General features: G+C 34.2%; 2 protein-coding genes and 3 long non-coding RNA genes across 20 annotated transcripts; 3 read left to right on the top strand and 2 right to left on the bottom strand.

The window, feature by feature from the left end:
* The first annotated feature begins 12,394 nt into the window (after positions 1 to 12,394).
* On the top strand, positions 12,395 to 13,246 carry LOC121219459 (uncharacterized). Its single transcript, XR_005916238.1, has 3 exons — positions 12,395 to 12,655; positions 12,773 to 12,916; positions 13,002 to 13,246. It is a non-coding gene; the product is annotated as an uncharacterized lncRNA (long non-coding RNA).
* Positions 13,247 to 26,129: 12,883 nt separating this feature from the next.
* Positions 26,130 to 34,075, top strand: LOC107954306 (uncharacterized). 11 transcript variants are annotated; one of them, XR_005916234.1, is made up of 6 exons: positions 26,196 to 26,655; positions 26,760 to 27,036; positions 27,145 to 27,327; positions 29,380 to 29,467; positions 30,241 to 30,400; positions 30,535 to 30,734. It is a non-coding gene; the product is annotated as an uncharacterized lncRNA (long non-coding RNA). The 11 variants fall into 11 exon arrangements; XR_005916233.1 differs by having other exon boundaries at positions 26,755 to 27,036; XR_005916235.1 differs by having other exon boundaries at positions 26,197 to 26,655; positions 30,262 to 30,400.
* Positions 29,442 to 31,008, bottom strand: LOC121219458 (uncharacterized). The gene is made up of 3 exons (XR_005916237.1): positions 30,916 to 31,008; positions 30,205 to 30,831; positions 29,442 to 30,069 (listed from the first exon to the last, which is right to left on the bottom strand). It is a non-coding gene; the product is annotated as an uncharacterized lncRNA (long non-coding RNA).
* A 10,077-nt stretch (positions 34,076 to 44,152) lies between the features above and the next one.
* LOC107954303 (DDT domain-containing protein PTM) lies at positions 44,153 to 54,658 on the top strand. 4 transcript variants are annotated; one of them, XM_016889816.2, is made up of 10 exons: positions 44,153 to 46,116; positions 46,227 to 46,841; positions 48,021 to 48,169; positions 48,275 to 49,161; positions 49,832 to 50,120; positions 50,220 to 50,344; positions 51,735 to 52,195; positions 52,856 to 52,884; positions 53,046 to 53,660; positions 53,796 to 54,658. In XM_016889816.2, exons 1-10 carry the CDS (start codon positions 44,576 to 44,578, stop codon positions 53,939 to 53,941), a joined length of 4,857 nt encoding a protein of 1,618 aa, XP_016745305.2. In that variant the 5' UTR covers positions 44,153 to 44,575; the 3' UTR covers positions 53,942 to 54,658. The 4 variants fall into 4 exon arrangements, with proteins under 4 accessions (XP_016745305.2, XP_016745303.2, XP_016745306.2 ...); XM_016889815.2 differs by having other exon boundaries at positions 44,183 to 46,116; positions 48,021 to 48,175; XM_016889814.2 differs by having other exon boundaries at positions 44,164 to 46,116; positions 48,021 to 49,161.
* A 3,628-nt stretch (positions 54,659 to 58,286) lies between these two features.
* Positions 58,287 to 70,096, bottom strand: LOC121219457 (DDT domain-containing protein PTM). 3 transcript variants are annotated; one of them, XM_041097663.1, is made up of 10 exons: positions 68,192 to 70,073; positions 67,466 to 68,080; positions 66,150 to 66,304; positions 65,164 to 66,050; positions 64,204 to 64,492; positions 63,980 to 64,104; positions 60,598 to 61,058; positions 60,016 to 60,044; positions 59,240 to 59,854; positions 58,287 to 59,104 (listed from the first exon to the last, which is right to left on the bottom strand). In XM_041097663.1, exons 1-10 carry the CDS (start codon positions 69,730 to 69,732, stop codon positions 58,959 to 58,961), a joined length of 4,863 nt encoding a protein of 1,620 aa, XP_040953597.1. In that variant the 5' UTR covers positions 69,733 to 70,073; the 3' UTR covers positions 58,287 to 58,958. The 3 variants fall into 3 exon arrangements, with proteins under 3 accessions (XP_040953597.1, XP_040953598.1, XP_040953596.1); XM_041097664.1 differs by having other exon boundaries at positions 66,156 to 66,304; XM_041097662.1 differs by having other exon boundaries at positions 65,164 to 66,304; positions 68,192 to 70,096.
* Between the last annotated feature and the right edge of the window lie 1,993 nt (positions 70,097 to 72,089).

The raw sequence follows: 72,089 nt of genomic DNA, 5'->3' as shown, positions 1-72,089 counted from the left end.
GAGCGTATAAGCAAGAGACTCAGGATCATCTCTTCTGCTAGCAGTTCTTCCCAAATGCGCATGGACACTTGCATATCGAACAGTTCCTCTAAACATATCAGGTCGTTGATCATAATCAACATGCAGTCCACTGCTGCTATCTTTCCATTTTGTTGCTAATCCAAGGTCAACAAGAAACAACTTCTTCTCTTGTGGCGTGGATGGTTGACCAAGTAAAAAGTTCTCAGGTTTAACATCCCCATGCACATGACCTTTGGAGTGCATCTTCTCTAGTACAGATAGGGACTCAATAGCTATACAAGCTACCATTTCTGCAGACATCGTTTGCCCTGCAAAATTCCAAACATCCCATAAACTGGGCCCTAATATGTCCATAACCATCACATAATAGTCTCCTTGCTTTCCTTTGTAGTGCACTTTTTGAACTCCGTGACTACCACCTAGAGCATTGTAAAGTTGCCATTCGTAAGAAGGACCATAACTATAACCTTTGCTGTTTCTATGCTCAAATTTCAGAGCTACCTCCATGGCTGCAGAACCAGTTGCACGTTCATTTCCACCACTAACACGTCTTCCAACAAACACCTGACCACATCCACCTTTACCAAGCTTTCTTTCTATCCTGTACATAGGAGATCCCCCAACTTGAAAACTCCTCTCCGAGCGACGTTTGTCAGCAGATTTATCACATTGATTCTTTGAGAAATCTAATATAACCGCATGTAATAGTGACTTCTTTGAAAGCTTGTCAATAAGCATCAACCAAGTTGATCTCCTAGATCCCCAACTATTCTGGCCACCTCCATTACTTTGATTCCCCCAACCAGTACCAGTATAATTCCCAAAATTTTGGAGACCAGAATGCTTATTTTGCTTCCCTCAGTTAAAAGGTTCACGTTTCTAACCTCTAGCCCCATCCTAAAGTTGCTGTTTCATAAGTTCAAATGAACGAAATCCTTTCAACCACATAAAGCACCTCTCTGTAGGTGTTTTCCACATACCAGATAGCATGTGAAATACATCTGTCTTGGCACCGAATGTTGCGCCCTTCTTGTACAAGAACTGCCCTGTATCCAAACACCCCGTTTCACTTGAACCTATCGCTGTTGCACCAATGCTCGTGTTTAAGGCGCCTTTCCCCGAAGCTCCCAAAATAATTGGTTGCTCTCTCAAATGCACACTGCCCCCTGCAGCAATGGATGGATCCATCTGCGCCTGAGGTGGATCAGAATCTTTTGGTAGGAACCCAGGAGGAGCTCCCAGGACTCCTTTTCCTTTGTTAACAGCAGCAACTGCAGCATTTCCCAACGAGCCTGTCGCCGGAGGTCCAAAATACTGGCCAAGCAACGCCTGCAAGTCTCCTCGAAGCTCAACTTTGAACTCCTGAAGTCGAGTTTCCATTTTGGTCTCCAGACGCGCGATTTTCTCTTGGATTTTTGAAATTTCCTGCTGCATACTGCCCACTTCTTTCTGCAACCACGTCGAGACACCATCGCCGGCCATTTAAAAGGGATCGTGAAAGCTCTGATACCTTTGTTACGAACCATAATTTTTGAAAGTAGAAAGAGAGTAATCAGAGAAGAGAGAAAGAAAAAGAGAGAGAAGATTGAGAATACTGGATTTTCTTCTGTTTTTCATTCATGAAGAATACCTCATGCATTACATGCAGTTTTAAAAGAAAACTAACAAAGTGACATGGACAATTTCTGTTGTGATTAAACGCACCGTATAACTAATCTTCTAAACTCCCCGTTTCAATTAAACTAACAGACCCCCTTCCCAAAACTCCCCGTTTCACTTAATCTTCACAAATATCTCCTGCTAACTTTTCTGCTCATAACACTAGTTTCAAATTTTACACGAATTGCACGCGTATTTAATTTCTTAATTAGTTTTTAAATAACATATTTTTAATTTTTTTACTTTATTGCTTAAATTTTTAAACATAATTCAAAATATATTAAATTATTTAAAATTCAAATTTTTTAATAATAAATTTTAAAAGCATAACTAAAGCCTTTGTATAATTAATATAAAACAATATTATTCAAAATAATAATTAATAAACATAATTACAAGATTGTGCTAATAAAAAAATCCTAATCATCATTAAAACATTTTTACAAACTATATAAAAAATCACCATTCAATTTAATTTTTTTAATAGTTAATAATTTGAGCATATAAATTTAAACTTTTTGAAAAAGAAAACTAAAACTAAAAATTAGCAACTTAGGAAGAAAAACTTTGCACGAGTCTAGCAAAGAGCTAGAGAGGTGTGAAAAAGGAGATTTTTTACACGCATAGTATAGCGGAATTCGCAAGCATGGCCAAATAAAAGAGGTTACGCAAAATATAGATAAAGAGGAAGAAAGCGATAGAAAACTAATCCTACGAATAAAAAAATCGCTCATTTCGGTATATACCAATTCCACGGAATTTTCTTTCTAATATCAACCTCATCATGTCTCATTAAAATTAAATTCACCGATCAAATCAATTTAATTTGGTTAATTGATCGGTGGTTGAATTTAATTCGGTCGAAGGTCGGTTAATGATTTTTTGAAATTTTAATTATCGATAATTTAATTCAAAATTGAGTAATTAATCGAATTAATCGAAATAAATAATATATATTATACATAATATATATTTTATATTAGCAATGTATTTTTTAAAATTATTATTTTTTATATTAATCGAAATAAATAATATATATAATATATAATATAGTTTTTTGAACTATTGAAAAAAAATGAACATTAACAATGTATTTTTTATATGTTTTATATTTATTTTAACCAAAAGATAAAAACATATATATTTCGGTTAACCGACTGAATTAACCAAAATATTTCAATTCGATTAATGTATTTGAAAAAAGAATTGATTCAATTAACGATTAAAAATTTTTAAATTTTAGATAATTCAATTAATAATAATTCGATTCGAATATTAACTGAATCGACCGTTTTAAGATTAGGTACTAATTTACTTGGACATATAACTAACTTATAACAACCAAACATTACTAACTTGAGATGAGACGGAAGATAAAAGTTTATAATGCTTTCATTTTCTTTCCATTCGTTTATATTAATATCCAATATGTAAATTGTCTTTTCAGTTTTTTTTTTATCGTTTTGCTTAACTTTTCTTTCTTTTTAATGTATGATAATTCTTTAAAAATACTTTTTTTTTTAAATGCTTATTGAAGATTTCAAAATTAACCTTTGGAAGAATACTAGGAGAAATGGCAAGCTTACAGTCCGCAAGTCTTAAGGGGACTTACGAACAAGGTTTTTTTTTTTTTTTTGCATAATTTTTTAAAATTTTAAGATTAAATTGAGGGTCTAAGATTTAAGTTTTTAGAATTTTATAAAAAAATTAAATTAATAACACTATTTTTTCTTAATTCTTAAAAAAAAAGAGCAAAATTTGTTTTTAGTTATGTTGGTGTTATCTTAGTGACCGAAATATTTTGACAATGATTAATAAACTATTTTTGTGCAACAAACATTAAGGAATGTTTGAAGATGTTTCATCAAGTAAGGAAATTCGAAATAATTTAGTGTGATTATCTTTTCAATGTCTAAGGAAATTGTGATAAAAAAAAGTTTTTATTTAGCCAAATGATATATTGATATTAAAGGTGATTGATATGGATTAAAATTGTAGACGTTCATTCTCTTCACACTAGCTTAATTAATAAAGATTAAAAATGCCTATTTGTTGAAGATTAAACTTACGATTTTATGTTGAATTAAGAGAGCAAAATTTTGTTCGTGAAAGGAATATATTTGATTGAAGACTAATCTGTTTTTGATATGCAGTGTTTGGACACGAAGGCTCAACAATTATAAATGTAGGGACTGTCTGATGTACAATATTAGAGAAATGGTATCCGCTTGAGAACGGAAGAGTAAAGCTTAATACGAACGGCACACCATTGTTAAAACACCACACTGCTACTGTTGGAGGAGTGGTTTGAGACTCGAGCAGAGGCTGGATGTTTGGCTTTGCCATGAGAGTCAGTGTATCTGACATTTTTCAAGTAGAAGAACGAGCGATTTATGAAGCACTCTTCCTTGCTTGGCAAAAAGGCTTCCGTAAAGTGGTGATTAAAAGCGATAATGCTCTATTGGTTGATTTAATAGGAAATGGCTATGCGGCTGATAATAACATCTTAGAATGGCGATTGATATATGATTTATGCAAAAAGGATTGGCAACTCAAGTTTTAACATGTTCCACGTGACCATAATAGACTTGCAGATTGTATGGATAAAGTTGCCAATAGTGAGCTTAACAGGTTGTCATTGTTTGATGTTATACCTACTCATGCTCGATCCGTCTTTGAAAATGATGTACACCAAGTGTCAATTGTTATCACTACACCAAAAGGAGGCTTCAGCGGCATTTCTTGCGGCGTTTTTAGATAAAACGCCGCTATAAATCAAGCATTAGCGGCGCTAACACTAAAACGTCGGTAAAAATTGGGAAATAGCGGCGTTTTCGGAAAAACGCCGTAAATAGTCAGACACATAGTGGCGTTTTATACAAAAACGCCGCAAAAGAGCATCATTAGTGGCGTTTTTAAACAAAACGTTGTAATAAATTTGACAAAACACATCGTTTAATATTTAGGAATATTGGCAGTAGCGGCGCATTATAGAAACGCCATTATAGAACACAATTAGCGGCGTTTGTTTCTAAGCGCCGCAAAAAATGTTAAACAAAACGCAGCGTACAATATTGAGGTATAGTAGAGTTGGTGGCGCTTCTGCAAAAACGCCGCTGAAGCACATCAATAGCGGCGCTAAAGCAAAAGCGCCGCAAAATATGTGGACTAAAACGCAGCGTTTCGTATTGAAGCATAGAGCCAATAGTGGCACTTGAGGAAAACGCCGCTATATCCGCATATTAGCAGCACTTAACCGAGAAACGCCGGAAATGTGAAACCGAAACACAACGTTTCGTCGTAGGTATAGCGCCCAAATTGTAAATGACGTCGCTTTGATGATGTTTACCTTTAGTAGCGGCGGTTTTACATAAACGCCGCAAATATTTCCCTAATACGTCGTCGTTTACTTTTATTATTTGGTTGGAAGTTAGACAAAACGACATCGTTTTTATTCTGTTTATTGGTATTAGCGGCGTTTTTTTGTGAAAACGCCGCAAATTGAATAAATTATATTTTAGGGTTTCGAGATTAATATTTAAGTTTTGTCGTGTACAGTTTGGGGTTTTAGGGTTCATTACATAATGTTTGTTATTTTAGGTTTACAGTATTAAGTTCAGGGTTTTCAGTTTAGATTATGGCTTGGGGATTGAGGTTTAAGGTTTAGAGTTTCAGTTTACATGTTAGTGTTAATGTGAGGTCAGTGTTTACGGCTTATAAGATAATGATCAAATTTACTGTTTATGGTTTATGGTTTAGCGTTAATGATTTGAATGTTGCAATGCATGGTTTTTGCGTTGCGGATTCGCATGAAGAATACGAGTTAGGGTTTATAATTTAATTTTAAAATTTACGGGTTATAGGGATTAATAGCTTTGGGTTTTAGGGTTTAATTACTCATCTAAAACAAAAGCCAAAAAATGTAAATTCTTTGTGTTTTTTACTTCTTATTATATATGTCATTAGTAGGATTATAATTAAATATTATAATTAGGGTTATAGAAAAAGATATATATGCAACGATATATATTATATATTATGAAACATATATATATTAATATTGTGTTAGTTACATAACAATCATATTAATGTGTCAATTTATAATAATTTCATAACAATTATCAAAATAAAAAATCTATTAAAAATCATTAAACTTATAAATAAAGAGAAATAAAACATTTTTAAAAACTGAATAATTAGCAGCTTTTTTTTGTAACACGCCACTATAGAGTTGAATTTGCGGCATTTATTGTATAAACGCCGCACAAAATTAAACCAAAACGACTTCGTTTTCATTGGGAGAAATAACTTTAGTGGCGCTTCTTAATAAACGCCGCAACGGTTCGGGGCTTTAGCGGCGGTTTTACATAAACGCCGCAAATGTTTCTGTAATACGACGTCGTTTACGTTTATTTTTTGGTTGTAAGTGTGACAATACGACATCGTTTTTATACTGTTTATTGGTATTAGCGGCGTTTTTAACAAAAACGCCGCAAAGGAAATAAATTATATTTTAGGTTTTTCTGATTAAAATTTAAAATTGGAAAATGTATTTTTTTATAATTTCAATTATTTATAAATTTTAATGTTGCTAATATATACATTATTCATACTGTATAAAATTAAAAAAATTTAATAAATTTTATCATTTAAAATAATGTATTAAATCAGAAATATATTACAAATTAAAATTATAAATAAAAAGAAATAAAAAATTATAAGAAGTGAATTATTAGTGGCGTTTCTGTGTAAAACGCCGCAAGGATCCAATTAAAATTTAAACAAAACGGCGCCGTTTCGTTGACGAATTTAATTTTTAGTGGCGTTTTTTATTAAGCGCCACAAATTAATTTAGTGAAACGGCGTCGTTTCATTGACCAGATCAGTTTTGGGGTATATCCCCGCTCTCACCCAGCCCCAGCCCCAATTCTTACTTCTGAAATCCCTAAGTGTTTCACCGAAATCCCTAAGTCACCGAAATCCCCAATTCTTCATCTGTTCCGTTTTTCATTGTTAAAAGTGTTTACATTTCTTGCAAAACATTAAAATCTCCGGTTCGTACATTCGGTCAACACACATAGTTGACGGAGAACGTCGCGAAGCATCGTCGGAATCGATCGTCGGGGGAATAAGTATTCAAGGTTCGCTTTCCCCATTATCAATCCGTATTCATTTGGGTTTTCTCTTGTTAATTTTATTCTTGGTTTGTATTTGTTTGTTGATCCTGAAATTAAAAAAATTGTATCCTCTGTTGTAAATTTTATTCGGTCTTCCTCTTCATTTTTTTTGGACCGTCCTGAAGGTAGTGTAATGGTTCGAAAGTGATTGGAATGGTTTCATTGCTTACAAACTGATGTTAATACTGCTTTTTTATAGGGTTTCAGTCCATTCAATTTCATTGCCTTCATTTCTGTTTGCTGCAAGGTTCTGAAGGTACAAATATATATTTACGAAAATTTGATGTGCAAATGTATATGTAGGAAATTTCTGTTTTTTGCACAAAAATGCTGTCGATGGAATCATCTGCTACTCTGCTTTTAGCAAAGGATTTGATGTGCAAATTTTTATGTAGGATATTTTGATGTGCAAATGTCTTACTGTTTTGACCTAGTTTGCCTGGAAATGCTGGAGAAAACTTAAGTGTGAAACCAAGCTGCCTTTAGCTTCTATTTTCCAGTCAAAACGCGAATTGCACTTTGACAGTGGCATTAGTATTGTCTTCATCTGTTTAATATTTCTTCATGTGATTCACCTTTTTTTTTAAATATTACAAAATACTCCTTTTTATGATGTATATAAATCTTCACAATTGCTTTACTTAAAACATGAATTCATAAGTTGTTATGCTCGTTTTTCAAAATGTCAAGTCACTTAAAATGTTATATGGAGAAATTCTTTAAACTGTTATTTTAATACTTTAAATAAGTCAAAGTAAAAATGGTGCATCAAATTTAAACATATATTGTTGTCAAATTAGTAACACATATACCTCTCCACGAATAATTCAGTGGAAGATTAGTTTAAAAGCATTCATTTACGTATGTAAGCTATATTTAAATTTTATTAATAATAAATTTATAACTTAAATAAGTATTACTATTTTTTTAATATTATACATATATTCATTTACGTATGTAAGCTATATTTAAATTTTATTAATAATAAATTTATAACTTAAATAAGTATTACTATTTTTTTAATATTATACATATATTCATTTACGTATGTAAGCTATATTTAAATTTTATTAATAATAAATTTATAACTTAAATAAGTATTACTATTTTTTAATATTATACATATATTCATTTACGTATGTAAGCTATATTTAAATTTTATTAATAATAAATTTATAACTTAAATAAGTATTACTATTTTTTTAATATTATACATATATTCATTTACGTATGTAAGCTATATTTAAATTTTATTAATAATAAATTTATAACTTAAATAAGTATTACTATTTTTTTAATATTATACATATATTCATTTACGTATGTAAGCTATATTTAAATTTTATTAATAATAAATTTATAACTTAAATAAGTATCACTATTTTTTTAATATTATACATATATTCATTTACGTATGTAAGCTATATTTAAATTTTATTAATAATAAATTTATAACTTAAATAAGTATTACTATTTTTTTAATATTATACATATATTCATTTACGTATGTAAGCTATATTTAAATTTTATTAATAATAAATTTATAACTTAAATAAGTATTACTATTTTTTTAATATTATACATATATTCATTTACGTATGTAAGCTATATTTAAATTTTATTAATAATAAATTTATAACTTAAATAAGTATTACTATATTTTAATATTATACATATATTCATTTACATAACACATAACTTACATAACCTACTTAATATATAACTTGCATAACTTAAATAAGTTACGTAATAATACATAATACACAACTTACATGCGTAAATAATACAGAGCTTACATAACTTACATACCCTACATAAATTAAATAAGTTACATAAAAATACATACCCTACATAAATTAAATAAGTTACATAATAATACATACCCTACATAACTTACATAAGACATAACTTTCATAATACACAACTTACGCAACTTACATAAGACATAACTTACATGTGTAAATAATACATATTTTACATAACTTACATAAGTTTCATAATACACATCTTACGCAACTTACACAACTTACATAACTTACATAACTTACATAATGTATATCTTGTTGTCAAATCCTAAAACCGTGCAATTTATTGTCAACGTCAGACTTCAAGAATTAAGAAATGGACCGGTCTTTGATGAATTTGTCAAGGGTAAGCGACGGTTATCGAAATGGGGTGCAGAGTTTTCTAAATATTGCGTTTCAATATGCAAGCCAAGAGAACATGATTCTTTGCCCGTGTAAGAAGTGTGTCAACATAAAATGGCATTATCGTGAGGTTGTATACGAGCATCTAATTGTTGATGGGTTTGTTAAGGGTTATAAGCAATGGCTTTTTCATGGAGAATGCCCTAGAAGTACTTCCTCTTCAACGATGGATGTATCTTATCCTGGGACTGCTTACCATCAGTCTGATAGAGGAGATGACATGGAAGGTATGTTGCGGGATGAATTTAATATGCACAATCATGGTGTGCAATCGTTCCCAGGGAATTTTATGGCATATGATGATTGTAACGTCGGTGGAACTGCTTTTACCGAACCGAGAAGTTGTGTACCTCATGAAGAGCCAAATGGAGAAGCGGCGAAGTTCTACGCTCTACTTAATGACATGAACGAAGAACTGTATGAGGGATCAAAATTTTCAAAAATGGCATTCTGTGTTCGTCTTTTTCAGTTAAAATGTTTGGGAGGGTGGACCGGAAACTCGTTGACAATGCTACTAAAGTTTTTGAGAGAAATGTTTCCGTTTGCAAAAATCCCTCAGTCATGCAAAGACATGAAGAAAATGATAAAAGATTTAGGCCTTGGGTACAACAAAATCCATAGTTGCCCAAATGACTGCATGTTGTATTGGGGCGATCGGAAAAACCAACAGTGCTGTCATGTATGCGGCCAATCCCGTTGGATAAATAGAAACACAGAAGATGGGAACAACGGTGAAAATGATGCACATTCGAGGAAGAAGCCAGTTAAGATTTTGCGGTATTTTCCGTTGATACCAAGGCTTCAAAGGCTTTTCATGTCGTCGAAGACAGCGGAGTCAATGACATGGCACCATGATGGACGAACCGATGATGGATTACTAAGGCATCCGGCAGATTCTTTAGCTTGGAAAGCATTTGACAATAAATTTCCAATCTTTGCAAGCGATCCTAGGAGTGTGAGGCTTGGGCTAGCATCTGATGGATTTAATCCTTTCAAGATCATGAGCACTGCCTACAGTACTTGGCCAGTAGTTCTTGTTCCTTACAATCTGCCTCCGTGGATTTGCATGAAGCAATCTTCCCTTATCTTATCTATGATTATCCCTGGAGAGAAAGGGCCCGGGAATGATATCGACATTTATTTACAGCCACTTATTGAAGAGTTAAAACAATTATGGGCTGGTGTCGAGACATACGATGTGCTGAGAAAGGAGAACTTTAATTTATGTGCAGCTTTGATGTGGACCATTAATGACTTTCCCGCTTATGCCAATTTATCCGGTTGGAGTACTAAGGGTCATTATGCGTGTCCTTGTTGTGCTGCACAAACATGCTCCCAATGGTTGTATAATGGGAAGAAGTTCTCTTACATGGGGCATCGTCGGTGGTTGCCGGAAAATCATAGATTTAGATTTCAGAGTTCTGTATTTGACGGCACTGAAGAGTTCAGAAAAGCTCCTTCCCAGACCAGTGGCTCTGAAATCTTATTCATGTTGGAAGATATGAATTTCATTTATGGGAAGATGAACCAACCGCCAAACACGCAGAGAAACAGAAGATCAAATGATGAAGCCGATGAAAGCTCTGACGAAGAGGACGATCCTAATGAGGCGGACTTGTGGAAAAAAAGAAGTATTTTTTTTGAGTTGCCTTATTGGGAGCATCACCTTTTATGACACAATCTTGATTTTATGCACATTGAGAAAAATGTTTGCGAGAACATTGTCGGTACAATTTTGAACGTCGACGGAAAATCAAAAGACAATCTTCAGAGTCGACTTGATTTAGTCCAAATGGGAATTCGGCCTGATCTTCATCCTAATCCACTTCCGAATGGGAAATATCGGTTGCCGCCTTCAATTTTCTCAATGTCAAAGACGGAGAAAGAACTGTTTTGCATGGTGTTGAAGGATATAAAGGTTCCGGATGCGTATGCGTCAAATATATCTCGATGTGTTAGTGTTAAAGATCGAAGATTATATTCGCTAAAATCACATGACTATCACATCTTGATGCAAGATTTAATGCCAGTTGCTCTACGATGTTGTATGTCCAAGAAGGTGACGTCTTGTATCATTGAACTATCCAACATTATGAAAGCCATTTGTGGAAAAGTTTTGGATGTTCAAGAACTTCAGAAGGTACAGGATCGAGCCGCTTTAACTTTATGCAACATGGAGAAAATCTTCCTACCTTCCTTCTTCACTATTATGGTTCACTTGATAATCCATCTCCCGCATGAATAAATTCTTGGCGGACCCGTTTTCTATCGATGGATGTATCCCATAGAAAGGTGTTAATTTCAATTTTTAAAATTTTCCTTCATTCACCTATATGCCTTTAGTTACAACTTTTGATAATGTTGTATACCGTGTTTAGGTTCCTATCCAAATTAAAGTCTTATTACCGCAACAAGCGTTATCCAGAAGGATCGATTGCTGAAGGCTACTTGGAAGAGGAATGTATGACCTTCTGTTCAAGATATTTAGAAGATGTTGAAACAAGGTTGAACAGACCAAATAGAAATGTTGGACTCACGGATCATAACTTTTCCGAGACTTATTTGTTCAAAAGTTTTGGAGAACCAATCGGTAAAGTTGAAATTGCAGAATTAGATGATTTATCGTGGGTTCAAGCACATCGATATGTTCTGTTTCACCACGAATCAATGGAACCTTTACGCAAGTAACTTCTAGAAATTGTTTATAGTCTAACAAACTGAACATATTTTTAACATAGTGAGTACAAACAAATATTGAGATCTCGTTCGCGCTCTCGAAGAACACAACATCGAGATATCAATAAGTTGTTTACAGAATCTTTTCATGAATGGTTAAGCCAGCCAAACGGTATGTAATTAGAGCTTTAAGTTCTAAAAATAATAATATTTACTCAAAACATTTTTAATTACTCAGTTTACTTTCCATTCAATAGGTTTGGAGTGGGAAGAACGTCACCGACGAAGTTAAATGGCTTTCCCAAGGTTCAAATCGGGTGGTTAAAAGATATAGTGCATTCCTCATAAACGGATTCAGATTTCATACAAAATATCGCGAGAGATTGAGGAGAACGCAAAATTGTGGAATAGTGGTTAATTCCTCAATTACAAGTTATGCTAGTGCTAGGGACAATAATCCTGTGGAGGGAAATATGGAATATTTTGGACTTCTTACTGACATAATTGAGTTGGATTACTACGGCAAATGGAAAGTTGTCTTATTTCAAGGTGATTGGGCCGATGTTAATACTGCACGTGGAATCAAGCAAGATCAATTTGGTTTCACAATGGTAAACTTCGCTCGATTGATTCACACAGGACAACAATTGATTGATGAGCCGTATGTATTTTCTTCTCAAGTCAAACAAGTTTTTTACTCAAAAGACCCAACTGATGAGGGTTGGTACGTTGTACTCCGTAACATCCCTAGAGACTTTTTTGACATGGGCAGTGGAAGTAAAGATGACATTGACGACAGAACACAAACTTTGCCATTTCCAGAACAGAACTTAAACGAAAACATCCCTAGTACTAGTACACAATTTCAATGGGTCCGTCAGGATACGGATGAAGAGATTTACGAATTATAATGTAGTAAGCTTTTACGATTATCTAATTACATCTACGAATGATGATATTTCAACTATTTTATATGTGATATTATTGTTGTAATTTTATACTAAGTTTTCAACTGATTTATTTGTATTGCAGATAAAATGCCTAGAAGAAAAGTGTGATCGCACCGCATTGTTCAAGGTACTCCAAACTCGGCGGAAACAAACAGCACTGAACAACAGACTGCTATTGGATCTTCGAATGTTCCGATTACACCTGAGGAACCTATAGAAGTTCAAAGTAATTTAACATTTAATTTACATGTGTGTTGACTTCTTGTTTTTTTTTTAAATTAGTTAAATATTACAATACTTTTATTTTTCAGATGAAACTGGTGGGACGCGGAGAGGTCGCGGACGTACGGTACTGAGCGATTTATACGACCTAGATCCAGTCGAGCGTGTCCAAGTATCCAGTAATAGCTTTGGTCAGCCTGTTGGATCAGAAGCTCGCCTTTTAGCAGGATACATGGGCATTCTAGCACGGAATGCAAATATGTTGCCAATTAACTTCGAGTCATGGCATAAAGTGCCCGAGAGTAACAAGAACCAAGCTCTCGATAACATTAAGGTAACAAAATGTGTATGTCATTTATAATACTTGGGTTTAAGTTTCGTTTACATTTACTTTCTTAAGTTGTGTTTTTTGTAGGCGAGATTTGCTCTAGAGGTCTCCGATGCTTATGTAAAGAAGGCATTGGGAAAAAGATGGAGAGACCATAAGAGCACTTTAAAGAAAGACTATTTTAAGACAAAAACAACACTCAACGAGAGATTACAAAATGTCCCGCCGGGAATGCTGAGGTACCAATGGGAAGAGGTCGTTAGATTTTGGACTTCGAAGAAAGGAGAGGTATGTGTAACTTATAAAATTTTGTAATTATTTTGGTGTATAGTATTTCCTAATTAACGTACTAATAATTTCATAATGTAGGATCGTGAAGAAGTTGGAAAAAAAAGTAGGCAGCAACAAAAATTCACTCACACAGCTGGGTCGAAAAGTTTTGCGTGTGTAGCTCATGTAGAGGTATTTTCAATTTTTTAATATTGGCAGATATTTATTACTTACTTACATTAATATTTTTACTATTGTATTGTAGGAACTGTCGTCCGGTCAAAAAGTTAGACGCCTTCAACATTTTGACATTACACATAGGAAGAAAGATGGAAACCCTATGACTCCTGAAGCTGCAGAAATTATGGTACGTTTGCTTAATTAATACAATTTCACTTGTTTTAATAATTTATAGTGTTTATTTTCTAATGATTTATTTCATCTATTGTAATGCAAATATTGTTAAGTTATGTTGCATTGGGTTTTTTAATATATATTGCGTTCCTAACTATTTGATTTATTTTTTAGGAAAAATTAAAGGATAAAAAGGCGGAGTACGAAGCGATTGCTTCCAGTGATAGTTCTGTTCATATTGACGACATTGATAACCGGATTATCACTGAAGTTTTGGGTCATGAAAGGTATGGTCGGGTTCGATTTCAAGGATCTTTTGTTAACCCATCCCAATATTTTGGATCTAGCTCGCAACAATATATGCCTTCGAGGAGTCGAGCCGAAGCTGAAGTTCAGAGGTTAAGAGACCAGATGGCTCAGATGCAAGCGACAACAATTGAGCAAATTACACAACTTAAAGCGGAGGCAACATCGAGAGAAGTTGAGGTTCAAAAAAGATATGAAGAACTCCAGCTACAACTGAAAGCAGATGTAGCAGCGAGAGAAGCTGAGGTTCAACGAAAGTATGAAGAACTCCAGCAGCAGCTTAAAGCAGATGCGGCAACAAGAGAAGCAGAGACGGCAGCGAGAGAAGTACAGGCTACAGCGAGGGAAGCAGAGGCTACAGCGAGGGAAGCCGAGCAGCGTCAAAAGTTCGATGAACTCCAGCAGCAGCTTCAGAGTATGATGAAGATGTTTCAGCAGTCGCAACAGCCGCCGTCTTAAACTATCGTGTAAATATACTTCGATTTTGACTTTTAATTATCATTTTAACTTTTAACATTTTTGTAAGAATAATACGAATTTTATTTTATTTATTGATATTTATTATTTTATTTGTTTACTATATAGATTTATTACTTTTGGCTGGTTTAGATATGATTTCTTCTGATTTGTTTTTACAGGAGGGCTGAAAATATAAAAAAAATTTTATTTTACAAATCTGTCAAATTTTGTGGCGTTTTTAAAAAAACGCCACTAAAGGTGTTGGCCTTTAGTGGCATTTTTGGTCAAAGTGCCGCTAAAGATAAGGGTCTTTAGCGGCGTTTGTGGAAAAAGCGCCACTAAAGATCATGGTCTTTAGCGGCGTTTGTGGGGAAAGCGCCGCTAAAGATTAGGTTCTTTAGTGGCGTTTTGTTGTCGAAGCGCCGCTATAGATCAGGGTCTATTGCGGCGTTTGAGGGGAAAGCGCCGCTAAAGATTAGGTTCTTTCGTGGCGTTTTTGGTCAAAGTGCCGCTATAGATCAGGGTCTATTAGCGGCGTTTGAGAAAAAAACGCCGCTAAAGACCCTGATCTTTAGCGTTAGCGGCGCTTGTCCCAAAAACGCCGCTAAAGATCAGGGTCTTTAGCGGCGCTTCCACTAAAGCACCGCTAAAGGTCTTACTCTTCAGCGGCGTTTGTGCTAGAAGCGCCGCTAAAGATCAGGGTCTTTAGCGGCGATTTTTTTAAAAACGCCGCTAAAGTTAGCGGCGCCTTCATTAGCGGCGTCTGTTGCGGCGCTTTTCAAAGCGCCGCTAAAAGTATCTACGGCGCTAAAAAGCGCCGCTAAAGGCCTAAAAAAGCGCCGCTAAAAGCCTGTTTTGGTGTAGTGTATAGGCCTTTAATAGGCCCACTGTAACACATTCCTTTGAACATATCCCCTTTATTTACTAAAAGAAAATTGTTGTAATAGTTTGAATTAAGCTTTCTATAGCTAAAGAATTAGTGGGAGAGTTCTTTCATTATAATTGCATGAAAGTAAGGTTACAATAAGCGTGAATAAGGTTGAGTGTAACACCCCAAACTTGGCCTAAACGTTATAGCCACATTCTAAAGGTTACATTGACCACCAACATGGCAAAGTGAAATATTCAGATTCTTTTAAAACTCCTATTCTAACAAATTTTAGAAAAACGTATACATTTTCCTTAGTTTAAATAAACATCAGATTATCAAGTCGACCAAGAATTATTACACAACGTGATATTTTTGTAAACTCAATTGATTTTTTTTCTATTTTGTTGATTTGTTTTTTCAAAAAGTCTTTCTTTATTACATATCAAAAATAATCATGACATCTGTAATTTATATTTCAAATCCATATTTCTTATGAATTAAAATCACTTTATATGTTTGATCGATTTTTAATATAAATACCATGCATGCAAATAAAATCCCAAATAACGCAACCCAAAATCCAAAACCAATCTTATGCCATAGTTCAAAAAAACCATTACAGTCCAAAAAATAATATGATAATAATATTTTTAAAGAAATAATTTATTTATAAAAGTTTGAGACGAGCCCTCCAAATGTGGCATCCAATCCTAACTTTGAGGATTAACTAAAAGAAGAAGAATTTAGAGGGTGAGCTTTAAGAAACTCAATGTGAGTCTAAGAGTAACAATTTAGACATAAAGACATTCTTAAAAAAATTATAAGCCATCCATACAAAGCCAACGACGGTACATAACAAATCATCAATCAGTGCATGAGCATGGGTATGATTAAATGATGTAATGCAAAGTATCAACAAAATAGATCCCACCTCCATTCGCAACACACCAACTCCAACCATCCAATCACACCAAATAGGTCTACTAGAACTCACTCATCCATCACACCAATTTGTGGTCTTTAGCCACCAGAAATTATGCAAACAAGCTGCCAGATTTATTGCGGCAATATCGCTAGAAATAGATAACGCAGTTTAACTACCAAATCAAAATTTACAAGTAAACTGCTAGAATCGCAGATCGTAATATGCCAAAACTTCCTCCAAATCATACACAACCCAACCCCAATACACATGCAAATGGTATAACATAAATAAGCTTACTCGAATCAAGCATGCTTATATACAGATAAAACATATCAGAACATACTAGTTGCACACATAATTAACAAATCAAAACATGCTATTGGCATATTCCCCATATGTAGATAAAACATATTAGAACATACTAATTGTACATATAGTTAACAGATCAAAACATGCTATTGGTATATTCGACCATCACAAAAATAGACACGTATCGTATTCAGCAACACAGTGGAGACAATACGCATTTAGCTAACTCAAATTAGGGCATACTTACCTTCGATCATGTCGCCTAACTTATTTACCCATATTCAGCCATTACTGAAACACACCCACAATCAATCGGCTTACACCAAATTTTACAGTCAGGGAAAATACTTACATTCAGCCTCCGAACGATATCAATTAAAACACAACATCATTTTCTTGTTATCATACACTCACAAATTACATAGGGTTAGGATTCACACATAAAAGACTCAACACGATTTATTCACACATGCATTCGATTATCACCAAGTCACATGATTTATTTTTGAATAAAACACACAAATGGATTACAAAAAGGTTAGGACCTACACTTGATCTATGTAAAGGATGGCTAGGGGTGGTAAAAAAGGGTTGCCAAACGTTGAGAGAATCAGATGCGGGTCGCCAAAGGCTACTACGAAGGGCTATTGCGATCGGTTGGTGGTGCATAAGGTGCGACAAAATTCGATGAATGTCGATTACGTGTGACAGAAATCGATAACTACCGATGACTACAGATTACGTGTGACATAAGCTGATGACTACCGATTGCGTGCGACTGAAGCCGATAACTATTCGATTCCCAACTCAACTCGACTCAACTTTGGCATGTACCTTTACACTCGATTCTAAGCTTGATTTAGCTTGAGAATCGGCTAAACCTATAAATCTGGTACCATTAAATGTAACACCCCTAACCCCTCTTCGTTGACAGAGTAGAGTCACGGGCATTACTAACGAATCAGAACATTTAATTTCATCGCAAGTAATAGTGCAAGCTCAATATTAACATCACATGATACATGAGCAATGTATGCTAATTTGATATTTTTATAATCGTGTCTTATACAATTTAATAATGAATCATGATATATCATACCAATTCAGAGTAAAAGTTACTCTTACAGTCCTTAATACGAGTTTATAGAACCCTAAAAATAGTTTAAAAATAGTTTAATTTGAAACAATTCTAGAAGTTTAGGGTGAAATATTAAAATGCCTAGAAAAAGGGCACACACGGCCGTGTGGAATGCCCCAGACCATGTGATTTTTGAAGTTGAGACACACGACCGTGTCCCAGACTGTGTCTCTGCCCATGTACCTTACTGACTTGAGACACACGACCGTGTCCCACTGTAGCAGCCCGATTTCAGTGAAATTAGAACAGTGGTTTCGTGACCACAAATCTGAGTCAGAAAGAAAATTTATTTTAATAACATTGCATGGTCTGCATAATGATAGGAAAGACGTATAAAAATTTCGATAAGAAAATTTTATCGATTTCATGTTTAATTATAGAAATAACCAAATTGTATAAAATGCAAAAGTTGAATTCTAATAGCTAGAAGGATTAAATAGCTATGGAATTCAAAATTTGAGGTCCTTATAAGGCAAATAGACCAATAATAGAAGTTAGTAGATATTTATGATGATTCATCCATGGACATTTAAGAAAAGAAAATGACTAAATTTGAAAGTGGAAAAATAAAAGATGATAATAAAAATAAATAAAAAAATATCATCTTTTTCATCATCTTTCCCCAAATTATTTTCATGGAAACCCTAGCTAAGAGAAAAGAGTTCAAGCAAGCTAAATAGGCTTAATTGGGTAAGCATTCTTGTCCCGTTTTTAGTAATTTTTATATTTCCGAGATTGTAGAAACCTAATCTACCAATTTTGGGGATTAATTTGTAAAGTTATCAAAGTATTAAAAGTTTGTCATGGATAAGTATGCTGAAATTTTGAAGTTTATGGTAGAAAATGAAAGGTTGTTGATAGATAAACAACTTTTATAAAGGAAATTTTCATAAAATTATGAAATTATAATTTAGGGACTACATTGTAAAAGTTCATGAATTACATGAGCTGTAAATGTTATATGAAAAATTTGGCTAGAATTGGAATACGGATTAAATTGCATGAATTTCATTTTTCGAGCCTAGGGACAAAATTAGAATTAATTAAAAGTATAGAGGTAAAATGACACTTTTGCCTATTATGTAAGTTGAATTGAATTGAATTGAATATGAAATGTGTTAAATTGATGTTAAACTCATTTATATAGATCTGGAAAGATCAAATAAAGAGTTAGATCGAGGAAAATAAAAAGTATCGAATTAATAGCCTACGAACACAAACAATTATCGAGGTAAGTTCGTGTAACTAAGTTATGTATATTAATATGTTTAAATTGAATGTTGTATATGTGTGAATAATATAAATGTCTGATGTATGAAAATTAGTCACATATCCGATAATACCTGGTAAACGTTAAGTCTCATTTGAATAAATGAAATTCGAAGCATACATGATTTCCCGTATGGGTTTTGGTCATGCATATATTGTAGACACACCAAAGCTCTTACGAGCATCCTGTTATAAGCCCTCTCGAGCTTCCCGTTACGTGGTTCCTGCGAGCATCCCGACTGGTATTGACCCTGCATGTGTTGCGGTCATACCACAACTCTTTGTAAGCGTCCTGATATATGATCGGTATGGATCCTGCATATAATACGAACATACCGCAGCTCTTTATGAACGTCTTGATATAGACTCTTTGTGAGCTTCCTGATATGGCTTGCTTGAACTTCCTGTTATATGGCTATCCAGAGCTCCCTGATAATAAATCTTCAGAGTTACCTGTTAAGCTCAATGAGCTTCCTCTTTTAAATTCTTATGAGTTTCTTGTTATAGCCCGGATAAGCTTCCTATTACATGGCTCACATGAGCATTTTGTTATATGGCTCGAGAGAGTGCTTCCTGATTATATGCCCTAATGGGTACCCCTGAATATGAGTTGACGGATTATAGTTTTGTACACTTCGAGTGTACTGCATATGTATCGATCGATATTTCAAATAAATTAAACGGGCAAAGTGCTGACATGGTTAAACTGAGCTTAAGATAATTTGTCATGGAAATGCACATGTTAAATGGAAATATGATATGAAAAGCATATGTACATGAAAGTTATTACATGATGAGCTTATATTTGATTATTGGTGTTTACATGTAATACATGACTAACAAGTTTCTTGAGATTATATGTGTTTAGACAAATTGCCAAATTTCTTTAGATGAATTTTGTGTGCTTATCTTAAATGTAAATTAGTGGTAAGTTAATTTTCTGTTATACGAACTTACTAAGAATAATAGGCTTACTCTGTTTTACTTCCTCTGTTTTATAGTACTCGAAAGCTCGTAAAGGTTGGAAGCAGGTCGGAGCAAGATCACACAATCATTTAGCTCATTTTGGTATAATTGGTAAATTTCCTTTGGTATAATGGCATGTATAGATTAAATTGACCAAATGATGGCATATTAATATTTGGTTATAATTAGCCATTAGAATGGCTAGTGATAGTATGTTTTGATGTATATGTGTATGAGACTATATTATGTTGATATGTGTTGTGTGCTTGAATTGATATACATATTAGGTATAAATATGCTTAAATGAATATTTGACCAATTTGTTAGTTGGTCACTTGAAAATATGTGATGATATGTCATGCATAAGAATTGGTTTTGGCTTGATTTAAATGTTTTGAATTGGTTTGGAAATGTGTTAAAATGTTAATGTAGATGCAAGGAAAATTTGGGTGAGATATAAGGCTTAGATTTGGCTTTATTTTGTCCACACGGGTAAAGACATGGGCGTATGTCTCAGCCGTGTATGACACACGGCCATGCACACAGGCGTGTGGTTTTGCCGTGTGTCCCCTGCGTCTTAAAATTTCAGAATCAGAATGTTTCAAATTGCTCACATGGGCAGAGACACGACCGTGTGTGTCACATGGCCTAGCACATGGGCGTGTGACTTGGCCATGTGACCCTTACACCTAATTTTTGAAAATCAAATTGTCCATACGGCCTGGCACACGGGCGTGTTGCTGGCCGTGTGACCCAAGTCAGAGAGTTACACGGGTTTTGACACGGGCTGGGAGACGACTGTGTGCCTCACATGGAATGCCCACACAGCCTAGGACACGGGTGTGTCACTTGGCCGTGTGAGCCACATGGCTTAGCCACACGGGCGTATGTCCCTTGCACTTAAGAAAAATTTTGAGATTTTGCGAAAAATTCTTGGAGTTCCCGATTTAGTCCCGACTTGTTTCTAAAGCATAAATTGGGTCTCGATGGCCCATTCAAGGGACATTGTGATTTAATATGTTTTATTTCGGTTATGAATAGTAAATGATATGTGTAAACTATTTTTAAATTTGTAAACCTCGGTAATGCTCCGTAACCCTGTTCTGGTGACGGATATAGGTTATGGGTGTTACACGCAGCCCGTGTATCTGCCCGTGTAACTCATTGACTTGGGTCACACAGCTATGTCGCAGGTCGTGTGTCAGCTCGTGTGGAAACTACACTTATAATGTTATTCTACATGTTTAGGGCACACGCCTGTGCGTGTTTCCTGTATGTGACACATGGCTGTGTGACAGACCGTGACTCAAGCTGTGTGGACCTAAATGTACCTTAATTGGGCACACACTTGTGTGTGTTTCCTACTTACTTGGGCACTAAGCAACTTAATTACCAGCCATTTAACCTATTCAAAACACAATTAAAGATACTCAAAATATGCCAAAACAACCATCTTAAGTGCCTAACCAATGTACTCTTATTGGTACCACATTTTATATCATCAAACACAGTATCAAAGCAATCAACCATTCAAAGCTTTCCTTCATGCCAAATTTTACCATAATTGGACTAACACTTAGCTACTTAAGCTACTAAACTTTGAACTAACACATACCATAATATTAAGCTAAGCTATTATACCAACATAGTCTCAATCACTACCATATTTACGTATAATCATTATTTCACTAGAAAACCAAACAATGACTTCTTAGGTACATGCCATTACAAAATGAAATATCACCACACTTGAGCTCGGGATTAAGGTTGGATGCTGAGTTAGCAATAATTTGAAAAGTACATATCCTGCGCACAGAAGCCAAAACCGCACGCTAAGCAAAACTCAATGGTATTTCTATAATTTGAACAATATAAACTTGATATAAGTAATTAAAATGTAAGAATGCAACAAGTAATGATATGTAAATGTGTTTCAAATCAATAATATAATTTTGCTCATTCCTTATTCACATCTACTAGATTCCACATGTTTAGTACATGAAAATGGCATTTGAATATTTCAACTCATGCAAAGGCATGATTTATCTCTTTGATCCATACTTGAATTCATTTCAATGTTCACATCTCATTTCATCAATTCATATTTCATTTCCCATCTCATATTCATTTTTCATCTTTGTCATTTCAATATCAAACACATAAATTTATTATTTAATTTTCCCTATTAACATGACTCGGGCTCAGACGGACACACGAATCTAACCAACACACCAATTTGACACCAAGTACCTCAGTGGATAAATCCAAAGTAATAACTACGTCCAGCGCTATATAAATTGACACCTAATGTCTCATCGGCTAAACCGAAACAAATTGACACCTAGTGCCTCATCAACTTGAGGTTGAAGAAATCCCTGAACTCTCTTATCCTATGGCATGCCATCTATATTCGACTCAGCCTGAAATAGTTAATAGGGTTCCATTTCACTTTTCAATGCAACCAATGTCTCAATTTCATATATACACCGTATAACATATAGTCAATTCAATATTCATATAATCAACATATTTCATAATATACAAAGTCAATTCATTTCAAATCAACTATGAATTCAATTCAATCCCAAAGTACCAAAGTACTTACATCAAATGCTTACCATATGCAAACAATTAAATATGCAACAATCTACTATTTAATTTGGATTATAGAAACACAAACCGTATATTCTGAGCTATTCGACGTCGACCTTGTTTTCCCCTTCTTACTCGAGGATTCCAGAATGACATTTGCTATGGAATAAAATAATTAAAATAAATTAATAACATACCACTCAATTCACAAGAATTTTAATTTTTCTACTATATTTTGCTTAATCCTCAATTAAGTCCCTAAACCGAGACTAATTTTAATATCCATATGTAACTTCAAATTTTATACTATTTCACTCTAAACTAAATTTATCTCCCTATTTTCCAATTCCACCCCTTAATTTTTAATTTTTCTCAATTTAGTCCCTACTATTTAGAATCAACAATTAATTACACAATTTAGTCATTTTCCACTTTTAACTTCAAAATCTATCTATTTAACCCCTAATACTTAAACTATTTAACAATAGTAACACCTAAAATCTTAAACAATACTAAAAATTGCAACATGGGTCGGCTAGCCCTAGGTACCGAGATTCCAAAAACGTAAAAATTATAATTAAAAAATGACTAAATTGCACTAACCAATTGAAGTTTGAAGGCCTAAAACCCTTATGTGTCGTCCAAGATTATTCTTCTCCCTTTTTGTTTTCGAAATTGCATGTAAAAGAGTATGTTCATTCTCTTTCATGCCACTTTCTTCTTATATTACTTATTTTGTTTTAATTTCATTCATTATTATTATATTATAATATATACATTAGATTCATTTTATTTATTATTATAACATATACATATCTATACATATAATAAGCATAACATTAATTATTTTAACCCATGATCGTCCACTTTAAATGAAACAAAGGTACAACTGCTACTTTAGTCCCTTTAATTTATTTTAATCTATAATTCAACTTTTAGCCCTTATTCGATTTAGTCTGTATACCAATATAGTTCCTAATTCATGCAATTTACCTATCCAAAATTTAATTCACTACTAAAATAACTTCGTAAATATTTAATAAAAATATTTACGGGTTCAATTTACAGAAACGGAGTCTCGAGCTTTACTTTTCGAAACCCCTGATTATCGGGTCGTTACATAACTAAATTGTGTGCCAAAATGATTGGTAATCGTTACATTTATAAGTAATTCATGTAAGCCTAATAATTCCATTTGAACTTACTAAGCATTTGTATGCTTACTCTAGTTTTTTCCCTTGTAGACCGTTACCATGCAGAACTTACCAAGTTGGATCAACACGGAGTTCACACTATCATCGGGATGGTAGAATTGTGCCTATTTTGAGTTTAGACATTGTGGTATGTATACAAGGGTACCTTGTTGAGTAAATGGCCATTTTGGGTTAGTTGTTGTATGGTAACTGTGATAATGGTTAAATTTGAATGCTTAACATGGTATTTAACTTATAGTTGCATGATTTGGTCAAGGTTGATGCCTGTGTGAATGAAGATCATAAGTCTTGTATAGTTTAATATGTTAAAGGTAGCAAGTGAACTAGTTGAAATAGCTAGGTTGATGAATGCTTAGAAATGGTAAGTTTGAATGTTAAGCATGATACATAGCTTAGTGAATGCTTTGGTTAGTTCATCTTTAGGTAGTTCCTTAAATTGCTTAGTTCTTAGTTTGCATAATGAAACCTATTTGAATTGGTAAATGAACTATTTAGATATGAATGGTTGAATTGGAAATTGAATATGCTTACATGAAGAATATGTTTAGTGTGTTATGTTCAAAGGTTGGTTCTAGGAGATATAGACTTGTTTTAGCTTAAATTGTATTGTTTTGGCGTAGGAGGAATTTGTATATGAACGGATATGATGATATATCGTGATGGGAAACACTTGAATTAGGTACCAAATGTGCATTTTGCAAAAAAATAGGGACAAAGCTGGGATCATGAGTCCCCGATGTCGCAACATCATCCAATAGTGAGTGGCGTCACAACATAGATATACATGTCATCGCAACGTAACTCAATGAGTTCACAATGTCATGATGAGGAAATTAAGAAGTTGCGATGTTGGCCCAAAATTTTTAAAACTTTATAATTTGGTCTTGGTTCATGCTCGGGTTAGTAAAAGAGCTTTTTAAGCTCGTGCGGGACCTAGAAATAATTGTATAACATATTATGAATGTGAATGATACTATTTACATGTGTGAATGAACGAATGTTGCGAAATTATTTATGGTTGCTCCGGTAATGAATGTAGCATCCTGCAGCTCGAACTCAACAATTGGGTTGGGTGAGGAATGTTACAGTACATGTAGTTGCATAGTGGTTATTGACAATTATTATAGTGGTGTATATAAGTTGTGCAACAACACTCGTCAATGATAACTTTTCAATCATCAATACAAAATTTTGTTGGTTTTATACTTTTTTGTTCATCTTTTTCAGCTACCAAACAACATTTCATGGTTCAATCTCGAATCTTATTTGTAACTAATAACCCTATATGAAGCAATGAATGTAGAGAATTCGGATGCAATGATCATTTAAAGGACTAAAAGGATAATTTATACAACTCAAAGATGGTATGTATTTTTTTTTCAATTAATTATATGTATTTACTTTGTATTTAGAATTTGAAAACACCATTAGAAAGAACAACCACAAAACTTGGATATAAATTATAAAATGAACATGAAAAAATATTTTATTATGCAATTTTCCAGATAAAGTATATAAATCAATTTTATAATATGACAATATCACGTGAGACATATGGGAATAATAAAATTAAGATGTTTTTAATTAAACCAAATTTTTATACTATTCGTAAGACGTTCCAAATTATTTATGAAAATTAGATCTTCCAAATTAAAGAAAAAATTTTGAGCTAATAATTACATTTCGCATTATGTGAATTAGGAAGGATTGGTCGACGAAATATGAACCAGAGATTGAATCTTAATATACCTCAGAACAATACATTTTTGTTATCGCGAGATATATTGGCAGCTGCGGATCGTTTGATTGGAATGAAATTTGGAATGGGTACACTTGACGATATGAATCATTTGAAAAATAAGCGTATTCTTTCTGTAGAGGATCTCTTACAAGATCAATTTGGATTGGCTCTGATTCGTTTAGAAAATGTAGTTAGAGGAACTATATGCGGAGCAATTAGGCATAAATTGATACTGACTCCTCAGAATTTGGTAACTTCGACTTCATTTACAACCATTTATGAATCCTTTTTCGGATTACACCCATTGTTTCAAGTTTTGGATCGAACAAATCCGTTGACACAAATAGTGCATGGGAGAAAATTACCCAACTTGATTTCAATTTTTATTATTTTTTATCTTTAACTAATACCATAAATTTGATACTCTTTACGATATTAGTTTCTTTCCTAATTCGGAGTAATAATGACCATTTTTTTTTAAAAGAAATCTGTTTATAGCATTGGGCCTGAACAACTAACAGGAGAAGTCCACCAGCAATTTACAAACCAAAGTAAAACAAAACAAAAAAACAAACCAAGGAAAGAAACGACAAATAAAAGAAAATAATTAAAAAAAAGAAGACCAACAAAACACCATCTTCTCCATCCAACTAGTCTTCAGGCGCAATGTGTGTCAACAAACCCCAAAAAATAAACGGTAAAAAATCTTCCAAATCCGACAGTGAAACATCTGAAAAAGAAAGTAGTTGAAAATGGCCACCCTATATCAGTATTTCTCAACTCCATCAATGAAATAAAAAATGGGTTATGGAGGTCGACCATTCCGACGATCAAAACCGGCCACTTCCAAAGCTTTCAAAGGCGCATCTTCCATCCAGAACGAATCTCCTTCAGTTTCCATACCCTCAACAGCCATTACATGCGCTGCTCCATTCCCTTCTCTCGCAATGAATTGGAATTGACAACGTTGGAACTTCCTTGCTAGGTTCTTCACGTCCCAAGTAAATGGTCTAGACTCCGAGTAATCCTCACTTGATTTTTGAATATTATTAACCACCAGTCTCGAATCACTTTCAAGAATAACATTTGAAAAACTCAAGTCCAGGGCAAATTGGAGCCCATGAAGGACAACAAGCGCTTCAGCAATCACCACCGAATAAACCAGGTTATGTCCTTAAAATTCCAACTCCATTATAAATCCCTCATCATTTCTAATAATAAAACCTAACACTGCTCGTTTTTTGACAACCGACAATCCCGCATCAACGTTAATTTTTACCTACCCTTGTGGAGGGGGCAACCATTTTACCATGGATCTCGGCTGGGGATGCTTCAAATTCTCAACACTACTACGATATTCCAACCTAAAACTCCTAATGAAGGTAACAATTTCCTCCAAACTTTGCACCCTTCTTTCATGTACAAATTTATTTCGAGAGAACCAGATCGCCCAAATAGTAACAGCAATTACCCTTTTCTGTTCTTATCAGAATTCTCCAACAGCCAACTCAACCACTCATTAAAATTTAAATTTGCCATTAAACTTGGCCACTGGACGTCTAAATTGGACCAAACTTGTGCAGCAAACAAGCAATCCCGAACAACATGAGTAGAAGATTCACACCCCTGGCCACAACGCGGACAATTGTCATTAGAAGTCAATCTCCTAAAATGTAAGTTTCGAAAAGTAGGCACATAGTTTTGGACAAATTTCTAGATTAAGATGCGAATTTTTGAAGGACACTCTAAACTCCATATCTGCTTGAACATTTTTTGCTCATTGATGCTCACATTAGAGTTATCCAGTAACATTTTATAGCCACTCTTTACAGAATAGATACCAGAATTATCGCTAAACCAAACTACTTTATCAGATTGATCAGTAGTGGGAATAGGTAGACTCATAATCTGGTCAGCTTCTTCCACCGAAAAAGTTGAGTAAATAAGATCTCTGTTCCAATGATTAGGTTCATTTAGAATTAACTCTGCCACCCAATCCAAACCAGCCACCCTATCAGTAGAAATAGAACGTTGAGCTTTTCCCGGCAACCAATAATCTTTCCATATTGACACCGATGTTCCAGACCCAATTCTCCACTTCAAACCAGACCCTAACAGGCCTTTAGCAAACCAGATACTTTTCCAAACAAATGATGGATTCGCTCCTAAAGAGGCTTCCATAAAATTTGATCCCCTATAGTACTTTGCTTTGAGCAAACACGCAAGTAAAGAACTCGGGTTTTCCATAAGCCGCCAACCCTACTTAGCAAGAAGTGCAATATTGAATTTGGCCAAGTCTCGGAACCCCATCCCGCCCTCCTCTTTTGGTACTGACAGCTTCTTCCACGAACACCAGTGAAGCCCTTTTTTCCCTACTTTCTTTTGCCACTAGAATCGAGCCATGACCGCTTCTAAATCCCTACAAACTGCTGATGGTAACAGAAAACAATTCATAGCATACAGTGGAATAGCCTTGAATACAGCTCTGATAAGGACCTCCCTCCCCCCTATGAAAAGTAATCTTGAGCTCAAACTTGAGACTCTTTTAATTAGCTTTTCTTTAAGTTCCTCAAAAGCCCTCTGTTTGTTACACCCCACCATTGAGGGGAGACCAAGGTAATTTTCCAGGTTTAGATTCCTATTAACCTCCAAAACCCTACAAACCTCCTCCCTTTTCAATTTTTAACGTATAGCATACTACACTCTTAAGGGTGGGATTCAAGTTCAAATCTTGGAGACGATATTGTTAGGAGAGACAATCACGAACCTTGAACATGAACCTTAAAACAAACATAAAATTTATATATTGATTTGTTCTCCATGTGTCCTAGTATTATAGTGAAAAAGTGTTAACCATTTAACTATGACAACAAAGACTACTTTCAATTTTATGTCTCTATATTATTTAGTATATATATTAGATAAAAAGGCATTTTTTTAAACAAATCCATGGGATTTTGGGGTAGGTCAATGCAACATTTTGTTTAAAGCTATTAAGGCTAATCATGGGAACCACAAGTTTTACGCCACATCGCTACCTTCTTCTCCCTTCGCTTAGAAATGCTAATTATATTGGGTTAACTTTGGTTTACTATGTTGGTTAAGACACAATAAATTTACATTTCTTCTTAAAATAATATAATAGATCATTAATGTATCAAATACTTATCCAAAAAATATTATTAAGAGTAAATCAAATTAAAAATAAATTAAAAACATAACAAATTGTTAATATCAGTGACTATGACCATATATTAACAAAAGAAAAAACCATTGTCACCATGTTATAATTTTAAAACGTAAATTAAAAGTGACTAATAGTTTAGTAAAAAAGAGTAGTTTAGTTACAACCATCTGCATTCTAAGGGCAGGCCAACCAATCAGTTGAGGAACAAATAATGTCATCAATACTGGTTTCATGCCGGTCTCTCTTTTCAACCTTCAAAAACCAATAAATTAAGCAAAGCAATCTTTATATGGATCACTCACTGCATCGTTTGACTCATTGGATCAGATGAACTCCTTTTTTTTCCTATTGGAAATGAATCATTCCAATGTACCCTTTAAAAATCTTCCATGACTTCAACTTTAGAAAATTTACATGCAACTCTAGTCCTACAAAAAAGTCCAATCCCTACCGCTTAATCCCAGTCTTGTCACACCAATTAAATGTTAGACTGTAAATCTACCCTAATTTGTTTTTTCTTCATCTACCAATTCAACAGATATGCTAACTTATCTGGATGCAACTCGGCAGAGGCTCCCATCTGCTACTGACCTTGGAATGGTTGTTGTGATCACCAAATCATCCAGGTACCTGACATGATTCAAGGATTCCAATTTAAGTTTCAACAACAAAAAAAAAGAAAAAAAGAAACTGCAGAACATCATCTGAATGCCGCTCTGCCTCATCAGCCATAGTTGCAGGAGCATCATGTCCTGTATTGATTCTATTATCTTGCAACATAACTTTCTTATCAGAAGTTAATGTTAGTGAATATGGTTTCAATTCAAAGTCAAAAGTTTTTCATACATCTCTACTACGCTTCTCATTAAGTAAAGTCATCCCATTCGATTCCACTTTATATTCCTAGATGGGACTGACATTTATCCAAACTGGTAACTAAATTGCTCCTTATGCAAACACCAGTCTGCCCATGAACCTAGACAGTTTTACTTGGGAGACCTTTTTAATTAACATGACATGGAGAGAGGGCCCCATGTACTTCCTCAGAGAATTCGGTCCTAAGTCCTAACACCATTTTGCATCTCAGCCATTTGAGATTCATCAACTCTTGTTGCCACCATATTGGGACAGACAGGAGGGGTTGTCTTACGGCAGACATGACACCTAAATCCAATAATATTGATTTTGTTCTCTGAATTAAGTCCATAAGCATCCCCATGAAACCATTCTGCATAAATTAATTTAAATGAATATTAGGAAACAGTTAATTATAAAGAAGGAAATTTTCAATCATCGACTGTCGGTGTTTATGATAGGCAGGAGCCTACAATGAGAACTGATAAAAATGCTAAAAGTTTATTACCTTCACAAATTTCACATGCAACAAAGTTTGAATTAGATGCATATCCTGATTCACAAGAAAGAAGACATCTGGGTTGATAAGGGGAGACAGACATATGTTCAGATAGAGCAAAAAGCATTTTTCTTTGAAATTGCATCACCCGTTCATCATCTGGCTTACTAGACGACAACCCAAGACCATCAAGCCAGTAACTACGGTAAGCCCTTGTTCTCTTCTTCTTCCAATTACTTTTCTTTATCTTCTAAGGTGCTTTCTTCTTTGGTTTCTTTTTGCCTTTCTTGCACCTACCATGCTTTTTCTTTTGCAAAGAAATGTATTTTACTTTCCCAGGTGAACGGCGCAGTGGCACAGCAGCAGCAACCTTTTTATCCTTCCGAACCCGCAGTGACATTCGTACTGCCAGTGATTTTTCATTGGCTCTTTTACACTTCTGTTTCAGTTTTTATTTTTTGTACTTTTTGTGCTGGTCTTTTGCCCCTTTGAATCACCCTTTCCTCTTTTGATGACATTTCCCCCTCTTTTTGCATTGACATTCAACTTGCCACCCTGGCATCGATGCCATGTATATGTGTACTCAGCAATGATTGCTACAGCAGATTTTCTAACATGCCTCTTACGAAAAAAATCCTGGAATTATAACAAACTAATCAGAAATGTGAAATATTATGTGAAGGAAACCACATGTGAAGATAGACTCATGAAAGTAAATACCATCAAGCACACAGAGCATAACTTAGTAACAACAAATCAAGACTTTAAGCACAAGACAAAGGCACTTTGGTACAGAAGAGCACCACTTACCCTTACAATACTGACAGCAAACAGCTTCCCTGCCAATTTGATAAAAGAAACAAAGTCAAAAACATAGTTAATTCAAAGAAAACAGTAAAGAACTATTAAGTATGAAAATATGTAGGCTGAACATCTATTCAAACCAAAAAACTATCTCTAGTTCAGATAAAAAAAAGAACTTTAGAAGTTCTCTATCATTTCTCTTACTAGTGCTGAAACAAGATTGGGTAAACTAAAAAGTTCTACTCCCGAAGAAACGATCCATCCCGAATTCAGTCAATGCCATTAACTTGTGAAAGGGTACTGATTTATCAACACCAGCGAATCTGGACCAAAAAAATAACACCAGCAAAGCACTATTATGCTCTAATAACTAACACAACATATCTTTTAAGCACCTTTTTCCTTCTCAGGCTTCCTGGTTATTAGTTTTGTGAAAATAAGGATAAGATTGACATCATATTTGAGACGGAATCTTAGAAACAACAGTTCAGTTCCGTTATAACTTTCCTCCAATACCATGAAACTAGAAACGATTAGAAACACCACGCTGTCTCTCTCTTCAACCCGGCCACCTTCTCCATATCTTTATCTCTTAACAGCCTCAACTCCCAATCGTTCCATCTTTTAATTCTGTCATCTTTCCCAGGAAACACAACCAGTAAGCCTGATTTTTATTCTTTTTTTCCACTAGTTGATGACTCAACAACAGCTCGCCATGCAACAGATTTGCTTCTCTTTGCCAAGTCTGAACTCTCAGGATACAATATGCCGGGTATCTTTTTGCCTCCAGCTGCAGAATTTAAACTTCAAAGAAATCCAGAATCATTGTTTTTATATATATATATATATATATATCCAACAAGAAAGCTTAGAAGGACAAGAGGGAAAATGCAGACCTTGCCAAGCAGCCTTGGAAACCAATGAGCGCGGCAAAACCTTTCAGTTGAACAACTAACGAGAAACCATGCCACCCTTCCACCAACAAATACTTGGTCTTACAACAGGATTAGAAGTAGGGTTACTTTCACCATCATTGAAGCTGCCCCTTTTCTTGCAATCGCATGCTTGGCAGATCCACGACTTGAAGCAATCACAATATGAGAAGCTGAACCCATAGTGCCAGCAGAATCCACATGTTTTGTCCAGTCTGTTGAAAGAGAAAGATGATGCAGATTTGCCTCTAACTGTATACCCATTGTGGGATTAAGAATATCAGAAAAGATAGAGAGTAAGCTCTAAGTAGTATAATCTAGATCACTGGCCAAAGTTATATTCTTGGAAGTGGTTATTGTTGATAAGTGACTAGTAACTAGATCAACTAACCCATTCAAAGAGCTGAGGTGAGAAGCTGAGTGGCAAAACCTAACAACCAAAAATAGACCATCTAACCTTCTAAGAATCTAGACTGAACCCGATCAGAATTCACTAAAAAACTTAAAAGGTTCAAACTTGATCCTAGCCCAAAACCCAAACTATTAGAACCCGATTAGTATTTCCTTTCACATAATAATGAGGAAAAGAATAGAAACAAAAATACCTGATCAACCTAACCCCACCTAATTTAACTTCAAAATATCACTGATCTAAGTGGAAAACCGTCCAAAAAGTCAAAAACAAAGCCAACACAAACCGACTTTAACAAATTTCATTTCACAGCAATCAGCATTGTGCGTGTGTGTGTGTGTGTGTGAGAGAGAGAGAGAGAGAGTGAAGATATTAAAGAGGCTGAGTTACACTCAGCAGCAACATCTAAAACAGACTCGTTGTAGGTTCGATCAGTTAGATATTAGAGAGATGCCATATAAACTGCTACGTTAAAGCCCTAAAAACCAAATTCATAAAACTTTATAAATTTGCCTGAAATAAATAGAAAGTAATTACCGTTAGCAATAATTGTTTAACAGATGCAATAGCAAATTCCTTGACAATGCTTTTATGCCAGATCTTCATGTATTGTGGATTCAGCCATGGACCTGACAGAAGCCCATGCAAACGATTTTCAATGGCAAATATATGACATATCACATCTATAATATGGCCCTTCTTATTCCACTTGGACTGATGGTCAACCATCTCACTTTTTGAAACTTCCTGAATAGAACCTGAAGTAATTTTAAACAAGTAATCTATGTCATCCATTGGATATCAACAGGAGAAGCACCACCCACAATTTTCTTTGCGAGCATCTACGTATAGATTATGAATATCCGGCCACTGAAATCTGTTGGGTTTCTCCATAATAACTTTCATCTGCTTTGCAATTATCATCTCCACAGATTCTAGGGAGTCTTTATTTGTCTTTTCTGATGGTTTACGCATTAACATTCTACAACTAATGAGGCAGTTTCGGCAAAACTATAATAAGTCACGTAGCTGATCCCAGGCTGTATTTGTGATGCATCACCACTTTTTGCACTTATCACACAAGGAGTTCTCTGAGATGCTAACTTTGTCATGCTAGCTTGCTTAGCTTCTAAATCGTTAGATAGTAAAGAACTGTCTTCTAGAGCTGCACGTTTCCCTGGAATCTCAGATTGGTTTGAGTACTTAATAGACCCCTGTTTCTGAAAGTTATGAAAGACTGAAGTCTGAACCCATTTGCATTGTTTCAGCTGACCCTTCAGAACTCAGATATGGGATTTCTGTTCCAGCCACCAAATCCAACATGTTAGCAGACTCTGTAATCTCAATATCAAGATGACCGGAATTTTCAGCAACTTCCTTCTCTTCCGGCTTTCCACCATCAGCAGTCTCATTCTTTATCTCACATATTTCTGCAGAAGCCACAGGTGGCAAGGATGAACTAACAGTAGGAATTTGGCCCTTTCTAAGTGTCTCTGAACAGGCTGAATTCCAAGAGTCGAAGTTATTACTAGCACACCAATGGAGCCAACGGCTTCATCCCACTGCTTGCTAATAGCTTTTACCATGTCATTATAGTGGCATGATGATTTTAGCACATCGGGTACAAAGTTGAGGTCATCTCTGTGGTAGTAATTCAATGAGCTTTCAGCATCAAATGAATCTAACTTGCAATTTCAATAACAATAGAGGCAACAGCAAATTGAAAAGGTCATTAACCTGTACACAAGTAACCTTTTGTGCCCATTTTAGCAAATAAAATACAAATACTCTATGCTAATGCAGAACAGAAAGGTTAACCAGTAAAACAAAAAGTTGGAGACTACATAATAGACGAAATTATAGAAGATAAGGAATATGAAGGAAAATCCATTCCATTCCTTCCAGATTCCCTACATTTCTACATGAAGCATAAATTTGTTAATTTGTAGAATCTGCTCCCTTGAATTTTCAAATTAATACAATATAAGCCTTTCATAAAGAACTTTGAATAATGGAATGGACAGTAATAATGATCTGCAATTTTTCCTTAACCATAATTTTCTTAAAGGAACCTTATAAGCATAAAATAGTAACTTAACACTATTTCCTACTCACTCCAAAATATTTGGAGGAAGAGTTGAATTTTTTTTAATTTTAAATTTCAAACATTCTAGTGAAGCAACAGAGAAGATTTCATATCAGTGGCACCCAACATCTTCGTATAATGATGGGAAACTGATGTTTCCATGTAGTATTAGATGAAGGCAATAAATGTTTGTATCCTGCTTAAGACACAATGGAGCCTGAGAAAAACAAAGATTGGGTGAAATGTATGACAACACCTTCAAAAATGGACACAAACAACAGGGAGAAACCAATTCTTTAGGAGCAATTGACCGAAGCAAGTTGACTTTACTATATGACCCAATATAATATTCCCACCAGTTAATTAGTTCATTTGAAAGAAATATCATCATGGATAAAATCCTAACAGGGGATAACTATTTTTTGGACATGGCCATAAGTATTTAAAATCTAGTACTTGAGATTCCTAAAATATTTTACTCTAAAAAGTCCCAAACTCTTGAAGTTGCCTTCTTCCTGATTATGATTCATAAATGTTCAAAATTAGAACAACAAGCTAGGTTTTCCTTTTTATTTTATCATTCATATAGAATCATGGTTAAAATATAGAAGCATGCAGACCATCAACCAGCAGATTTTATATTGACAACAGCAATTCCGAAGAAGATCTTCTATGTGCGGGAACAACATGAAAATGTCATTAATAGTAGGTATGGTTGTTAGGGAAGTATCCACTTCTCTAGCACTGGAATTGTTAAGTGACCGTTTACATATTTGAGTATTGACAATTTATTGAATAGTTTGAACGGATTGTGTTGATAATATAAAGGATATTTAGTCCAACAATGAAAGTCATATTATTTGGGAATCTCATATTAAAAATTGGATCGAATTGTCACCCAAGTCAATCTCTTATAAAATGGAGATTTGGATTGGATTGGAACTATACGTGATTAGCTGCCAAGAGTCCATGATTGGTTTATTCTCTATTATTATATTGTAAACAATTTATTATGTTGCTATTTTAATGGAATTGTTATAGATCTTCTATGTTAGCAAGCCTCAAATAAAAATCTATTTAAGGAAGAGACTTGTATAGGTTTGAATACGGAGAGTTTTTAACACTTATCTTGTTCAAATTAGAGAACTTTTCTTAGAGTGCAAGTTATTAGTAAAATCTATTGTGTTGTTGTTTTACTTGTTGAGTTCATAGGGGTGAACTTTGTGATGAGAGTATTGTTCTTCAATGTTCAAAAAACTAAAATATTTCTAGATGATCAAATCTTTTGAAATCTTTCTTCATGGGTTAGCCCACAAATTCCACTTTTTTTATTTTTAGCTTTTTCTTTTCCTTTATTTTCTTCCCTCTCTTTTTTGGTATTCGAAAAACTAAAATATTTTTGGCGACTAAAAAGGAAATAAAAATATAAAGAAAATTCAATGTTAGGCTATCGAGATATACAAAAATAAAAAAACTACTTGAAAATATAAACAAGTAGATAGTTGCAAGTAAGATCACATTCATAGGAATCGATGATAATTTTATATATATAAAAGGGGGTTTTAAAATTAAAATAAAGTAAAAGGAGATCATAAAATAAAAGAAAATAAAATCGACGAGAAGAAATTCTAGCCAAATGTAAAATCTTTATTTGATTCATAAATTCAATCATCGACGCAAAGATAACTTTAATGCCTTTAATAAATTAGTTCTAGTTGCCGACTTAGCACCGGACAACCAATCTCTCATTACTTGTTCGGTAACTAAGAGGTAGCTTGTTTGAAATTACTTCCCTAATCGATAAATAACTCTGTAACTTAGTGTCCAAGATTTAACTTATTAGCAGCATTAACAATGAGAGCGACTTAATTCTAACCAACAAACTCACCTCAACAAGGCTCATCTAAGCTAAATCGCACATCCACACCACATAAATGTAAACTACGACATAAATGAATTATGTAGTTTGTAACGGCCAGATTTACAACAGTGTCGGAAATAGTAGCTCTGGGACCATGAATCCGATGATGGAGTCAATAAATATTATTTATTAATATTTACGTTATAGTGTTTTATTGATTGTTAATTGATAAATTCGGTTAGCAGGTTAGAAATGATGTGTATGGACTAAATCATAAGAATTAGCGAATAGTTAGTTAATTAATTTTATAATAATTGATTAAGGTTTGAGGTGACAAATAACCACTCTTGCATGTTTTTGTCGGTTGTGTCAATGTATGGTATAGACACTTGTTAATTTTCATTGAAGGATGAAAATTATAATGTTTGGTGATATAGATGGTAGTGGATGGAAAGAGAATCTCACTTTCATCTTCCTCCACCGAAAGCATTGTTCTATGAAGAAGAAAGCTTTAAGCATTCTTAAGTAATTGACCTTGCATGTAAGTGAATTTGAAGTCTATTTTGTAAGAATATTATATTTTTATGATCCTTGTAACTCGATTTAGTTAACTTGCATGTCTAATTCCAAAAATTGTTAAAGTTGAAAAGTTGTAATTGATTAAATGAATGTGTTAACGTTTAGATCAAGAACCAAATCAACCCGTTGATAACAGAGGAAAAGGAAAACTATAGTCTCTGATATTTTATTTTGTTGTTGTGTCAGGTAAATTCATAAGGTGTTGTTATGTTCATTTATGATATGTTTGAATGTGAATGTAAATGGAAAATGTTAGTAAAATTGTATTGATAAGGTGTTGAATAGAAAAAAAAGTTTTGTTATGTCTATGGAACACGAATGAACTAAGGATACAATTGGCATGCCAATAGAGGTATTTATGCGCTATATGGGATAGAAGAGAGATGTGTAGAAGATGAAGGAAGCTTACTGAAGTTTTCTGGAATCTTGTATTTGTTGCAGATTTCCAAATTTAAGCTCTTTTGAGCAAACTGGCGTGTTATTGGATGGTTACTCGCGTACCTCTTCTATTCTTGCGGGTTCATCGAGCTGAATGTTTTCTGAATGGAAAGGTTGGTGGTAATGGTTGTACGAATTGAAAAATGTTTTATATCTCAAATAATATTCTCACCTTGCACATGTGGAATATGTTGACAAGATAATAAATTTTAGTTAAGTTATATTTATGTATATGAATGTTCTGAAAGATGAGTTTAATATTTTAAAACCTATGAACTTACTAAGCATTTTAATGCTTACTCCGTTTATTCTTTCCTTGTTATTTGTAGTTGCATTTTGGCAGAACTCGACAAACAAATCAATTCACAGCTTGCATTATCCAGCTCTTGTTTCAGTAGATTTATTTTAAAACTCTACACTAGGTCAAATGGCATGTATATAAAGTTTAAGTGGCATAAAGGTCTATTTTGTGTCAATGAATGCAATATGAACGATGATGATATTTAAAGATATGCATATATGTATACTCATTCATGATGCTTGTTTGAGTGTTTGTTGTAGACTATTAGTACGCTTGGAATGGAAATATATGCATGTATCGAATGTGTTAAGTTATTTAGGTTAAATGGTGGACCTTATAAATACAATGTTAGACAAATAGTTTAGGGGGAAATAATATGTAGACTAAGTAAATTCAATAGTTGGCATATTTTCTAATGGCGGGCCAATGTGACGAACATGTTTAAACGGGTGGTCATGGTGTACAAAATAAGTTCAGAGATATGGCTAACCATCTTCTGTGTTGATTTGGCGAATAGCCATTTGGCGAAACAGTTACTTAGTGGTAACGTATTTAGCGGACTTTTTCTAATGGATAACCTTGGCGTATAAAAAATAAAATAAAATAAAATAAAAATTTTCGTTGTATTTTTAAGCATGCTTGAATTTATTGAAGTTGTTAGTGAACTAGATTGATCTCATAAACGATATCACCCTTACTGTATGTGTGTGATTTAAAAAAAATTTAATAATAGTTTTCTTGATTATTGTGCATGTGAATGCCTCTGTTTTATTGTAGCATCTCATAACTCGGCTCAGATGACCCGGCCGAGTAAGGTGTGTTACACAATTGTCATTGGTATTAGAATGAATTAAACAATTACGGATTTAACTATTCTAATTGACAAGACAACCATTCTAGACTATCAAATATCGTCTGGACATTCAATAAACCTGAGTAGTTGTAATTAAAACAGAATATGCATGAATACCAAATAACAAAGAAGAATTGAAGTGCAAATTAAGGCTCACGAATTTATTAAATCAAACTTCAATAAAACCTTCAACTAGAAAATGAAGTTTAGAAACTCATAAAGAAATAAGACACCAAAACAAAACAAAATTAAGAACGACTAAGTTTAAGTCTCCCCTAATTTTAACCAAATAATGTCTATTTATAGGGAAAATTAATATAATGGAGAAAATACAAAAGTGCCATTAATTAAATAAGGCTTAATGATAAATTTGGGCACTAGCGTTTACATGTTTTGTCAAAATGACCTTAATTGTATTTTTGAGCCTTTTTGGCCATCAACCTTTGTTTTTTTTTTCAAACTGCTTTTTCTAACAGATTTGATGAAAGTACCGTTAAAAAATTTAACAGGATGATGTGAAATATTTTTAATGAGATGTAATTTATTACTTAGATAATCCAATAAGATAATTACATGTGAAAAATAATAAAATAAATAAATCATACATGAAATTAAAAATATTTCACATCAACTCGTTAACTTTTTTTAACAGTACTTTCATCAAATCTGTTAAAAAAAGCAATTTGAATAAAAAAGAATAAAGGTTGATGGCCAAAAAATGCTCAAAAATGCAAGTAGGGTCATTTTGACAAAACATGTAAATGTTAGTAGCTAAATTTATCATTAAGCCATTAAATAAAGCTGAACTTTTCAAGATATTTTGGTAATTTTTGTGTCAAACTTCTAGGACATTTTTGGAGGTCTTCTTGACGTCTTTAGGCTTCAACCATGAAATAACTTTAGCTAGAACTTTCAATCCCTTTGACTTGGTATATTATGCGTCCAAAAGACATTTGTAGCTCAAGTTACGGTCAAAATATTGAAATTTCACCGTGTTGAAAGTTCAAATCGTAAAAATTTGTCAAAAATAAACATTAAGCTCATTTTTCTCTAATTATTTCCTAAATTAATTATTAATAAAATATAAGTATAAATGATATATTTAAGAACATAAATAGCATAATTCAATGCGAGAAATATCACAAATAAATAGAGAAATTATGCACTTATCAAATTCTCCCACACTTGAACCATGTTTGTCCTCAAACATGAGACTAATGCAAATGCACGTGGGACCTAAAGAAATATTTAACTCAAACTGGAAATTGAAAATATTGTTATATACCCATGAAACAAGCAAACATGTTTTCATGGATACAATCAAAATTATATATGCTCAAAAAAATACAGTAGTGACAATAATTTATACAATTAGAAAGAACTAGAAATAATAAATCTTTGTGCTTGTGTGTGTTTGTTAGAGATATTAGAAAAGTTAAGAGAATATTTTCAAATTCCATCATGCTTCCAAAGGCCACTAGGTTTCCAAAATCCACAAATTCAATCAAAGTATAAAGTATTGAACTTCAATTTCACCACAATAATTTTATCAATTAGCATGAGATTAAAACACAATTCGATTAATATAGCCATTAAGCTCTATTTTCTTTCCTTTTTTTTCGAATTTAGGACGATTACCTTTGAACGCGAGTGTAGATGACAACTCAAGCACCTATCTCGAATTACTCGATTATCAAACCTACCCTAGTTATTTAGTCAGACCACTAGTTCTTTTCAAAACTCATAAAGTAGATAGTGGGGTAACCAATTGTAACGACCCAATAGTCAGGGGTGTTAGAAAGTGCATTCCCGAGACTCCGTTCTCATTATGAAGCTAGTTGTGTAGTTAATTAGGTTTTGGTTAAGTGAAATTGAATGAATTAAGAGTAATTAGGTATAAGGACTAAATTGCATATAGGCTGAAAGTTGAATAATAGATTAAAGAAAAATTAAAGGGACTAAAGAAGCAATTATGCCATGATTCTTTAATAAGGTGGCATAAGGTAAGATATTTATAAATTTAATATATATTATAATAAAATAAGTTTAATTAATATTTAAGTATATATATTATAATAATAAATGAATGTATAATAAATTAAAATAAGTAAATGAATAAAAAAAAGAATAGAAAGCTAAAGTCAAACAAAAACAGAAAGGAAAGAAAGAAAAAAAGAAAGAAAGATGCAAGGCTTAGGGATTTCTAGGGTTCAAAGCTCAATTGGTTTGTCAATTTAGTTTTTTTTTTCTTATAATTTTTATGTTTTTGAAATCTTGGTGTTAAGTACTACCCGACCCATGTCCAAATTTTAGCAATTATTGAGTTTTTAAGTGTTGTTAATGTTGAATAATTTTAGTATTAAGGATTAAATTGATAGATTTTTAAGTTAGAAATGAAAAAGGATTAAATTGTAGAATGAATTGTAAATTTTGAATAATAGGGACTAAATTGTGAAAAATTTGAAATTTAGGGATTTAAGAGAAAATAAGGAGTTAAATTTAGTTTAAAGTGGAAATTGTATGAAAATATAGAATTAATTGTGAAGAATAAAAATTAGTTTCGATTTAGGGACTAAATTGGAAATTAGGCAAATATTGAGTCAAAATTGACATATTCAATATGAAATTAAATTGGGTTGTATTGATGAATTTTAATTGTTTTAATTTCGCAGCTAACGTCGTACCAGAATCCTCGACTAAAAAGGGGAAAGATAAAGTCGACATCGAATAGTTCGGAATTTCTAGTTTGTATTTCTATAATCCGAACCTAGTTGTTAATTGTTGTATTTTAAATTAATATATATGGTAAGTGATTAAGGTGAGTATATGACACTTTGATTATTGAACTGATTTAAAGTTGATTGAATTGAATTGAATTGAATTGAATATATGTGTTAATGTGAAATTTGGATATTGAATATTGGTTGTATTTGGAAAGTGAAATTAAACCCTATTAACTGTATCGGGTTGAGCCGGATATAGATGGCATGCCATAGGATTGGAAGAGTTCAGGGATTTCTTCAACTTCGAGTCGATGAGGCATTGGGTGCCAATTAGCTTTGGTTTAACCGATGAGACACTGGATGTCAAATTTATATAGCACTGGGCGCAATTATTACTTCGGATTTATTCGATGAGGCACTGGGTGTCAAACTGGTGTGTTGGTTGGATCCGTGTATCAATCCGAGTCCGAGTCGTATTAATAAGGGTAATTAAATAAAATGGTACTACGATTGATATTGGATGATATTGTATGTGAATTGAAAATGGAATAGTGAATTGAAACATGAAAATGAGACACATGAATTATGTATTCATGAATTTGATATTATTATTGTTTCAAATGATTTGTGGATCAAATTGTGAAAAGCTATTATATAGCAAGTGATGAGAATTGAGTATGCTATAAAATGATGTAATTATGATTTGAGTATTGAATGGTTAATGCTATTATATAAATAAATGTGGATTTTAAATATTTAATTGTGCTTAATATTTAATTGTGCCTATTATATTATATTATTTTTAAATATTGGATTATAGAAATACCACTGAGTTTTACTCAACGTACGGTTTTGTTTTCCGTGCGCAAGTTAGGTACTTCACTTTTTTATCACCATTCATCTTCCAACAATAATCCTGAACTCAAATGTGGTGATGTCTATCTTTTGTGTCGGCATGTACCTAGGGTGTCTAAATAATAGTTATTTTGTAGATTGAATGTAAATGAGATTATAAGTTTAATATTTGTTGGTTTTATACATATAAATATGTGTTTGTTTTTGAAGCCATATTATGGCATAATAAATTGAACTAAATCTAGATAGGTGCATGTGAATTTAATTCTATGTTTAAGTGCTCATGAACTAGGCAAATTGATTTGGATTTAGTATGTTTATAATTTGGATTAAAATGATGCTTTGATAACTTGTTTTGATGATATGAAATGTTTGAGAATTCTGCCTGTTTGATCGATAAACTTCGGTAATGCTTCGAAACCCTATTTCGGCGACGAATATAGGTTAGGGGTGTTACACCCATTCTCATTCTCATTATCAAAATTATTCAATTAAGCACATTCATCAATATATGGTCCAATACTCAACCTCAAAAGAATTCAAAATTTCACATAAATCATTCTTTGTAAGCATGCTTCAAACAAAATTATTTTCTTGAAAATTCTAAAATTGATTATAAAAAGCATATCAATAGAAAAGAACCTTGAATTTAGATCATATGAAGCATCTATTGTTCTAACAAGCATTCTAACAACATAAATCACTGTCACAACTATATAAAGTCAACATTTAGGTTTAGAAAATATTCATTACAACAAATTTATAAATCTCAGAGACAGAGAAAAATAATTCAACATCTCAACAAGTGTAGATTTCGTGCAAATTACATACATCATGCAAAAATTGAAAAGAAAAAATTAAAATAAAACATGCAAACTATCATCTTAGGAAATGACTCAACCATATTTGCATGTGTTTTTCTTGAATTTAATGAGTTTAGTCTTTGTAGAATAAATTGCTAAAGGGTAAGAAATTTTTAAGGTTCTCACAAGTTTATTTACCGCATTCCTCCATCAGATTTTATACTTTAGTATTAATGGTCTTTTTAGCATGATTGAATACACTCACCTTCAATGTGCCATTCACAGTCATAAATATTGTTGGGACCTTTAAGCAATTTGAAACTTCCCTTACATAGAAGTTGTTTACTGCAAAGCTTCGAAAGACTCGCATTCTTCTTTCATGCGCATAAAATATTCTTTCGAAATTGATGGGAAGAAGAAGCAAAAGGAGTGAAGAAAAGAGAGGAAAGAGAAGAGAGAAAAAAAAAGGAATGCAATGGAAATAACTTAAAGAAAAGAAAATGAAAAAGTAAAAAAAAATATACTTTTAAAGTTTATATGATGTGGAAGCTTTATATTGGCTGATTTTTGTAACATTAGTTTAGGGTTATATAGATAACAAAGTGATAATTTAATACCACTTTGACAAAAAAATTTAAGTACTTACTTGTGAAAGAGTTAAGTTTAAAAATAATCAACTTTAAACCATCATATTAAAGTCAAACATTAAACATATAAGAAGAAATAGAACTATCTATTTCAATAAGAACATCTCCTCTCTAAATGTATGTCTAATTGTGTAGTACTTCGTTTCAAAAGGAAAAATTATGTAATAAATTTTTCAACCAATCAAATTATAGGAAGAGAAATTCCTATCAAATAATTCTACTTCAAGAAAGTACAATCATTAGAGTAAACAAGAGATAATAGTGGTAACATCAAAATCAATCTTGATGCTAGCATCTCTTGCAAGAATCAACCCATGTAGAGCACTTGGATATTAGTGGCAAAATAGAGATTTGTGGGAACTAACCACCTAACCATCCATTTACAAGTGGTATGGTAATAGCTTTCGCTCCTGTAACTTCAAGATTGCCCAAAAAGATCCAACCCAAGACTAGGAAATTTTCAAAGAAACGGCAATCGTAACACGATTATCATGGGTTTAGAGATAAATTACCCCGCACTCTAAATGCCATCTTAAAATTGTGCATTCACGACATCCACCTTATTTGACCAGTCAATAAACTATGGGGTTCTAACTTCTTTGTAACTGAGAAAATATTCCCACGGAAAATATATATTTTTATTAATTAAAAATATTTCACTTTCTGCTGTTTTCTTCCCCCCACATCTGATTCGCACCTAACATCTCTCTTTCCTCCCAACTTCACCACTTTTCTCTCGTCTCTTGAAAGGGACCCCATTTCTTCATTTACCCCCCCCCCAAAAAAAGAAAAATTAAAAAGAAAGTCGATTCATATTTGATTTTTCTTTCGCTTTTGTTCGTGTTCCTGAACCCTTTGAAACCTTGAACTCAAAGCCAGGCTTAAAATCATTTCTTCGTGTTATAAATCTTTTTTTCTCTCTCTCTAAAACCCCTCCAAATCTTGTACTCTTGAATTTAAATAAACATTCCCATTTGGATTTTCTTCCTTTTTCCCTCCCTTTTGGTCTCCTCAAATATTCTAGTTTTTCGAATACGAAAAAAAAGAGGGGGTAGAAACTAAAGAAAAAGAGGCAAAAATGAGAAAATGGAGTTTGTGGGCAAATCCGTGAAGAAAGAGTTCAAAGGATTTGGCCTTCACTCGGGCACTGTTAATTCCTTTGATTCCTCATCTGGGTTTTTCGAGATCGTTTACGAGGACGGCGATTCGGAGGAACTCGACTTTCATCAAGTTGCTTCTCTTGTCATGGCTGACGGTTCTAACCCAATCCTCGAGCCGAGATCCGACCCTGAGTTAGAGGTTCTACGTGAGAAGCCGAGGGTTGGAAGGCCCAGGAAACGACGCCGTGTTGAGAGGAAAGCTCGTGTTTGTCCAGGTAATGCAAAGCAAGAAACCCTAGCGAGTAATGCAAATGTGAATTTGGATACAAATGCTGATTTAAATGAAGGGTTTTCTGGGAATTTGAAGGGAAATAAGAGTGTTGATGGGAATTTGAGTGGAACTTTAGATGAGAAGGGAATTGGGTCTCTCATGGATTTGAATTTAAATAGTAACGGGGATATTGAAATGAAAATTGGGTTTGACTTGAATTCTTCTGGGTTTGATTTGAATCTTAATGATACCTGTTGTAGTAACAATTATTTAAATGATAATAGAATTTCTTGTTCTGAGGGAGAGAGTGTGAAGAAGAGGGGGTGTATTGATTTGAATTTGGATGCGAGTTGCGATGTGGATGATAGTATCAATCTTAATTGCAAAACCCAAGGGAAGGAATGCAGTTTTGATTTGAATTTAGGGGCTGATGAGGAGATTGACAAAGATGCTATTGATGGTAACTGTGTATGGCAAGTGGAAGTGAGAGAATCTGCCACTTGTGCTGACATACTTAAAGAAACTCTGATAATAGAGCAAAATGATGCAGCGGAGGATGTTTCTAGAAATGAATTGAACAATCATTCAGGTTTAGGGTCTGTTGATGGAATCCTTGAGAAGGGTGCCATTGTTCATCAGAATGTTATCAAGGCTGATGATTGTGGTGGAGTTGGATTAGAGGGTGTCCCTGAGTCTGGTACTGCAGTAACTGATGGATGCCAAGTTGATATTGGAAGTTCATTCAAACAAGCTAGTGGTCGAAGAAAGAGAATAAAGCTTGTGAATGGCTTGGATTCTTCAACAGAAAGGGTGTTAAGAAGAAGTGCTCGTAGAGTGTCTTCTAGAAATCATGTTTCAAGCACACCACCACCTGCAACAACATGTGATGTTGCCGGTTTGGCTACATCCCCTTCAGTTAGTGCAGTAACAGAGGAGAAGCCGGTTAGGTCAAGTCGTAGAGTGTCTGAAGAGCCTGTTGTCCTTCCTCCAAAACTGCAACTGCCACCATCTTCTGAGAATCTGAATTTGGATGGAATTTCTGTACTTGATATTTTTTCTATTTATGCTTGTTTGAGGTCATTTAGTACTTTATTATTTTTAAGTCCCTTTGAGTTGGAGGATTTTGTGGCTGCACTGAAGTGCCAGTCTCCCAGCTCATTATTTGATTGTATTCATGTTTCCATTTTGCAAACTCTGAAAAAGCATTTGGTGTACCTATCCAGTGAAGGTTCTGAGTCTGCTTCTGAATGTTTAAGGTATTTTTATTCTTTCCATTTCTTTTCTTTTCTTGCCCTTGCCTTTTAAATATTGTTTTTTGTTTGCCAGTTATCAGTGTTCAATATTTCCTGTTGATCTGACAATGTAGGAGTCTTAATTGGGGTTTCTTGGACTCTATTACATGGCCCAATTTCATGGTTGAGTATCTGCTCATTCATGGTTCGTGGTTGGATTATGGTTTTGATCTTACTAGTTTGAAACTATTCAGATGTGACTATTATAAACAACCTGCATCTGTTAAGGTTGAGATACTCAGGTGTTTGTGTGATGATATGATTGAGGTGGAAGCTGTAAGATCTGAGCTTAATAGAAGGTCTTTGGCATCTGAGACTGACATGGATTTTGATCGAAATATGAACAATGGGGTTTGCAAGAAGAGAAAAGCTACTAAGGACCTGTCAGGTGGATCTGGCTTTACTGAGGAGATAGTTGATGACACTACTGACTGGAATAGCGATGATTGCTGCCTTTGTAAGATGGATGGGAATTTAATATGTTGTGATGGCTGTCCTGCTGCTTACCATTCTAAGTGTGTAGGTGTTGTGAATGCTCATTTGCCAGAAGGTGACTGGTACTGCCTTGAATGTGCAATTGAAAGAGAGAAGCCTTGGGTGAAACCTCGTAAATCACTTAGAGGAGCAGAGCTTTTGGGCATTGATCCTCATGGTCGGTTATATTATAACAGCTCTGGTTACTTGTTAGTGTAAGTTTGTTTTACTCAACCTGTAGAAATAGATTATTAGATAATGATCTCTAGTACTGCTTTATTGTTGTTATTGTTGATGAATCATGAATGCATGTCTATATTTTGAGTAGGAAGTTCTCTCCTGGCTTAATGATGAAGAGTGCACAAAATCTCTCGTCTCTCATTTTTTTTGACTTCTCATTTCCCTCCAAATTCTTATTTTATCAGAAATTGTTTAGCAGTTATTAGTAACTGTTATTAACTCTATTGTAAGGCAATAACTTGAATGGTTTTTTTTTTATTCTTTTAAGTTAATCCTTCAACCATGGAATCTTCTTGTCATTATCAACATAAGGGTTTAGTTAGTTATGATATGTGAAATGGAGGCATCACTGACACGGCCTGTAGCAGCCATCCTCAACAATTATGACATTTCATGTTGCCTTACATATGAAAGAATCATTTATTTGATGTGGTTATGATCTTTTTGGGAATTTCTGGTGTCAATATAAAATCTGCTGATTGATCGTTAGCATGCTTCTGTATTTTTTCATCATTCTTTTTGGATGATATTGTCACACAGTTTTTCACCCAAATTTTTGTTACATATTTCTGTTTGAATTATAATACCACACCTTATATGTAATTTTTTTATTAAATATATGCATACACACAAATAAAGGCACATATATACATATTACAGAGACGTTGCTGAAAATAAAAAAGAAAACCTAGTGTCTTATTCTAAATTTTAAACTTTTATGAATCACAAAACTGGAAGAAGGCAACTAGAAGAGTTTGTGACTTGCAGTAAAATAATTTGTGAATAACAAATGCTAGATTTTAGATTCATATGCACATGTCGAGAAAACAGTTACTGGTTAGAGTTTCATGTTGTTCATGATGAAATAAATTTCTTTCTAATAAACTAATTTTGATGGGGGAGTTTTTTATCGGGTCTTAATAGAATTCGAGATTTGTTTTCTGCCTCTGTTTGTGTCCATTTCTGAATGTGTTGGCATTTATTTTCCCCAATCTTTGTTTATCTCAGATTCCATTGTGTCTTAAGCAGGATCCAATCATTTATTTCCTTCATCTAATAAAATATGGGGACAAAAATTTACTTATGTCAGGGTAAATGACTTGCTGTTTGTTGTTACTTCTGTTGTTACTGATATTGTGTTGTTAAACTTGCAGATTAGATTCATTTGATGCTGAATGCCCATCGAATTACTACCATAGAGATGACCTCATCTTTGTACTTGATGTGCTAAAATCTTCATTCCAGTATGGTGATATAATAGAAGCAATTTGCAAGCAGTGGGATGTAGCTTTAGGCTCAAATGGTGCTAGTAATAACTTTGATTCTCTGCATTCTGCTTGTTCAGGGACACATAGAAAGGTGAAAATTCCTACTGTTAGCTCATCCCTGCCACTTGTGTCTTCTGCAGAAATATGTGTGATAAGGAACGAGACTGCTGATGGCGGAAAACCTGAAGAGAAGGAAGTTGCTGAAATTTCTGGTCATCGTGTTATTGAGGTTGCAGAGTCCACTAACATGTTGGATTTGGTGACTGGAACAGAAATCCCGTATATGAGTTCTGAAGGGTCAGCTGAGACAATGCAAATGGGTTCGGTCTTTCTTAACTTTCAGAAACAGGGATCTGTTGAGGTCTCAAACCAATCTGAGATTCCAGGAAAGTGCTCAACTCTTGAAGATAGTTCTTTAATATCCAATGATTTAGATGCTAGGCAAGAAAGCAAGATAAAGTTCGCATCACAACAAACTCCAGGTGTTCTAAATGCAAAAAGAGGTGATGCTTCACAATTGCAGCCTGGGACTGGCTACGTAAACCACTATAGTTTTGCCCAAACTGCCTCATTAGTTGTAGAAGAGTTATTGCGTAAGCCATCAGAAAAGACAAATGATGATTCCCTCAAATCGCTGGAGGAGATAATTGGAATTCAGATGAAGGTTATTTTGAAGAAATCTAATAGGTTTCATTGGCCGGATATTTATAATCTATACATAGATGCTCGCAAAGAAAATTGTGGATGGTGCTTCTCCTGCAGATATCCTGTGGATGATACAGACTGCTTGTTTAGAATTACTTCAGGTTGTGTTCCAGAAGTTTCAAAAAGTGATATGTTGGACCTTCAGTCAAGATGGAATAAAAAGGGCCATGTTATAGATGTCATATATCATATATTTTCCATCGAAAACCGCTTGAGTGGACTTCTGTCGGGTCCATGGCTGAATCCGCAATACATGAAGATCTGGCATAAAAGCATTCTCAACGCATCTGGTATTGTATCTGTTAAGCATTTATTGCTAACGGTAAGTATTTTCTGCAAAACTTAGAAGCATTTTCACTATGGTTTTTAGGGCTTCAACATAGCACTTTATATATGGCTCTAAGATCTAACTGAACCTATAACCATTCTGTCTTTTATGTTACTGCAAAGTCTAACTCAACCTCTTTCAAACTTCCATGCGCTTGCACACTCATAACGCTGATTGTTGCAAAATGAAAATTTTTTCAGAACTGTTATTTCGTGGAAGCAATGGTTAGGTCAGTTTGTGTTTCTTTTGGCTTCTATGGACAGTTTTTTCATTAAGATCATTGATATTTTAGCGTTAAATTGGGTTGCCTTAGGTTGGGCTGGACATTTGGGTTTCCACAAACTTTTTTATATCATTATGCAAAAGTAAATATTTATCAGGTTCAAATAATTTTGGAGTTTGGGCTAGGATCAAGTTTGATTCGTCGAATTTTTCAGTGACTTCTTATCTGGTTCACTCAGTGTTGTAGAAGGTTAGATGAGTTAGTTTGGTTATGCTAAGCTTTTACCACCTCAGCTTCTCATTGCTTGCTTAAGCTAGATACTAGTCATCTATCAACTATAATTGCTTCAAGCATATACCTTTGGTCAATGATGTAGGTTATACTACTTGGAGCATATTCTCTATATTTTCTGATATTATTAATCTCACAATGGCTGTACAGTTAGAGGCAAATCTGCATCATCTTGCTCTTTCAACCGACTGGATGAAACATGTGGATTCTGCTGTCGTTATGGGTTCTGCTTCTCATGTTGTGATTGCTTCAAGTCGTGGATCTGCAAAGCATGGTATTGCAAGAAAAAGGGGCAGCTGCAATGATAACGAGAGTAACCCTACTTCTAATCCTTCTGTAGGGCCAAGTATTTGTTGGTGGAGAGGTGGTAGGGTTTCTCGTCAGTTGTTCAATTGGAAGGTTTTACCCTGCTCTTTGGTTTCTAAGGCTGCTAGGCAAGGTCTGCACTTTTCCTTTTTTCTTCTATGTTTTCTGGTTGGTATTGTTACTTAAAAAATGAATAATGATTCTGAATTTCTTTAAAGTTGAAATTCTTCAGGTGGAGGCAAAAAGATACCTGGCATACTCTATCCCGAGAGTTCAGATTTTGCAAAGAGAAGCAGATCTATTGCATGGCGAGCTGCTGTTGAGTCATCAACTAGTATAGAACAACTCGCTTTCCAGGTATGACTCCTAATTGCTCTCATGTCTTTTTGTAATAGAGTACTAGCTTGAAAAGTGGATGGAATGTTGATGCCAATCTTCCCGCTGTTTATGTTGATTGAATTGTATAGAAATGATAGGCTAACTTCCATCTTGATGCAATTTTACTATTATTTTGCAATTAATGCCAATTAACTGCGGTATTTCTATACACAATATCCTTTGGCTTAATTTCTTTCTTTTTCATTCAAATATTGATTTCTTTCTCACGAGGCCATATGGAAAAAAACTATATATAGCTATATATAAACCCATGATTCTATATGGGAAAAGACTATATAACTGTGGAAAATTTCAAATGGGCATTATGTAAATTAAAATTGATTTATAATAATTTAATGCATTTAATGAATTATTAATACTTTCCTGTTAAATGAAAAGATTGTTTCCTTGTTTTATTTTATTTTTTAAAAAAATTGTTACTTGATTAAAAGCTTTGTTAGGGGAAAAATGGTTTGAAGATAGAATATTGGTAGAAGGGGAATTTCTCGGGCTTCTTTGTTGGTTTTCTTGGGGAGTTTTGGTAAAAGAGGGGAACTTCAGGTCTTTGTTTTTGTTAACAGTTGCTGTATTTAACTTTTATTGGAGCTATATGATGATTTTTGGTTGTTTTGGGAGGAAGAGAATGGTGGTAGATGTTCCATTTTAGATGTATATTACAGAAAGTAAAAGCTTCAAGTGAAGAGGTAAAGACTAAAGAACAAAAATGATGTGTTTACTGGCAGTGTTTTCTGCAAAGATGACATGCAGTAGATGGAGGAATCGGGATTTGGGGCTTTTGAGAGGTGAACTTAAGGAGAATGTGGCTGGGTTGAAGAGAGAAATAGCCCCAAAGGCAATTTTGTACAGAATTTGCCTTCATACGTTCCCATATATGAGAATAAAATTCCTATAATTCGTGATAATGTGATACACATGGGGAAGCTACATTCCAAGGAATAAACCTCACCAAATGTGGGTGCCTCGCTGCAATTAAAATCTGAAAAGTTGGACACAAAACTGAAATTAACTGGCAGGGAAAGGTCTGGCTATTTGAGAAAATTTTAGTTTTTGCCCTGGGCTCCAATAGGATCCAACTCTAGATGTCTTGTGTATTTCCAGCTTATCTTGCACATGCTAGATATGCGTGCAAAGCAAATGCTATTTAGTTCTAGTATCTGTGTATTGTTTCTTTATTTGATTTTTGTTAACTACGGTTACATCATTAAGCCATATGTCTGAAGTGGATGCAAGGCAGTTTATAATATTTTACAATTGACCCTACAAAATGCAGTTTATAATATATTCAAAGTACTCATGAACTAGTCACTCTATTGAATGCTGGCTTACTTTTCATATGTTCTATTTTCAGGTAAGAGAACTTGATTCAAACATTAGGTGGGATGACGCTGAAAACACACATCCTCTCCCTACCTTACCTAAGGACTTTAAGAAATCAATTAGACTATTCAAGAAATGTGTTGTGCGCCGAAAATCCATAGAGACAGATGTGGTGAAGTATCTTCTTGATTTTGGGAAGAGGAGAATCATCCCTGAAATTGTCAAAAGATATGGGACTGTTGTTGAAGAATCTTCAAGTGAAAGAAAGAAATATTGGTTGAATGAATCTTATGTGCCTTTGCATCTTGTGAAAAGTTTTGAAGAGAGGAGAATTGCCCGGAATTCTAATAAGATGGTTTCTGATAAAACTTCTGAGATCAGTAGGATGGCAAAGGAGTCATCAAAGAAAAAGGGGTTCTCCTATCTCTTCTCTAAAGCTGAAAGGACTGAGTATTATCAGTGTGGGCACTGTAACAAAGATGTCCTCATCAGGTAGAAACAATCATTCTATTACTTTTAGTGCTCTGTCATTTCTAATAGTTTTTAGTTCCATGGTATTGGAAGAAAGTATTAACAGAATTGTTATTTCTAAGATTTCCTATCATTGAAATGTCAGTACTTTGTTTTCAAAATTTGCTAATAAAGTATTAACAGAATTGTTATTTCTAAGATTTCCTATCATTTGAGATGTCAGTACTTTGTTTTCAAAATTTGCTAATAACTAAGACTGAAAATAGAAAGGAACTTAAAAACTAGGTTGTGCCAGTTTTTAGAGGATAATAACAGAATTGACTTTTTGACATTTTTTCGCTTGGTGTTGATAAATCTTATTCGTTTACAAGATAATAACACTGACTATATTTAGGATGGATAATTGATCTATTTAGTCTACTCAACTCTTATTTAAGCACTAATAAGAGAAGTGGCTAGCAAAGAGAAGTGATAAACCCTTCACGGAGAAGTGATTGAAAACTTTAAAGTTAAGTGATGAAGTTTTTTTATGAACTAGAGACTAGTTTTTGGTTTAAATAGATGTTCAAGCATAGGCATTTTCATAGTTAATGGCTTTATACTTAATGGGTCGTTGTTCCTCAACTATTTCATTTAATTAACTATGTTTATTGTTTTTTTTTTTTATTATCTAATTGGCAGGGAAGCTATCTGCTGTCAGTATTGTAAGGGTAAGTGGTGCTCTTCTATATTAAAGTGTATTCGACTTGTTTTTGTTTTTACAAAGTGGCGCTCTGCGTGCTTGATGGTATTGCTTTAATGAGCATCTAACTTCACAGGTGCTTCTTTTTACATATATTTCACATTTCTGATTAGGTTGATATAATTTCAGGGTTTTTTCATAAGAGGCATGTTAGAAAATCTGCTGGAGCTATCATTGCTAAGTGCGCGTATACATGTCATCGCTGCTTAGGTGGCAAGTCGAATGTCAATGTTAAAAAAGGGGGAAATATCATGAAATGGAAGGGTGACACAAAGGGGCAGAGGACAATCACAAAAAGTGCAAGGAAACTGCCACAAAAATGTATTAGGGCCAATGAAAAATCACTGGCAGTTCGAATGTCACTGCGTTCACGGAAGGATAAAAAGGGTGCTGCTGCTGTGCCACTGCGCCGATCACCTAGGAAAATAAAATACATTTCTTTGCAAAAGAAAAAGCCTGGTAGGTGCAAGAAAGGCAAAAAGAAATCAAAGAAGAAAGCAACTAAGAAGATAAAGGAAATTACTTGGCAGAGGAAGAGGACAAGGATTTACCATAGTTTCTGGCTTAATGGTCTTCGGTTGTCTAGTAAGCCAAATGATGAGCGGGTGATGCAATTTCAAAGAAAAATGGTTTTTGATCCTTCCGAGCATAAGATTGTCTCCCCTGATCCACCCAGATGTTTTCTTTGTTGTGAATCAGGATATGCATCTAATTCAAACTATATTGCATGTGAAATTTGTGGAGGTAATTAGTTTTCAGCATTTTTATATCAGTTCACTGTAGGCGACTGCCTATTATTATAGACATCAACTACTGATGCTTGAAAAAATTTCCTCCTTTTTGCTTTTTCATAATATTCCTTTCAATTAATTTATGCAGAATGGTTTCATGGAGATGCTTATGGGCTTAATTCGGGGAACAAAAGCAAGATTATTGGATTTAGGTGTCATGTCTGCCGAAAGACGATCCCTCCTGTCTGTCCGAATATGATGGCCACAAGAGTTGATGAAATCTCTATTGGCTGAGTTGCAAAATGGTGTTAGTACTTGGGACTGAATCTTCTGAAGAACATGGCGCCCTCTCCCTATGTCATGTTAATTATAAAAGTCTCCCAAGTGAAGCTCGTCAAGGTTCATTGGCAAACGGGTGCTTGCATAAGGAGTAATTATTTACCAATTTGGCTACAAGTCAGAGTCCCATCTTGGATTATAAATTGGGACTACTTGATGAGAATCAGAGTATAGATGCATGACAAATTTTAACATTGATTTGAAACCATATACACTAACGTTAACATCTGATGAGAAAGTTAGGTTTGCAAGATATTAGAACCAATACAGGACATGATGCTCCTGCAATTGTGGCGGATGAGGCAAAGTGGCATTCCCGTGATGTTCTGCAGTATTCGATTGAAGGATACCTTAGATCATGACAGCTACCTGAATGTTCTGGAGTTCGCAAAACCAGTTGAAAGTCAGGTTGCAGATGGAGCTTCTCCTGAGTTTCATCCAGATAAGTTAGCATATCTGTTGAATTGTTAGATGATAGGGCGAAAACAACTTAGGGTAGGTTTACAGTCTAAAATTTAATTGGTGTAACAAGACCTGGATTAAGTGGTAGGGCCTTGGATTTGTTTGTAGGACTAGAGTTACATGTAAATTTTCTGATGTAGAAATCATGGAATATTTTTAAATGGCACATAGGAATGATTCATTTCCAAATAGAAAAGTGAGTTTATGTGAGCCTGAGTCTTGAGCAAAAGCAGTGGTCCATGCAAACATTGCTTTGCTTAATTTATTTTACTCCCATTGAAACAATGCTGACTTCATATTAATAATCAGAAACCTTGCAATATCAAATTCAGTATTTTTATACGACTATTTAGCCTTCCATACAAGAGCAAATTTTTTATTTAAAATATCTTTGGTAATCTAATTTAAAGGAAGTTCTTAGATAAAGTTATTGATTAAATCGATTAAGGCTCTTTTTGGTTATATGCAATAGAGGTTGTTTTTGTTTTTGTCTTTTTGGAAAATAAAAAATATTAAAAAAAAATATGTTTAGTGAGAACTTTAAAATAAAATAATGAAAAATAAAATGAAAATTAGAAAAAATAAATTGGTTTCATTGTTTTTACTTCAAAAGTTCTGTAAAATTGAAAATGAAGAAAATTGAGGGATTTTTAACTTTAAATGAATTTACATGATTTAAACCTATATAAATGCTATAATATATAAATGTAATGATAATTCTTTTTAACAATTTTTAAAATATTAAATTTGATGCCATGATTTGTATTTATATAAATACATTTTTCATTTTTCATTTTTATATTATAGAAAAAATAGGTATGGAACATGTTTTCTTATTTTCATTATTAAAAACAAATTTTTATTTTTGTCTATCAAAAGCATTCTTCAATTTTCAAATAATAGAAAATAAAAATCATATCTAATCTCATAAAAATTGAATAGTTAATTCAAAGGGTTAATAGCTAATTTGATTCTTAAGTTTAGTTAAAAGAATTTATCCCTAAGTTATAGTTAAAAGAATCTTTTAAAATTTTCTTAACAACAATTCTAAACAAGAAAAAATTGTTTTTCTATAATATAAGCATGAAAAATAAAATTTAAAAAAATCATTTTGATATTTTTATTTTTTATCATAAATATTGGAAGATGTTTTCAATTTGGTAAAGGTCTTCTTTACTAATGGAAAATTACCAAAGGGCATAAATGACCCTAACATTTTTTTAGGAAGGGGTGGGATGAAGTTGCTCATTTTTCCCCTTTTGGACTGTGCAATTTTAGTTATAAGATTATTTTAAGATTATTGGTGACTTTGTTAAGGGACATTATCCATCTGTCTTGATCAACCTTTATAGAAATACAACATAATATTATTATTGCATATCAGATGCTCAAGGCTAAATAAGGCATATATGTCGATTATTTTTATTTAGTCTTTTTAGGTTTTTTTTTAAATTTGGGGAAATAGGTGGTTTGTTGGGTACGATTTCACTCTCTCTTCAGATTTTTTTAGGGTTAGGGTTTTAAAGGTGAAACCACGAAAGTTTATAGGTAGATTTGAAGGATTGGGGATGTGATAACACGACTCATAACACACATTTCATATGTCATCCTGGGATAGAATCATTACCTCAAAAACTCATCCTACGGAAGTCGGGTTTCGAGGTGGCAGTGCTTGATATGGTCACAGATCGAAGTCTAAGTGGAGGTCCCAATCGGCGGCCATGATACGATTATGAGTTCGAGTATAATCGGGGGCCAGTTGACGGTCGTTATGCGATCATGAGTTCAAGCTTTTTGGATACCCACAAATTATGCCTTATATATATTGTACATAAGATTGATGTCATAATCATAGGGAAAAACGAAAGTCTTTCCAGTGAAATCAAAGTAATTTTCTTTTCTCTATTTCCAGACAGCCAGTATCTTTAATTTTTCATTCTTATTCGAAGGCTGACACCGAGGTAGACACAAGAGGGCTCTTAGGCGGAGAACGGATGTTTCGTCGGAGTAGAGGTCAAACTCGGGTCGACGCGACAGTCGTTGTAGTTATTAATGTGTTGTTTAATAACGGCAATCATTTTCGTCCCGAAAGGAGCATTACCTTTACTCCAACGACAAAGCAGCTGCCTGCCGGAGAGACCTCTTGCGTCCACGACGATGTCGGCCTTCAAATAAGAAGGAAGGTTAAAGATACCAACTACGTGGAAATAGAGAAAAGAATTACGCCGATTATAGTGGGAAACCCACTGTTTTTTCTTATGATTATACCTTTAAACTTATGTATGGAATTTGTAAGGGAACATTTCCGAATATCCAAAAAGTTTGAGCTCGTGGCTGCGTAACGACCGTCAATTGCCTCCCCCATTATACTCCAATCCATGACCGCATAACGATCTTCGATTCAGACCTCTACATAGACTTCCACCCGTGACCGTACAAAAGCAAAGTAATCCTAAAACCCGACATCCACAAGATAGGTTTCGGAGGTAATGGTCCCATCTTGGTAGGATATATGAAACGTGTGCATCTTGGAGCGCGATATCGCATCACCGACTCAAGACTACCTCGAACAGAAAATTATATTAGCGGCAAAAATTTTTAACATTGAAGCTGGGAAGAAAACGGAGAGGAATATTATAAAATGGAGGGATAGAGGGTGAGAGAGATGATATTTTTGGGATTGTGGAGTATAAGATGGAGCCCCCTTTTATAGGCATGAGGGAAGGGTGAGATTGTATTGTAGAGGAAAAGATCTCGCAGTCAAATACGCATTGCAGGACCAACGTTTTTCATCGAGTATCTTCAAATCAAATCTGCCAAAAAATTGTCCAAGTTAGGTACTTTTTTTTAGGTTTTATCAAATGTTAGTGAAACCTCGTCCAGCTAGGCAAGCTTCTCTGCTGACGTAGCAAGAAAGCACACCTAGCTAGGCGCACATTCCACCATTATCGCTTGAGTGGTAAAAATGTACTTGTCTTCGAAATGAATTAGAAAGATTGTCATTCGTGAAAATTTAATCGAAATGAATAATATACAAAATAATTAAATAAAACTATAATATTTTTAAACAAGCATATCAAAAAAGTTAGAACAAAACTTGAGAAAATTGAGAGAGTTGAGAGTTTAAAAAGAATTGAAAGAATTAAATTTCAGTGAAAAGAATGAAAAATGATCTGGTATTCAACTAGAAATATAATTACCGTTGGCCCTTAAAAAATTTTACCGTTAATGTTTAATTAAATGATCGTTGGTGGAAAGTGCGTCTGATTGGGCATGATTTCAATTTAGATGACAGGAAAACGTGTCAAGTTCTTTCCCCAAAAACAACCTATAATTTAAAAAAATAACGGCCTAAAAGGCCAAATAAAAAAAAATAGCATATATCCTTATTTAGCCTATGCTTAATTCTTTAAAAAGTAAAGAAGAGACAAAAAAGAAGCCTTTGTAATGAAACTTGATTTGGCAAAAAGGCCTATGACAAAGTGGAGTTTTTTTTTTATTATCAAACTCTTCAAAAAAAAAAAAAGGTTTTTCTGAAATGTGGGTGTCACCATTCCTATCCTCATCAATGGTGCCAAAATCGGAATGGTTTAATCCGAAAAGAGGATTGCGCCAAGTCGACCCGCTCTCCCCCTTCCTTTTTCTTTTCGCTGCAAATGTTTTATTCAGGTTTTTCTTTTTTCTTTTTTTTTTTGAAATTTGAAAAATGCATATGATAGATAAAAATAAAAATTTGTTTTTAATAATGAAAACAAGAAAACATGTTTGATACCTATCTTTCTATGGATTACCACTTTAATAAACTTTTAAACTTCTGTTTGGAAATGAATCATTCCTATGCGCCGATTAAAAGTATTCCATGATTTCTACATCAGAAAATTTACATGTAACTCTCGTCCTACAAACAAATCCAAGGCCCTACCACTTAATCCAGGTCTTGTTACACCAATTAACTGTTAGACTGTAAATCTACCCTAAGTTGTTTTTGCCCCATCATCTAACAATTCAACAGATATGCTAACTTATCTGGATGACACTCAGCAGAAGCTCCATCTGCAACCTGACTTCCAACTGGTTTGGTCCAGAACATCCAGGTACCTGTCATGATCTAAGGTATCCTTTGATCAAATACTGCAGAACATCACGGGAATGCCACTTTGCCTCATCCGCCACAATTGCAGTTGCATCATGTCCTGTATTGGTTCTACTATCTTGCAAACCTAACTTTCTCATCAGATGTTAATGTTAGTGTATATGGTTTCAAATCAATGTTAAAATTTGTCATGCATCTATACTCTGATTCTCATCAAGTAGTCCCAATTTATAATCCATGATGGGACTCTGACTTGTACCCAAATTAGTAAATAATTACTCCTTATGCAAGCACCCGTTTGCCAATGAACCTTGACGAGTTTCACTTGGTAGACTGTTTTTTAATTAACATGACATAGGGAGAGGGTGCCATGTTCTTCAGAAGATTCAGTCCCAAGTACTAACACCATTGTGCAACTCAGCCAATAGAGATTTCATCAACTCTTGTGGCCATCATATTCGGACAGACAGGAGGGATCGTCTTACGGCAGACATGACACCTAAATCCAATCATCTTGCTTTTGTTCTCTGAATTAAGCCCATAAGCATCTCCATGAAACCATTCTGCATAAATTAATTGACAGGAATATTATGAAAAAGTATAAAGGAGGAAAAATTTTCAAGCATCAGTAGTCAATGTCTATAATAATAGGCAGTCGCCTACAGTGAACTGATATAAAAATGCTGAAAATTAATTACCTTCACAAATTTCACATGCGATATAGTTTGAATTAGATGCATATCCTGATTCACAACAAAGAAAACATCTGGGTGGATCAGGGGAGGCAATCTTATGCTCGGAAGGATCAAAAACCATTTTTCTTTGAAATTGCATCACCCGCTCATCATTTGGCTTACTAGACAACTGAAGACCATTAAGCCAGTAACTATGGTAAGCCCTTGTCCTCTTCCTCTGCCAAGTAATTTCCTTTATCTTCTTAGTTGCTTTCTTCTTTGAATTCTTTTTGCCTTTCTTGCACCTACCAGGCTTTTTCTTTTGCAAAGAAATGTATTTTATTTTCCTAGGTGATCGGCGCAGTGGCACAGCAGCAGCACCCTTTTTATCCTTCCGTGAACGCAGTGACATTCGAACTGCCAGTGATTTTTCATTGGCCCTATTACCTTTTTGTGGCAATTTCCTTGCAGTTTTTGTGATCGTCTTCTGCCCCTTTGTGTCGCCCTTAGGTTTCATGATATTTCCCCCTTTTTTAACATTGACATTTGACTTGTCACCTAAGCAGCGATGACATGTATACGCACACTTAGCAATGATAGCACCAGCAGACTTTCTAACATGCCTCTTATGAAAAAACCCTGAAATTATATCAACCTAATTAGAAATGTGAAATATATGTAAAGAAAAGCACCTGTGGAGTTAGAAGCTCATTAAAGCAATACCATCAAGCAAGCAGAGCATCACTTTGTAAAAATAAAAACAAATTGAATACACTTTAATATAGAAGAGCACCACTTACCCTTACAATACTGACAGCAGACAGCTTCCCTGCCAATTTGATAATAAAAAAAGAAAACAAAACAAAAACAATAAACATAGTTAATTAAATGAAATAGTTAAGGAACAACGACCCATTAAGTATAAGGCCATTAACTATGAAAATGCGTATGCTTGAACATCTATTTAAACCAAAAACTGGTCTCTAGTTCATAAAAAAACTTCATCACTTAACTTTAAAGTTTTCAATCACTTCTCCGTGAAGGGTTTATCACTTCACTTTGCCAGCCACTTCTCTTATTAGTGCTTACATAAGAGTTTGTTATTATCTTGTAAACGTATAAGATTTATCAACACCAAGGGAAAAAATTTCAAAAAGTCAATTCTGTTATTATGCTCTAAAAACTGGCACAACCTAGTTTTTAAGTTCCTTTCTATTTTCAGTCTTAGTTATTAGCAAATTTTGAAAATAAAGTACTGACATCTCAAATGATAGGAAATCTTAGAAATAACAATTCTGCTAATTCTTTCTTCCAATACCATGGAACTAAAAACTATTAGAAATGATAGAGCACTCAAAAAGTAATAGAATGATTGTTTCTACCTGATGAGGACATCTTTGTTACAGTGCCCACACTGATAATACTCGGTACTTTCAGCTTTAGAGAAGAGATAGGAGAACCCCTTTTTCTTTGATGACTCCTTTGCCATCCTACTGATCTCAGAAGTTTTATCAGAAACCATCTTATTAGAATTCCGGGCAATTCTCCTCTCTTCAAAACTTTTCACAAGATGCAAAGGCACATAAGATTCATTCAACCAATATTTCTTTCTTTCACTTGAAGATTCTTCAACAACAGTCCCATATCTTTTGACAATTTCAGGGATGATTCTCCTCTTCCCAAAATCAAGAAGATACTTCACCACATCTGTCTCTATGGATTTTCGGCGCACAACACATTTCTTGAATAGTCTAATTGATTTCTTAAAGTCTTTAGGTAAGGTAGGGAGAGCATGTGTGTTTGCAACGTCATCCCACCTAATGTTTGAACCAAGTTCTCTTACCTGAAAATAGAACATATGAAAAATAAGCCAGCATTCAAAAGATTCACCAATTCATGAGTACTTTGAACATATTATAAACTGCATCTTATAGGGTCAATTGTAAAATATTATAAACTGCCTTGCGTCCATTTGAGACATATGGCTTAATGACGGAACCGCAGTTAACAAAAATCAAATAAAAACAATACACAGATACTATAACTAAATAGCATTTGCTTTGCACGCATATCAAGCATGTGCAAGATAAGGTGGAAATACACAAGACAATGGGTGAATTAGCCATATATGCTGATTTTTAACCAAAATTACCGGATTAGGCTGATTTTGGAGAGGGTGTGAAAAAGCTGGATGCGTTTTCAGCGGATTTTGCATGAAAACGCTTCCAGCTGGACGCGCTTTTCTGCTGAGTCAGCAAAGCACGTCAAGCTGGACGAAATTCCGGGTCCGAAATTCTCCCATTGTCAACCCCCTCCAAAATTGCCCCTCACCCCGGAATTTGTCAGATATCCCGGGATTCCCAGGATAATATTTTCAGATATATGCATGCTTTTTCTTCCTTTATGGGTAAGCAAAACTCAATTTGATTCAAAAAATAAAAAAAGTTTCGAATTATTCAAGTTAACTTGAATAAGTAATTCAAGTTTCGAGTTTTAATCAAGTTGAATTTTACAATTCGAATAACAGATTTGAGTAAATACCCTTTTGGCCATTGTCAATTTTGAAAATGAACAAATTGGTTTCTCAACAAAAATTAAAAAAAAAAATTACACAGGTAATTTTAAAATTTTCAAAATAATTTTTAAAATTCAAAATATTTATAAAAATCCAAAATTTATATTTTTTAACAAATATAGAAATTATAAAAAAATCCTAAAGAATATAAAAAAATGTTAAAAAGTAAAAAAATCTAAAAAAAACCTAAACAAAAACCTTAAACCGGTCAGGGAGAGAAAATAAGGAAAACGCTTCCAGCTGGACGCGCTTTGCTGACTGAGCAGGAAAGCATGTCCAGCTAAACGCGTTTTCACACTCTCTCCAAAACCAGCGTATTCCAGTAAATTTCAAAAATCAAGCCTAATCCGGTATTTTTGGTTAAAAATCAGCATATATGTGTATTTCACCCCAAGACAACATCTAAAGTTGGATCCTATTGGACCCCAAGGAAAAACTAAAAATTTCTCAAATAGCCAGACCTTTCCCTGCCAGTTAATTCCAGTTATTTCTAACGAAGGGGCTTTTTCTTACATTTTTAAAATAAAATGAAATTCAAAATGAAATTAAAGAAAGATAAGTTTTGGCCCGTTTTCCTATAATCTATAATATAGAAAAAATTCGCTAAACTTATCGCACAAACTTTTCATTGATCTATTTTTTTCATTGGGATTCAATCCAAATCATGATGTCATTTTCTTGTTCCTGAATGGGTTTCATCAATTTTTTATTCAATTTTTTTAGGTTTATGCTCTACTCCGAGTAAAGATCCACCCTATTTTGATTTGCGCATATAGGACAAATGACCCAATACCACATCTTTTTGCTATGATTTCATTTCCTTTTTTATTTTAATTTAATTCCTTTTTCTTTCATGTTTTCCGCCAAATATTCAACGTATCTAAAAAAAACCTAAACAAAAACCCTAAACCGGTCAGGGAGAGAAAATAGGGAAAACGCTTCCAGCTGGACGCGTTTTCACACTCTCTCCAAAACCAGCTTATTCCGGTAAATTTCAAAAATCAAGCCTAATCCGGTATTTTTGGTTAAAAATCAGCATATATGGGTATTTCACCCCAAGACAACATCTAAAGTTGGATCCTATTGGACCCCAAGGAAAAACTAAAAATTTCTCGAATAGCCAGACCTTTCCCTGCCAGTTAATTCCAGTTATGTGTCTAACTTTTCAGATTCTAATTGCAGCGAAGCAGGGCACCCAAATTTGGTGAGGTATATTCCTTGAAATATAACTTTCCCATGGGTATCGCATTATCACAAATTATAGGAATTTTATTCTCACAAATGGGAAAGTAACAAGGCAAATTCTTTACAAAATTGCCTTTGGGGATATTTCTCTCTTCGACCCAGCCAACATTTTCCTTATGTTCACCTCTCAAAATCCCCAAATCCTGATTCCTCCGTCTACTGCATCTCATCTTTGCAGAAAACACTGCCAGTAAACACATCATTTTTATTCTTTCCCTCTTCACTTGAAGCTGTTGCTCTCTCTAATATACATCTAAAATGGAACATCAACCACCATTCTCTTTCTCCCAAAACAACCAAAAATCATCATATAGCTCCAATTAAAAGTTAAATGCAGCAACTGTTAACAAAAACAAAGACCCAAAGTTCCCCTCTTTTACCAAAATTCCCCAAGAAAACCAACAAAGAAGCCCGAGAAATCCCCTTCTACCAAAATTCTATCTTCAAACCATTTTTCCCTATCAAAGATTTTAATCAAGATTTTTTTTTAAATAAAATAAAACAAGGAAATGAACACTTCTTTTCTTTTAATGGGAAAGTTTTAATAATTCATTAAATGCATTAAATTATTATAAATCAATTTTAATTTACATATTGCCCATTCGAAATTTTCCAAAGCTATATATAGTCTTTTTCCATATAGCATCATGGGTTTATATATAGCTATATATAGTCTTTTTCCATCTGGGCTCGTGAGAAAGAAATTAATATTTGAATGAAAGAGAAAGAAATTAAGCAACAGGATATTGCGCCTAGAATTAGCGCAGTTAATTGGCATTAATTACAAAATAATAGTAAAATTGCATCAAGATGGAAGTTAGCCTATCATTTCTTTACAATTCAATCAACATACACAGCAGGATGATTGGCATCAACATTCCATCCACTTTTCATGCCAGTACTCTCTATTACAAAAAAGACATGAGGACATTTAGAAGTCATACCTGGAAAGCGAGTTGTTCTATACTAGTTGATGACTCAACAGCAGCTCGCCATGCAATAGATCTGCTTCTCTTTGCAAAATCTGAACTCTCGGGATAGAGTATGCCAGGTATCTTTTTGCCTCCACCTGCAGAATTTCAACTTTAAAGAAATTCAGAATCATTATTCATTTTTTAAGTAACAATATCAACCAGAAAACATAGAAGAAAAAAGGAAAAGTGCAGACCTTGCCTAGCAGCCTTAGAAACCAAAGAGCAGGGTAAAACCTTCCAATTGAGCAACTGACGAGAAACCCTACCACCTCTCCACCAACAAATACTTGGCCCTACAGCAGGATTAGAAGTAGGGTTACTCTCATTATCATTGCAGCTGCCCCTTTTTCTTGCAATACCATGCTTTGCAGATCCACGACTTGAAGCAATCACAACATGAGAAGCTGAACCCATAATGACAGCAGAATCCACATGTTTCATCCAGTCTGTTGAAAGAGCAAGATGATGCACATTTGCCTCTAACTGTACAGCCATTGTGAGATTAATAATATCAGAAAATATAGAGAATATGCTCCAAGTAGTATAACCTACATCATTGACCAAAGGTATATGCTTGAAGCGATTATAGTTGATAGATGACTAGTATCTAGCTTAAGCAAGCAATGAAAAGCTGAGGTGGTAAAAGCTTAGCATAACCAAACTAACTCATCTAACCTTCTAAAACACTGAGTGAACCAGATAAGAATTCACTGAAAAATTCGACGAATCAAACTTGATCCTAGCCCAAACTCCAAAATTATTTGAACCTGATAAATATTTACTTTCGCATAATGATATGAAAAAGTTTGTGTAAACCCAAATGTCCAGCCCAACCTAAGGCAACCCAATTTAGCGCTAAAATATCAATGATCTTAATGAAAAAAATGTCCACAGAAGCCAAAAAGAAACTCAAACTGACCTAACCATTGCTTCCAGGAAATAACAGTTCTGAAAAAATTTTCATTTTGCAACAATCAGCGTTATGCGTGTGCAAGCGCATGGAAGTTTGAAAGAGGTTAAGTTAGACTTAGCAGTAACATAAAAGACAGAAGGGTTATAGGTTCAGTTAGATCTTAGAGCCATATATAATCTACTATGTTGAAGCCCTAAAAACCATAGTGAAAAAGCTTCTAAGTTTTGCAGAAAATACTTACCGTTAGCAATAAATGCTTAACAGATGCAATACCAGATGCGTTGAGAATGCTTTTATGCCAGATCTTCATGTATTGCGGATTCAGCCATGGACCCGAAAGAAGTCCACTCAAGCGGTTTTCAATGGAAAATATATGATATATGACATCTATAACATGGCCCTTTTTATTCCATCTTGACTGAAGGTCCACCATCTCACTTTTTGAAACTTCCGGAACACAACCCGAAGTAATTCTAAACAAGCAGTCTGTATCATCCACAGGATATCTGCAGGAGAAGCACCATCCACAATTTTCTTTGCGAGCATCTACGTATAGATTATGAATATCCGGCCAATGAAGCCTGTTAGATTTCTTCAAAATAACCTTCATCTGAATTCCAATTATCTCCTCCAGCGATTTGAGGGAATCATCATTAGTCTTTTCTGATGGCTTATGCAATAACTCTTCTACAACTAATGAGGCAGTTTGGGCAAAACTATAGTGGTTTACGTAGCCAGTCCCAGGCAGCAATTGTGAAGCATCACCTCTTTTTGCATTTAGAACACGTGGAGTTTGTTGAGATGCTAACTTTGTCTTGCTTTCTTGCCTGGCATCTAAATCATTAGATATTAAAGAACTATCTTCAAGAGTTGAGCACTTTCCTGGAATCTCAGATTGGTTTGAGACCTCAACAGATCCCTGTTTCTGAAAGTTAAGAAAGACCGAACCCATTTGCATTGTCTCAGCTGACCCTTCAGAACTCATATACGGGATTTCTGTTCCAGTCACCAAATCCAACATGTTAGTGGACTCTGCAACCTCAATATCACGATGACCAGAAATTTCAGCAACTTCCTTCTCTTCAGGTTTTCCGCCATCAGCGGTCTCGTTCCTTATCACACATATTTCTGCAGAAGACACAAGTGGCAGGGATGAGCTAACAGTAGGAATTTTCACCTTTCTATGTGTCCCTGAACAAGCAGAATGCAGAGAATCAAAGTTATTACTAGCACCATTTGAGCCTACAGCTACATCCCACTGCTTGCAAATTGCTTCTATTATATCACCATACTGGAATGAAGATTTTAGCACATCAAGTACAAAGATGAGGTCATCTCTATGGTAGTAATTTGATGGGCATTCAGCATCAAATGAATCTAATCTGCAAGTTTAACAATACAATATCAGTAACAACAAAAGTAACAACAAACAGCAAGTCATTTACCCTGACATAAGTAAACTTTTGTCCCCATATTTTATTAGATGAAGGAAATAAATGATTGGATCCTGCTTAAGACACAATGGAGTCTGAGATAAACAAAGATTGGGGAAAATAAATGCCAACACATTCAGAAATGGACACAACAGAGGCAGAAACTAAATCATTTGGAGCAATAGACCAGAACATCTCAAATTCTATTAAGACCCGATAAAAAACTCCCCCATCAAATTAGTTTATTAGAAAGAAATATATTTCATCATGAACAACATGAAACTCTAACTGGTAACTGTTTTTGGACATGTGCATATGTGTATAAAATCTAGCATTTGTTGTTCACAAATTATATTACTGTAAGTCACAAACTCTTCTAGTTGCCTTCTTCCAGTCTTGTGATTCATAAAAGTTAAAAATCTAGGATAAGAAGCTAGGTTTTCCATTTTTATTTTCAGCAACCTCTCTAGTATAAGTATATATGCATATAAGTGCGCGTATGTATATATTTTTGAAAAATATTATATATAAGGTGTGGTATTATAATTCAAACAGAAATATGTAACAAAATTTTGGGTGAAAAACTGTGTAACAATATTATTCATAAAGAATGATGATTAAAATATAGAAGCATGCTAACCATCAATCAGCAGATCTTATATTTACACCAGCAATTCCCAAAAAGAGCATAATCAAGTCAAATAAAATGATTCTTCTATATGCCAAGGCAACATGAAATGTCATAATTGTTGGGGATGGCTGCTAAAGGCCGTGTCAGTGATGCATCCATATCACATATCATAACTAACTACACCTTATGTTGATAATGACAAGAAGATTCCATGGTTCAAGGATCAACTTAAAAAAATAAAAATAAAAATTCATTCAAGTTATTGCCTTACAATAGAGTTAATAACAGTTACTAATAACTGCTAAACAGTTTATTAGAGACGAGATTTTGTGCACTCTTCTCATCATTAAGCCAGGAGAGAACTTCCTACTCAAAATATAGACATGCATTCATGATTCATCAACAATAACAACAATAAAGCAGTACTAGAGATCATTATCTAATAATCTATTTCTACAGGTTGAGTAAAACAAACTTACACTAACAAGTAACCAGAGCTGTTATAATATAACCGACCATGAGGATCAATGCCCAAAAGCTCTGCTCCTCTAAGTGATTTACGAGGTTTCACCCAAGGCTTCTCTCTTTCAATTGCACATTCAGGGCAGTACCAGTCACCTTCTGGCAAATGAGCATTCACAACACCTACACATTTAGAATGGTAAGCAGCAGGACAGCCATCACAGCATATTAAACTCCCATCCATCTTACAAAGGCAGCAATCATCGCTATTCCGGTCATTAGTGTCATCAACTATCTCCTCACTAAAGCCAGATCCACCTGACACGTCCTTAGTAGCTTTTCTCTTCTTGCAAATCCCATTGTTCATATCTCGACCAAAATCCATGTCAGTCTCAGATGCCAAAGACCTTCTATTAACCTCAGATCTTACAGCTTCCACCTCAATCATATCATCACACAAACACCTGAGTATTTCAACCTTAACAGATGCAGGTTGTTTATAATAGTCACATCTGAATAGTTTCAAACTAGTAAGATCAAAACCATAATCCAACCCCGAACAATGAATGAGTAGATACTCGACCATGAAAACGGGCCATGTAATAGAGTCCAAGAAACCCCAATTAAGACTCCTACATTATCAGATCAACAAGAACTATTGAACACTGATAACTGGCAAACAAAAAACAATGTTTAAAAGGCAAGGGCAAGAGAGGGAAAAGAAATGGAAAGAATAAAAATACCTTAAACATTCAGAAGCAGACTCAGAACCTTCACTAGATAGGTACACCAAATGCGTTTTCAGAGTTTGCAAAATGGAAACATGAATACAATCAAATAATGAGCTGGGAGACTGGCACTTCAGTGCAGCCACAAAATCCTCCAACTCAAAGGGACTTAAAAACAATAAAGTACTAAATGATCTCAAAAAAGCATAAATAGAAAAAATATCAAGTACGGAAATCCCATCCAAATTCAAATTCTCAGAAGATGGTGGCAGTCGCAGTTTTGGAGGAAGAACAACAGGCTCTTCAGACACTTTACGACTTGACCTAACTGGCTTCTCCACCGTTACCGCACTAACTGAAGGAGATATTGCCAAACCGGTAACATCACATGTTGTTGCAGGTGGTGGTGTGCTTGAAACATGATTTCTAGAAGACACTCTACGAGCACTTCTTCTTAACACCCTTTCTGTTGAAGAATCCAAGCCCTTCGCAAGCTTTATTCTCTTTCTCGGACCACTAGCTTGTTTGAATGAACTTCCAATATCATCTCGGCACCCATCAGTTACTGCAGTGCCAAACTCAGGGACACCCTCTAATCCAACTCCTCGACAATCATCAGCATTGATAACACTTGGATCCACAACGGTGCCCTTCTCAAGGATTCCTTCAACAGACCCTAAGCCTGAATGAATCTTCAATTCCTTTCTAGAAACATCCTCCGCTGCATCATTTTGCACTATTATCAGTGTTTCTTTAAGTAAGTCAGAACAAGTGCCAGATTCTCTCACTTCCACTTGCCATACACAGTTACCATCAATAGCATCTTTGTCAGTCTCCTCATCAGCCCCTAAATTCAAATCAAAACTGCATTCCTTCCCTTGGGTTTTGCAATTAAGATTGATATTATCATCCACATCGCAACTCGCATCCAAATTCAAATCAATACACCCTCTCTTCTTCACATTCTCTCCCTCAGAACAAGAAATTCCATTATCATTTAAATAATTATTACTACAACAGGTATCATTAAGATTCAAATCAAACCCAGAAGAATTCAAGTCAAACCCATTTTTCATTTCAATATCCCCATTACTATTTAAATTCAAATCCATGAGAGACCCAATTCCCTTCTCATCTAAAGTTCCACTCAGATTCCCATCAATACTATTATTATCCTTCAAATTCCCAGAAAGCCCTTCATTTAAATCAGCATTTGTATCCAAATTCACATTAGCATTACTCGCTAGGGTTTCTTTCTCTGCATTACCTGGACAAACACGAGCTTTCCTCTCAACACGGCGTCGTTTCCTGGGCCTTCCGACCCTCGGCTTCTCACGGAGAACCTCTAACTCAGGGTCGGATCTCGGCTCAAAGGCTGGGTTAGAACCGTCGTCCATGACAAGAGAAGCAACTTGATGGAAGTCGAGTTCCTCCGAATCGCCGTCCTCGTAAACGATCTCGAAAAACCCAGATGAGGAATCAAAGGACTTAACAATGCCCGAGTGAAGACCAAATCCTTTGAACTCCTTCTTCACGGATTTGCCCACAAACTCCATTTTCTCATTTTTGCTTCTTTTTCTTAGTTTCTGCCCCCACTTTTTAAGGTATTCGAAAAACTAGAATACTTGAGTAGACAAAAAGGATGAGAAAAAGGAAGAAAATCCAGATGGGAATGTTGATTTAAATTGAAGGGTACAAGATTTGGAGGGGTTTTAAAGAGAAAGCACGAAGAAATGATTTTAAGCCTGGCTTTGAATTACAGGTTGCAATGGGTTTAGGAACACGAACAAAAGAGAAAGAGAGAAATCAAATATATATTTTCTCTTTTGTGGGGGAGTAAATGAGGAGTCTGTTTCAAGAGACAAGAGAGAAAAGTGGTGCGGTGGAGTTGGGAAGGAAGTAGGCTCTTCAAATATTTCAACTAAGGGAATCTTTTCCTACCACTAAAATATTTTCCGTAAAATAATTTTTAAAAAATGTTTTACTTTTTTTAAAATAATTTACTGGAAAATATTTTTTGGTGTTTGATTGAATCTGTGTAAAATATTTTCTGTTGTTTGATAGATTTCTTGAAAATATTTTCTGGAAAAGTTGTTTTTACATATATTAATATATATTAATAAATTTTTATATCAAGCTAATTATAATTGCATTAATAATTTTTTGAGAAATTAAACTACTTTCTGTGTCCAATACTTCAACAAATATTAATATATTTATAATTGGACGAAAAAAGAATCACATTATAAGTTATAATTGGAAGAAAAAAGAATAATCGAATATTAATGTTCTAAAAAAACTAAAGGAATCACATTATAAGTTATAATTTTCAATATCAAAATTTATAGAGACCAATTTAAAATCTAGATTATAGAGACCAATTTAATATCTAGATTATAGTTTGAGGATGTACTAATTGGATTTTTCGTAAAAGATTTTGATATCGATTACTTGTAAATAAAGAAAAACAAATAAATTCACAAAAAAAAGAGAAGAAATAATTAACATTTATGAGATAGCAATTATTATCAAAGAAGATTGACTGTTAAATCATAAGAGTTGAATTCTGTTATGATTTGCTATAAAAGTATAATGTTCTATACATATTTGATGCATTTTGTATCACATGAGTTGCTGAAAAAATTTTCATTTCTCAAGATTTGACATAATAATCAATACCATTAACATTGAAACCGGAATCTAGAATTTTAAACTTCTAAAAGTAACCCTAAACGAAAATTTATCCCATAAGAAACAACACAAGCTTCATATATATATATATGAAAAAACTCAAAGAATAGACCAAAGTAATGAACAAGGCTGAGAAGAGGCTCAAACTGTTGAGGAAGAAGCTTTAGTCCCTCAAGTTAGTGCCTAGTTTGGAAGATTCAGAGCACTCTGCGGCAGTTTCTTATATTTCATCCACAAGCAGTTCAGGTACCAAAAACCCAGAAAGAACAGCTTCCAAGTCTCAAAATGCAGTTCCAAGAATTTCAAAAAATATGGAGGAAAATGCATCAGACACCACTACATCTATACCAAGCTTTAAAATTTCTTTCAGCAGAGAAAATTGTTTTTCTTCATGTGAAAACTCCAGTTCTAAATCGAGTCCATAAAGATCCAAAAGTTGATGACACAAGGACAAGGTAATAGAACACAAAGTGACAGAATTTCTCTCGCGCATTGAAACATAAATGGGGGAATGCAGGTAATAGAACTATGATGCATCTATGATGCAGTAAAATCCTTATTAAAAATTAAAAGTCTAATAATTCCATGGGAACCTTACCAAATACAGATTTTAGATTTCAACATATACAGATTTCAGAAGCTCACTCTTCAGCAAATAAATCATATAGGACTTTAATTAAGGACTTCATATAGGACTTCAGCAAATGAAAAATTTATGAAAAAATTAAGTAATTAAATGTAATTAATTACTATTAATATGTTTTTCCACTCAGAAAACATATGTTTGATAATTAAAGAACATAATGAAAAAAAATAGAATACGGACAATGGTTTTGTGATTCAACCTTGAGAACTTCCAAGTTTGGGCAACTTTGTATTAACAAGCAGTGATCTTCTGTGTCGAGTAATGCATAAAGGAGATCCAATTCTTTAAACAACGGTGCAAAAGGAAACACAATTGGCATTTCATTCTTCCCCATGTAGGTTAAACCCAAACGACATAACCTCGAGGGGAATGTTACAGCAGCATACCCATCAAGTTGGTTGTAGAAAGAACCACCGTTGAATTCTTCTAAAACAGCAGCAGCATGAAAGAAACCGACGAGATCTAAAATTTCACAATCACTAATTTTCACAGAGACCAAATTACGACAATTTCCGGCAATAAGTTGGAGATATTCAAAACCAACTTTTACAAGATCCGTCATGTAAAAGTTTAAAG

The sequence above is a fragment of the Gossypium hirsutum genome, chromosome D07 (genome assembly GCF_007990345.1).
Source record: "Gossypium hirsutum isolate 1008001.06 chromosome D07, Gossypium_hirsutum_v2.1, whole genome shotgun sequence".
NCBI lineage: Eukaryota > Viridiplantae > Streptophyta > Magnoliopsida > Malvales > Malvaceae > Gossypium > Gossypium hirsutum.
This window is presented reverse-complemented; position numbering and strand designations above follow the sequence as displayed.

Coding starts and splice junctions, on each gene's coding strand:
- LOC107954303 (XM_016889814.2), top strand. CDS start 44,576: ATGGAGTTTGTGGGCAAATCCGTGAAGAAAGAGTTCAAAGGATTTGGC. Junction 52,196..52,855: donor AACAAAGATGTCCTCATCAG/GTAGAAACAATC, acceptor TCTAATTGGCAG/GGAAGCTATCTGCTGTCAGT. Junction 53,661..53,795: donor TGCATGTGAAATTTGTGGAG/GTAATTAGTTTT, acceptor TAATTTATGCAG/AATGGTTTCATGGAGATGCT.
- LOC121219457 (XM_041097662.1), bottom strand. CDS start 69,732: ATGGAGTTTGTGGGCAAATCCGTGAAGAAGGAGTTCAAAGGATTTGGT. Junction 68,081..68,191: donor TCTGCTTCTGAATGTTTAAG/GTATTTTTATTC, acceptor CTGATAATGTAG/GAGTCTTAATTGGGGTTTCT. Junction 61,059..63,979: donor TAGAACAACTCGCTTTCCAG/GTATGACTTCTA, acceptor TTCTATTTTCAG/GTAAGAGAACTTGGTTCAAA.